Below are 72,089 nucleotides of genomic sequence, written 5' to 3'. Positions count from 1 at the left end.
ATATAAAAATTTAGCATATTAGTGAAAAAAACAAGCCTAAGTGGATGTTGCTCATAGGATAGGGAGACATCAGTGAGGATAGAAAGCTCTGAGCTCTTCTATAGATATTCATATGTTATAGAATGGTTTGGGTTGGAAGGGACCCTTAAGATCATCTAGTTCCAACCCCCTGCTATAGGCAGGGACACCTCCTTCTAGACCAGGTTGCTCAAAGTCCCATCCAGCCTGGCCTTGAATGCTTCACAACCTCTCTGGGCAACCTGTTCCAGTGTCTTACCACTCTCACAGTAAAGAATTTCTTCCTAATATCCAATCTAAATCTACCTTCTTCCAGTTTAAAACCATTTCCCCTCATCCTGTAGCTCTTACAAAAAGCCGCTCCCCAGCTTTCCTGTAGGCCTCCTTCAGGTACAGGAAGGCCACTACAAGGTCTCCTTGGAGCCTTCTCTTCTCCAGACTGACTAGCCCCAGCTCTCTCAGTATGTTCTCATAGGCAAGGTATTTCAGCCCTCTCACCATCTTCATAGCTCTCCTCTGGACCCATTCCAACAGCTCCATGTCCCTCTTGTGCTGGGGGGCCCAGAACTGGATACAGTACTGCAGGCCTTGCCAATGCTAAGCGGAGCTGATAACCCTGGTGTCTAACAGCTGCCCAGATTGTATCGATCCTCTGCAGACTGGGACTTGACAAAATACCCAGCTGGATCCAAAGGCACTCCAGCAATGTTCAGCTGAACATCATCTACTGACAGGATCCCACAAAGAGGACTCAACTGCCCATCAGCCCTGCCGATGCTGTCTGCAGACTGATATTTCATGTGTCTGTCCCAGACTGGAGGAAAGCTCGTGTCCTTACCATTATCTTGACAGTAAGAGCAGAACAACTTTTGCATTTCAGTAAGATCTCATTTCACTTATATGACAAAGGAAAAAAACAGAAAACAAACAAATAAACAAACAAAAAACTACCAAATTCAGGACAGAACCTTTTCAAGTGGATTTGACAAAAAGCTACTTACAGCTCTGCTGCCAAGGACAACCACCCTCTCTGTCTGGCACTGTCAGTGGTCCTCTGCTTGGCAGAACATCAACTCCAGCACCACAGGGCCTGGGGCTGCAGGGAGGGAGAAAGCAGATTTAAACAAGTCCCATCAATACTGTCTTAGCACGCAAAGTGCAAGAGATCATTAGACTCAGGAGCTTCCAACAATACTTTCAGTTTTTCCTTCTGAAGTCCTGCTAAACTGTGAGATTTTAGATTCACTGAGTGTTTTCTCTAGTCTGATCGTATAAAATATGACTGAGGGATAAACACAGACTGGGACTCTTCACCAGAATATCTGCTTTCAAACAGCATATCCAGTGGTGTTCAGAAGGCAACGCCACATGAAGTGCTCCTCCGCATTTTGCTTCAAGCTCTCAATAGCCAGCCAGCGTGTTTCAAAAACAAGACAGTGCATCTGTGAAAAGACAGAGACTAAAAAGTGCTGCCAGTTTAAGGTCTTGAAGTCTGGCTACTGCTGTGCCAGAGGAAGAAGGCTGCAGTAAGGGGTGTAGCACCAGCAGAAGAATGAGTTCAAACAATCACCCGGGTGCTTTTTTCTCCAGCCCGTCACCTCGGCTTGCCCTGTGAGGGAGGGGGGAAGGTGCTGGTGCAGGGGATGAGCAATTGTTCCATCCTTCTGAAAAGACACTGCACTGAACAAAAGTTCGCCTACTTTGGGGGAACTGCCACTGACCTCTCTCACTCAGCTGATAAAGGCTTGGGGGGATGTTTTTTCTTTCAAAATCTGAGGGATTGCTTCCCAGAATAAACTCCAGTCTGACAGAAATCAGCTGCTACGACAAGCCATTTCTCCTTTACTTACTAGTAACGTTAGAAGCAGTTAGATTTTAACAACCACCTGAGAGAGAAGAGCTTTTGTTTTTAATGTCAAAATACTTGAATCTAAGTTTCTCTTCAAACTGATCAGCTTGAGTTCTTAAAAGAGTGAAACACAACATGATGAAGCATTTGTTTTTTAATCACTATTAGCACAATACTTGCCTGGATTGAGTTTTAACTGTCTTCAAAGCATGCCAGGGATAGGGAAGCATCAGACATAGCTGATGATTGCCTGAGACTGGCTGGGAGATGAAACCAGTAGAAACAGGGCTGCCAGCAAGGCACGAGTGTCACTGTCACCCATGTCACGGGTTGGTCCACTGCCACACACTGAGAAGAGAACTCCAGCTTTCTCCCAAGGGCATAGATTAATTTTACACCACTGACAGAAAGAAAGATATAAAAGCTTCTGTGAAAACAGCTAGTGTAGAGAATATGTTTACTGTGAGTATACCCAGATATCAAATATTGAAACTATTATATCCTCTTATATAATTAAAAAAAAAGAAAAAAGAAAAAAAAAGTTCAGAGATAAGAGACATTAGCTTCTAAATACCATAGCTCTTAAAGCAGTCTCTTAGGAGTTGGAGAGGTATTCATGGATATTCTTATCAAGGAAAGAACTATTTGAAACTCTCAGCCACTATTAAGAGGCATCAGAATTTGATGCTGTTTTCTTCTAATCAGGATTCTTAGAGAGAGTTTGGGGGCTTTTAAATTCACTTGCACCATAATCCTGAGCTCTTCTTCATATTTCTTTTCTATTTCAAGATTGGTTTTAGCGATTTATTCTGACAAAAAACAAGCACATTCATGCTTAGAGGTTAAACACACACACACACACACACACACACTCCCAAGGAATTTCAATCTTGTTTATCACAAATGCATTTTTCATTTCTGCTTTTTCTATTCCACAGTGGCAACCAGACAAGCCTTCACTTATTCATTTGCATCCTATCCTGTCTCACTTTAAAAAAAGATGAAAAATATAGTACCACTTAAGCACACTGTATTTAATTATTACCTGGTGGTTCTTACAAGTCCCTTCTGCTTTTGGAGCTATAAAGCTTTGGGTTTTCACCATCAGCAAGCAGGAAGGTTGGGTAGCTGTTTTTTCTGATCCCCACCCACCTATACCACCTGAATCTCTAAGCACTTCTGCAGAAAAAGGTATCATTTCTGATAATCATCTGCACCTTATATACATAGGCTGTATGGCTTGACATTCGGCATCAAACAGCATTGCATTCTGTTCAGATCAGTGGTGCATTAAGCACAGCGTCAAAGGACAGTGGAAGATTTCTCATTTAAAACATCAAGGTGGAGTGCAGTCACTGTAGAAAGTGCATTAAACCAAAATGAAGAGCGGAAAAAAAATCACAAGTGTACCGCAGCTTTTCCATTCAGTTTCATGGTCTGTTTTGTATTACACATGCCTTTCAGTTTGCCAAAACAACATGGAATTTGGAGTTAAGCTCTGGGAAATGTAAAAGGAGTCCCACGTGGTGCTAAGCACGCACTTGTATGTGCATTTACACTGCCTAAAACCAGGCCTGGGAAAAAGCTGTGTGCATAGGAAGGTATTTAAATTAAAAACGCAAAAACCAAGAGAGCTGTATTTCCAATCAGATCATTTGGACTTCCTTTTGTTCAAAACGTATATATCTCACATCATTGTCCTAACCTGTAAGAAAAGATTGTTTAAAGAACCATCTCAAGCTCTTTCTCATGGGATGAGATAGACATCTCCTACAGGACTTCCATACACTTTAAATTGTCCCTGGATGTGTTATCAATCCTTCCATGGTCACTATCCCATTGAAAATGATTAGAACCATATAAGGAATTTACCCACTTCTGCATGCCCATTCAGTAACAGCATGGCTTACTGGGGTCTGTGGACAACAACTTTGTGAAAACGTCCTGCTATGAGCCAACAGCCATAGTTGGCTTTCTCAACAGCACTTTAACATTAAAAAATATTTCTTCAAAAGTTACAGAAGAGCTACAGAATCCCACATAACCTCAGCAAACAGTAACACTGTCTGAGTTTCCTTGAATTGCCCTGAGAAAAATTAATCCTTGATAATTTAAATTCAAACCAGAATTGAAAACAAGATGAAGCAGTTTTTGGAAGACAGGTGCCGGTCTTTATCAGAAACCCTCTACGATCAGCAGTCTACTGGACAAATACAAAAATCAGAGTGCCCAGATGAACTGAAAAAACTAAAAGTGGGCTACCTGCATTTTCTACTCCCTGAAATGTATTTGAACCTGTATTTTCCCTTTGCTACAGAGCATCATTTAAAAGTCAGAATAGCATGCTTTCTTACTTGCTGCATTGTAGGGGGTCATTGGTAGAGGTTCATTTTTGCATTCCTAGCACCATAAATAATAGTTTTCATTTATGACCTTCTTATCTCTTATGTTTAAGTATCTCTCAAAGTGACATTTTGCTGAGATGCAGTTAGAATATCTACATGTACTGAACCAGATTTGTTAGAAAAACGCTCCCTATTGACATACTCTTTAATGTGGTTCTGCTGTATGTTTTCCTTGCAAATTTTATGACTAATTATTTTAGAGATGTTTTCAAAGCAGAGCAACACAGTTTCTCACAAGTTATCCTCTACTTTCTCAGGCATGCATTGGAATTAGCAACTTATACAATGTTTTACTGCTCATAGATTGAATTACATTTATCACTCTGCAAACGGAAGCAGCGCAACTGCCCTTTTACATGTGAAACATGCAATTCATTGATTTCTGGAGCTGTAACCACAGCTTTACATTTATCATATGTCACTTCTAGTTTACTTAGCAGTCCCCTGTGCAGGACAAAGTAGTTTAAAACAGTGCTATTAAAGAGAAAAAGAGAAACATTTCACATACAATTGTAACATTCATCAACTGTTCTTTACAGAGCAATGTAGCGCTATTTATCAACTACCAGTTCCTAATCTCTCTAGCAATAGCATTCTTATAGACTGCTCAAAGATCTAAGTACAGAATGACAAAAAGAATAGTTCAAACATGGTCCATATAAACCTACTACTTCTGGTGCAGTAAAACCTCTTTTCTGCCATAGGAAGAAGCAATTTTTGATCCCTGAATTTTGTGTCTGAAGGTTCAGATCAGCCTCATGATCTGAGAGGAAATTATTTTGCCCTCGAAATTAATAACTTCTCTTCCGGTTTTGGATACCTCCATCTGAGTGAACAACACCTCACTGAAGCCCCCTATTTTGGAATCCTCTGAATCTCTTGAGCACTTGGCTTTGCAGTAGCAGTCCAGGGGACCATCTGATGATCTGCTGGAGATATTACAAACCCAAACAAACCTTGGCAGTTGCCATTTGGTCTAGAGATGCAATAAAATGAAGTGCCAAAAATCTTGCTCATAACTCAAATAGTAAGCTAAATATCAGAAAACATACAACAGCCTTGAACTGTTCTGAAGCTCTTCTATTAAATTACCTCTTTTTTATATGTGGCATGAAGGCTCCGACAACTGGTTGAGCGTACAGGGCCAGCATCTCTGTTTCCTGGTCAAGTAGAGCCTACACTGTTTCCCAGGAAGTCAGGAGAAGATTATCTTTCCTTCCTTCTCTACTGGAGTGTGCTTGACTGTGTCTTTGGGAAAAATGCAAATTAAAAAAAGACAATAAAAAGTAAATAAAAAAATAAAAAAGGTGGAGATGTGCTGTGTATCCCTTCCAAATCCTGCATGGACAGTAGGAGAGAGGCTGAAAGGCTACACAAACACATCTATGATTATCTACAAAACATCCAGTGATCTTGCCACTTCTTTCTAGACATTAAGAAACAAAGGAAGGGCAACAAAGCGATGACTTTACCTGCCTCCATCCGTCAAGGCAGAGTAGCTGCCTGCCTGGTACTGTGACAGATACAGCAATGCAGTCACACACTCACTCCTGCCCCAGGATCTTCTCTTAGTTCTTTACACTAGCAAGGACATCTCTTGCCAGAAGAACAGCTTATCTTGGGGTAGAAAGGATGTGGGGGAGAAAGTGGCAACTGTCAATGCATCTTCTTCCTCCAAGTGAAATACATTTTCAGCTTGTTGAGGGGAAAAGCAGAATTTGTTCTGTCAGATGACTGCAGGGACAAGTCAACACAACTGCAAGAATCAGCAAACTTAAAACTCATGTAGAAAATATACTCTCCAAGGCAAATAAAAGCAGATTGGTTTAAACAAAACGATCTTTTTTTATGACACTTAACCTTGAAGATTTTTTCTTTCTACCAGAGATACTTTCAGGTGGCTTACTACAAAAATAGAAAAATCACTGTCTCCTTAATCACAAAATGAAGTAGGTCTTATTTACCTCTTCCTCTGTGTGTGTGAAAACTTTATTTTTGGTTAGCATAAAAGATGCCTGGAATGAAAGGCTGTAAAATAAAGAGTCTCCAAAAAGTTTTGGTTTCCAGTATAGTACAAAAATGTGTTACTTAAGAATAAACCATTTGATGATCTATTTCATCTGCTCGGGAGAAAATTATTTTTGTATGAAGCAGGGCATAACAATGGATAACCCTCAAGAATTTCTCCACCTTCCACAAAATGGGGTGGTATGAAAACAAAGTGTGGTCCTTCAAATGTTTCCACTCAGCAGCTAGGACAGTCACTTGAAAGAGGGGGAAGATCCATATTTGAGCCTTTCGTATCAGTTAGGCAAAGCTTCAGTTTGTCTTTCTCAAATTCCAGGTCTGGAAAGGACCTCAAGAGGCCATGTGGCCTGACCTTTTTAAAACAGGCCTGCAAGATCATGGCCATGTTCAGTCAAGCTGTGAACAGCTCCAAGAACAGAGACACCGCAATATCTCTGGACAACCTGTTCCAGTGTTTGACCACCATCATGGTGAAGAAAAAAAAATTCCCCTGTTGAAACTACTGTCTATTGTCTCTCATTCCTTCCTTCTGCATCTCAGAGAGCAGCATTCAAGTATTTCATACATTGCATTCCCTTAAATTACTCACCACAGAAGGCTATCAGGTTGATTAGGCCCACGGTAAATCCATGCATAAGCTGAGGTGTTCCACTGTTGCTGTAGCCACTGCTGAAACACACCACTCACCATCTCATGGTACTCACATCCACTGTTAGGTCTCCACAAGTTCAGCAAGCATCAAGGAATGTGAGTGTCTGTCACTTTTTCCACAGGGAGGAATTAAATTTCATGCCTTTGCTTCGTATGCAGCTCCTAGTCAGATGCTGTTGTGTCAGACTGTCCCTCTGCTGCCCTCTGTCATAGAGCAACAACATGTAACAGAATATTGGTGGGAAAGTTCAATTTCTACTGCCATAACACCACCATTCGCTTTTGCCACAATGGACAAACATAATAAAATACGAGGCATTACTTTCCTAGCAGCTCTTTCCCTGTAGATAGCTTTTGTAACATCAATAGTCAAAGACTATCTAAACTTCCATGTCCGGTGTCTGAAAATAAAGCAAAAAAAGTGAGCTGATAATTTGGAAAGAGTGAAATGTGGTCTAAAGAGAGTGTTCCAGGACAGACAGTACCAGAGAAGGGAGATACAATTGGGTACTAAAGGTATTATAAGATATTCTTTCCTCACAGTCACAAGTACTCACCAATACCGAGCACTGAGTTCAACTTGTTTAACATTCTCAATAAATAATTAAAGGCAAGAAAGACTTTGGCCAGGTGTCCAAGAGCCTGACATTGAAAGCACAACTTGCTGAAGGAATATTTAATTTAGCAGAGTAGGAAAAGCCAAGCTCTAATGGCAGTTGAAACCAAATAAATTTATTTGCAAGTTTTTAAAACAGTCAGGCAAGAGATGACTAAAACACAGTTGCAAGTTAAAAAAAATGGACTCTCCATCAATCCTCCTTCTTGGCAGTCTTTCTGGAAAGCATGTCTTATCAGCAGGGATGTAATTGGTTCCTGAACAAATACACATTGCAACCTCTCTTGCAAATGATCTGATAAGAACATACCCATAGACTTGAATGTTCATAGACCGAAATCAGCATAAAGAACACTGATTCTGCCTAAACAGCAAACGTAATCATCAGCAAGCACCATGGCAAGTTAGATCTGCCTTAAGAGCACCAAATTAAATGCAGCTGGTCTTTTCTGCCCCATTCATTTTCCTTTTACTTGTATTAATAAACTCAAAGTTCTAGGGATACCAACATGAACACACCAGTAATGCAGTAGGGCAACAGCCTGTTCATACTCCTGCAGGATGACATTTATTGCAACGATGAACTTTACAAATACTTCAAGCCAGATGGTGTCTGGTCTCAATGGCATACAGGCGAAGGAGAGCCCCTGAGGACCTCATACAAAGGAAATCTTGGCAGTTCACAAGGTAACAAGGTTTCCTGCTTTTTCTGCCTGAATCAGACCCTTTTAAACAGCTTGCTGTCCTGACCCTGCGGCTGCTTGGTTCTCACAAATAGGCTTTAAATTGCTTGCACGTAAGCGCCAGTCTCTGTCCACAAACACAAGCTTCTTTCTGCATGCTGCAGATATCCCCTTCTGGTTTTATGAAATGTACCTATTCACATCAGCAAGATCTATGTGCTTTACCAGGCTCTTTACTGTTAATTCTCTTTTATAGCAATGAAATAGGATGCTCTTTGAGCTGGTTGAGGAAGGTACTCTTTAAGAATTTGTCATTGCTATTAATGCATTCAAAACAACACATTTTGCACATCTCTGCAGTGCAGCATTTAAGAATGTACCTTTTCACATTACCATATTGCAGCCAACAAATACAAGCTTAGTGCAGCGAGGTAATATTTCCACAGACATTCTATCTATATATTAAAAGCTCAGTTCCGTAGACTCATTTTCATAGACCTGGCAAAAAAATATTTTAAAGGAAGAGATTTAGAAATAAACTCTATTACAATTCAAGGAGAAATAAAAGCAAAAAGCTACAAATTCATACAGACCTCATTTCAGTCTAGTTGAACTTACCAGTTGCTTCACACATTTTCCCAAGCAAATTGAAGGCCGCTGGAGGAAAAAGTATTTGCATGTAGGCACATATATCTCGTGCATACACACAGACATATGCATTATATTTATGCATGCTTGTGGTGTGATTTCTCCTTTATACTGAATAAAGCGTACTGGAGCCTAAGAACTGCTGGTTAATTACAGACGGCCAGCTGTAACTTCAGATATATACCACATCTGCTAAATGACAGAGAGATGGATTGATCACCACCGACTTTTTACTTATTTGATGTGGATGTAATTTATATCAGGAGCAGAGCTGGAAAGCCCATGCGGAGCAAAGGCCGTCCATGGTCTCAACGCGCTGACTCCCCGTTCCCTCCTCTAGTTGTGTGCATCTGTAGATCTATCAACCTGTCAGACCCAACTGCTGGGCTGCTTTCATGTGTTCCAAAGATAAACACTCCTATACTTAGGAGAGGAAATGAAAGACTTCTTTTGCTGATAAAATATGATTTACAACAGGCATTAGGACAGAACCATTCCAATTAAAAGTAACACTTTAGCATTTTTTGTCTTCGCTATCAGTAAAATCAGAATGTCAGTGTAATTCTGTTAGTTAATTTTAAGTTGATTTACTAGGAATAATCCCCCTGAGCCAGTAGCTGACCTCCCAAACATTCCAGCTTCCTGTGGGATAACAAGGAGTAATAAGAAACACATTACTCTAAAGTAAGCATGGATGGTGTGGTGTGAAGTTTGTTCCTGTGCTGTCAGATAGACAAGCCTATAGCAAGTACTCAGCAATAGCCAAATAAATGTCCAGAGACCTTTCTCAAATGGACAACTAAGCAACTTCAAACAGATTTCTTGGGCTAATTCACTCTGGTATGGGCTGATAAAGCAGTATTAATCTGCTTTTAATCAAGTTTCTGCCACAAGGCTACCTCAGTCTCCCCTATGTTATCAAGTATCTTAGTGACAGAAGCGTGTTTTGCTAAACTGAATTTTGTTCTCTTTCAGTACAGTAAGATGTATTTTCCTGACTTCTAATAGGGGGTATAAAAACTAAGATGCCGACAATATCTTTGAATAAATAAAAGTTTATAATTAAAGCCATTTTCTTATGAAGCCTCAATGTTATAGCAAAATTACAAACACTGCTCACCTAGAAAGAATCAATCAAGTACAAGATTTTAAGTGAAAGTCAGGCAGTAGATGGTTAGCTTTTTTATTTACCTTTCTATAGCAACTGCATTTTAAAAAAATAGATGTATATAGTGAAAAAAATCTCCAGGCACTTATAAAACACTTATCGATTCTTGGTGTATATACTTACTCTACAAGATGTCCTAACCCACAGCATCCACTTTTTTTAATGGAAACAGATACTCTTTACACAAGCCTGCAAAGTTAGTGCCCCTTTGTTTCATTGGAGACAAATTTACAGTAAGTAAATGTCTCTGCATTAAATTTACTAAGCTAAAGTTAAAATGAATAACCACAGGCGACAAAACAACTTAATTTTATGGCCAGTAATAGAGCTGCAGGGTGGCTGGGGGGTAGAAGGCAGTAGAATCTATTGCAGCACTGACAAATTTTACAGCCTTCACTTTTCAAGAACAATACCGCAGTCTCCGTAATGTTTAGACAGACATGTCCTGCAGACTTCTTTGAATCTTATCTATTGCTGACCATTACCATTTCAGCAAGTGCAATAAACAGCCTCGGTCAGGTGCTCAGATCAGAGATACCGCTGCCTGACTGCAGAGCAGTAAATACAAAGAACTCTTCTTATATATCGATATATTTGGATTCCACTCCTACTACCGCATTAGGCAGAGCGTTCAAAGCCCAATGCCTGGGCACCTCCGCTCCATCCACGTCAGCTTTGCAGCCAAGCCCATAGCTAGCTGGTACAAGGAGAAGTAATCACCTTAGTTTATCAGGCTTTGGGTGAGCAAGATAGATTAAATTTCACTCCATTGCAATCTACATTATGGGGATAAATAAAGCACAGCTACAGGTTTATTCCCTCTCTAGAGGAAGCAGACTTTCCTCACAAAGTGACAGCCCTTCGCACAACCCTTCCAACAAAACCTTTCCATCTTGTGGGGAGCATTACTTTTTTGGCTCAGCTGGGAAACACGATGTAAAGACTGAATACAATCAGGAACACAGCAAGAACAGAGCAAAGAGCACTGTGAGGGGCTGCTGCCTTGGTTTAATTTTCAGCTGACTTCTCTTGAGTGCTCAGAACTGGCTTACATTAAGTATTCCTGCTTTCCCTCCTGTGACAATAGCCTCAGAGAGAGTCCCCTCCAGCCTCTCCATGATCTTCACCTCTGCATTATCTAACATGTCACAGCCTTTAAATTACCTATGCTCACAATTAGAGCTCTGAGATCATGGTCACAGGAAGGCGAGCAGGAATACCTGAGGCAAGCCATGGAGAGTGGGCAGGGAGGTGGAATGCAGCCAGGAGCTGGTAGGCCTTAGGTCAGCACTGCAGCAGCTTTACTGCAGTTCTGCAAACTATTAGTAATCAAAGGAATCTGTTCCTTTCTATGCTTCTGAAGGGGCCTCAACAGTTTTATAGTCCCATTGTTTGCCCATCATTCCCTCACTGCATTAATTTTATCCTCTTCCAAGTAAAGCTGTTTTACTGCACACATTTCAGAGTGCCTGCAACCCCATTTCCAAAGCAAATGGATGGTATGTACTGGCTCATCCAGCAATCTGCACACATCATATCTCCAGTTTGTCCTGAGTATGCCTCTAAGTTGCAAGATAAATGTTTTTCCAAAACACTGGTGTTCTCACTGGAGACGGCCATAACTGAGATCCAGCAATAAAGGAAAAATATGGTCTTAGACAACATAAACAGAACCATATGCTCCTTTTAAACCTTGGTGGTTTATATTTTGGTCAATATTTTAAAAACTTCTTAGATGTAAAGATATGTAGCACAGTACAGATGTTGACTCTCATATTTCAAGGTGCACTTCTAAATGGAGAAGGATAATCTTGTTAAAGACTCCTTTAAGTGTCCTTATTTGTATTAACTGAATACATGAAAGATTCCTACAAATTTCTGCCCAAAACATAACACAGTATTTTGGCAGGAAAAAAAAAAAAACACCAGAAACCAGAAATGGAAAGTAATGACAAAGCAAATGACAGCCAATCCCATGCTTCACTGCTGGGCAGTTTTTTTTGGTGGTGGTGATTTAGGGTCTTGTCTGTTTGTTGTTATTTTTTATAGACTTTGGTCTAACATACAAACACTAAATTCTTTAGAGGAAAGATCATCTTCTCACCTTTTTTGTGCCAAGGAGCCACTGGTGCTAGCACACTAAGATTTGTTCAGAGCCCCTTTGTCCTACTGTAATACTTCTATAATTTAACAAAACTGTCCTGCACATACATAAGCCAACACAGAAATATTATATGCTCCTTCTATCCCATTTCTTATACCAATTTTCAAGCAAGAGACCATTTTCTTAAACATGCAATTTCTCTGAAGTTAAAAACAAAGCATCACAGGAAGTTCAGCAAAGGCTTCTTAGTGGATGCCTCCTTTTCCCCACCAAGTTACAATAGTCTGATGTACAGGATGGGCAACATTTAGTCCTGCCTTTGACAGGTTTAAGGCCTGGTATCCTGCTAAGATGGAAATCAGAGCATTCTACCACTGGCAAAGGAGAGTTAGCAGCAAATAATTCAAGATAATTACACGTAAATGCATCCCCTTTGCTTGATGGTACTGATTCATTCTTTGCACAAAGTGCACAGCAAAACAAAGCCAGATGTTTACCTTCTCATGCAACATCATATGCCAGAAAAACAACTTAAAGCCTTATAATATTTAAGGGAACGGCTGACAGAATCTTCCCACTTGTAAAACCAGGTGCCACCAATATCTCAGCTCTCCTGCATTCAAAAAGAAAACATAAACATCAACAAAAGTGAATGTACTGCAAGTAGCTCTCTATGCTCAGAGAACAGTCCTTCGAGATCATAATCTGAATTTCATGAACTACAATGCAAGATATAGAGGTTATACCACCTACAGAAGTGGCTCCTCCTTCCCATTATGAAATATTTCTAATGTGTGATTTCCAGTTTCTCACGATGCTCATCTGTCTGTTACACCCAGGAAAACAAAACATCATAAAAATCTCAAATAATTAAGTTCCCTTACTTAAGCAGGTTCAGACATACTGAACAAGCATGGCTGTGTGGTGCAAGATCAGAGCAGACAGTTATCCTGAGGCAGAAAAAGCAATGGAAATACTTTAGATAGATTTATTCCTGGCACTCCTTTTTTTAAAGGCTACTAGTAGCTGATGTTTGGCATATATCACCTTCTGGCTATCTATCACTTTCCAAACGAGAGACCTTCAGGTGTTGCAAGTTCTTTGCTGGTTTACTGCTTTCTATCGCTGCCTTCATCTAGACATGCTCAGAAGCCTTTCCGATGTTGTGAAGTTTGATTTCTCTGAAGGGAAGTATGGCATGAAATTTAAAGATGAGATATTCCACAGTCACAGAAAAATAAGATATTTTTTTAAAAAAGCAGCATCTGTGTAGAGCTGCAGGATGGCAGTCTAGATGATGAGACTGGCACATTTTTAGGAAACCAAGAAACTCCTCACCATCTTTTTTTTCTTGGTTTTAAGTGCTGCCTGCTTTGAATACTGACTTGATTTCTTTTCATATATGTAGCCATTCATTTTACAGAGATAAAGAAACAACACACAGCAAAACTGTACAAACAATACTGACTTTTACCTTTACACTGTCCAAAAATTGCTTTTGGCTTTGTATAAAACATTGACAAGACAGGCTGTTTTATTAACTGAAGCAAGGAGCACGTACATACACAATTCACACTAACAGTAGGCTTTAAGGCATAATGTCAATGCAATACTGAGAGAAAATATCTCAGGAGTTTGAGTGAGATCAAACTTGCTAAAATACAGGCATTGTGCTTTATTTTCTTAAGCTCAAAAATTTATATTTGTAGCAAATATCTACTGAACACATACACAGAAAGCTGTCAGAGGATGTTTGTCATGTGGATGGATTTTCTGTTTTAGTTTTAAGTGAAGAGGAGTAGGTGAACTACAATGCACTTATTAACATAAGATTCCATTTTACATTCACTATGTAACAGAAAAAAAATGTGGATTTTCATAAGAATAGGTTGGATTTACAAGAGCTTGTAAGCATTTAAAAAGGCAGGAGAAACACAAGATGGACTGAGTTTACCATTAGGTTGTTAGCTTGGTACAGAAGTTGCCAGGTGATGTTGAATGGACTTATACAGGAAATACCAAAACAACAAAAAAAGTGTGACACCTGCTAGTCTGAAAATGCCAAGGCCTCTGAGAGGTCCTCATAAAATACCTACTGTTCTAACGTAACTTCATCAGAAGACAGAGAGCAACAACTAGCAACATTTATCTGAAAGTCAAGGAGTCAACATTAAACTGTAGGGATTTCCCAGCTTTATCAAAAGAGCCTCTCTGTTCTGGAGATCCATTTCTGGCTGTAAAGGCCCCCAGTAACAAAGCAGTGAAGGCTTCTGAGAGGACGATTCCCTCAAGGCAAGTTAAACCACCTGAGATATATTCTTATGCAGCGTCCCCACCAGTTCACTGGCTCTTGAACACAAGCATTTAGCAGACGTATCACAGGAACTTATTCTACTCCCCCACAGTCTGTCAAGCACGTAGCCAAGGTGAGAACAGAGGATAGCTGCCAGACGGACTTGATGGGATGGCAAGACGTGTCAAGAATGAGGAGACTCCCAAGGACCTGATCCAGGGAATGTCTCAAAGGAATGGTCAACAAAATTAAACCCTGAATAAAAATACAAATACCACATCTGGATAATACCAGATGCTGCTATCAAACTCATCTCTTCTTTGAGGCATCACACAGATATACAAAGGGTGCCTCCTTCCCTCAGAAGTTTATGGTCTACCTGTACTGTACATAAGCCTGTGCTATTACATGGCATGATTTACTAAGGTTACCAAGGAGGTCAGCGGCAGAGGTAGACATCAAACACAAGCCTCAGCAATCTCTGTATAATCAGTCTGTCCATTGAGCTTTGCTGGCTGTTAAGCACAAAGATACACAACGGTGCAAAAGGCCTTAGTGAACTTGCATCAAATCAGTCAAGAATGAGTATCGGAAAAGCCTGGTGCTGGAGACAAAACAGACAGAAACAAAATCTACAGTCCACCAGTGCAAGACATGATCAGATTTTTTTTCTGTGAAAGACATTAAGGAAAATATTTTTATCAGGCTTTTTCCCACACAAAAATACACAGAGGTATGAGCTATAATTAACACTGGTCCCCTGAACAGCTGTAATCAAAGCATTTAAGAGTACTTACTGAAAGCATAGCTTGATGTTAAAGGTTATGAAAGTTACTCATACATTTCCAGTACTTCAGACCATTTCTCTGGAAACACTATCGGAGATACTGGAAATCAGTAAATTCTGGGAAAGAAACTTCAGTGAAGAGCAAAGACCAAGTATGTTTGTCTGGTCCTTCTAATGCAGTTCTTAAATTACTACAAGGAGACAAAGATTCATATTATACTAAAGCAAAAACACTTCCACAAGAACACTGAACCTAAACAAAGAAAGTGACAGCTACTTGAATTTCATCCAACTGCATTTCCAGCCTTTGTATGTGTGAATTTCTTTAAAGTTAGGAGAACCTTTGCAAGGAAGGCAATATCAGCATTCAAAGTATCTTTTTTAAAAAAATACACATACACACAGATTTTTCCAAGACATATGCAGGCAGTATAAATAAGGTTTAACTTAATATGTCAAAAAGCGAAGGACTAAAAGCACAGATACAGTAATTAAACCCCATGTGTACTGCCCACAGATTTTAAATTTAGAGTTTTTCTTAAATTAGAGACACATTTTAGCAAAGTTATGAGTGCTGTTATGTTTAATGGGAAGCATCTTGTCTTTACAGAAGGGAGTCCTTAACTTGCTTTAGCAAATACTGCCAAGAAAATCTACCTTGAGGCATAGGGAGAAAAATCATCAAACTGAAGAGTCTACAGAAGACTGATTTTGGACTAGCACCAGATGTGATGGAGAGAATTCATCATGTCCACCAACCCTCCTACAGACCTGTCAAGCCCCACTAATTTTCCCACACTTGTGGCAGCAAACAGACAGCAACTTTGAAACCAGGTGGGGAAGGAAAAAGTATCACACCTCAAGGAGGCCCAGGCTCTTTTCCCACCTGCTAGCTGAATGACATGCCTGTTATTGGAAGCATCACTGTTATTACACATGAGACACTACGCACCTCTTTCCTGAAGACAATCTTCACTTTCAGAAGTGTTCTTCTACCACTTATTTTCTCTTTTCTCTTGCTTATGTCTTAAATCTAGAGTACTGTTAATGTGTCGCAAACAAGGGGTAAGTGCAGTAATCATTTCTAGCTTAGTTTACCAGCCCTCATCTGTCACAGAATTTACATTTCCTGTAGAGCAATCCTATCCTGATAACACACATCTAAAAGCCATAGCACCGTAATGTACTGCAAGAGTCCAAAGACTTAGCAATAGCTCCATTTCTTTATATTCAAAAGGCTAAATGAGACTTAACAAGTCTAAAATAATGGTTATGCATAGACCCACTTAAATATGTCAGAAAAAGCTAAGCAGCATAGAGAAGCCATCTACTAGACACCCCTGAAGTCTTTGCCCATTTGTTTGCACGTTAGTATCACTCTTCAGCATTCAGTTTTCTTTCTAAGCTACGTAATTCACAGATCAAGGTGCTTTTATGTACTGGACAGCCCTAGGGGTTCCGTTTCCTTTTACCACAGGTTTTAAATTTGACTAGACAGCAACAATTGCTTTTTAATCTAAGCAAACTGATCTGTCAGAGGCAATCGGTACAGTGGAACTATCCCATGAGAATCCTAATAATCTCGATGAATCACTCAGCTCCATATGAAACTCAATAGTTGAACTCTTGGCATAGATTGTCACAAGCACTTAATGCAGCAAGAACATACAGCTGCAAACAGTAGCCCAGCCATGCATGCCTGAGCTGTATTTGCACTCCTGCTGAAATTCTACATCTTGTGGTAATTTTCAGTTTCTAATTATATTGGTGTAGCTTTGTGTTTTGTTTTTTTTTTCTTTTTTTTTTAAAGCACAATTTCTCGGTTGGGTTGGGGGGGGGAAGGGGGGAAAGCCTGGCATGCATTTAGGAATATTATTTTATATTCCCATCAACAGGTAAATCTTGGCAAGGATTTTCACGAGCACAGCATGCAGGGCCTTGTTCATTGCTGGCAAAAATGCACAGATACTGGTGGTAACTACCTTGAAAAAGAGTGCTGCGTAGCTGAGAATTTGTACTACCAAATAGTGTTCTTCTGCTCTTTGTATCTGTTCTAGCTCCCATGAAAATAAAGAGGAAGCATTACTTTCAGAGAGACCTACGTATATATTATACGTAATTAAAACGTTTTATTTTTCTATATTATTGTTTTATACTTAAAGTGCACATTTAAAGCATATACTGAATATTCATTGTTGCATATTATAAAAATTATAGACAAATAGAAACTAGTCTTAAACTCTGAAAAGTTATTTTGTCTTGGGAAAACACCTTTTTTCTCTCTCACTTTTCAAAATCTGCCTCATACTTCAAAAGCCTTTGGTGGAAACAAGAAGGTACTAAACAAAGCATCACTATGCCTTCCTGATATGTTAAGACAGGGTCATCTACTTTCTCCTACCACAGTTCATGTTTACCAGTCTATTAATTAATCAAGTGGTTTTACTCGAGCAGACTTTCTAATGCACTAGGAGACTTCCCATACAGATAGCATCACCTCTGATTTTTGTTTTTCCTGAGTTCTGCAAAAAGAACTCATTACTTCTTATCTGGAAAAGAAAAAACCAGAACAGTCGTCAATAAGTTGCATGTTCAATTTAACAGTGAGTCTATTTGGCTTTCCAAAGTACCCACTCCAGAAAGATTTTCTGTATAAAGAGCATCTCTTTCTAATCTTCTTTATAATCTTGTATTGCGGGAGTTTATAGGGATTGACTGGTGTAAAGAATCCGAGGCAAACAGCTGACACTGACTCAGAGTTCCAGAAGCTAACAGGTCTCTTTCCCCAGCACATCTCTGCTGAATAATCAAGATGCATAACTTCGGCGTCAATCATAACCCAAAACCTTGTTTTAATATACACTAAAAGATAAGTACGTAACATGGAGAAACCTCAAAGAAGTAAGACCTGCTTTCCACTCTGACCTGCCAGCATTAGGAAGACATCCAACATGCCTTATGGAAGATGTCCTCCTGAAACAACTGTCATTACTGTATCTGATCTCACCTTTCTCATCTGTTTCCCTCATCAATAGAACAAGAAGAACTCCTTTATCCTCTCCCCACTGAACGAAAACTATTCCCTACATACAGAAGAGAAAAGACAACTGGGAAGGGGAAAACAAATAGCAGGAAAGAACCCTCATCTTTGTAGATAATAAGTCCTTCCATGTAAAGATTATCTCCATTTTGGATGTCTCAAGACTGCTTTATCACAACAGAAATAAGAAGTTAAAGAACTCTTTAATTTACAAGCTGTCTTCTTTCTTCATAAAGGTACTTTTTTTTTTCCTTTTTCAATTCACTACTCTTTTTGAATGTATTAATACAAGGTTGCATTAGAAAGTTTGACATGCTAAAGTACTTGTTCAGTATCTGTTAATGTTTTAATAATTGCTTGGAATACTTTACTGTAAGCTATTGTTTACAAGGTCTTTAAAATGCCAATTGCATGGCTTTAGAGCAAGACTTCTGATTACAGACTTTTTTTTGTTTTTTGTTCTAGAAAAAAAATACTAAATTTGGAACTATGTTGCAAAGAAAGAAATGAGAAAAATTTGAAAACTGGCAAATTGGTCTGTTTGTTCGTATTTGCTGACGCATAATCAGCCACAGTACACTGCAAGGAATTCAAAATTACCCTAGATAATAACTGAAGATAACCCAACCAAGGCTATTACTGAGCCAAGAAATAAGGACTCAACAAATATATTTAAATAATATCAAGACTATTTCCCATAAAAAAATAAAATAATGTTGTTACAAAAACTGTTATGCATTCAGCAATTGCAGTGGTTAGTCTCAAGCAATTAAGCTTGTCTTGATCATTGAGGTTCTGGATGGAGGGCACTGGGGAACAAAGCAGGACAGTGTCAGCAACAGACTTCCACTGCCTGAACTGCAAGGACCTCTCGTGTTCAGGCAGCAGAACTGCAAAGAATACTTTTGTTAGGAGTGAAAAATCAATCCGTGATGTATACAAAATGAACTATGAAAGCTTGGTTCAATTTCTGTGACTGCCTCCTATCTAATAGCAAGGAAATTTAACTGGAAAACCTTCTATATATTAAGGCCTGGAGGAACACCTAAGGAGTACTGTACTGCTTGCCTGCTGTCGTGAGGGGCAAAAAGGTTATTGATTTACTTATTCAAAAGGTTTAGAAAAGCAATCTTCTATGCCACATACCTCCAGGCTGGATGTCACTAAAGAGGGCTTCTGTTCCTGTTCAGTTTCTGGAAGGTCAACAGCAATGCTTTTATTAGGCATTATTGAGCTGTACTTGCAGAGCTGAATCAGCTCATTAGACTTCAAAAACAGTCCAACCACAATAAAACTACAATTTTGAGTTTAGTCTTTTAAATAGAGAGTTTACAGCCTTTCAAAGCAGATGTGGTCCTAACACACTTTTTTACTGTATGCACGGAAGTCTCCAAGTCTCTTGAAAATTCAGGCTAACCACCACCTCTCTTTCATTCCATTTTCAATCTTACTGACTATAGTAATTCATATGGAACGTACAGTAGTAGTCATTAAACTACATTTCACAGTTTATGGTTTTAATGGTTTTGTAACATTAGATGCATAACACATTTTCAAGCATCAAAAACTAGGCTCTGCTATCTAACATTTTATAAAGATAATAAAAGTTAATGAGCGCTCATGATCTATGATGTGACAAGACATCTGTTCTTTTCTTTCCTAGATAAAACACTCACCCCCGCCTTCTTCTGGCACAGTGGGAAAGAACAAATATAAACCAATTAATCATTCTAAACTATAAGCTATATTAAGTTGTAGTTTCTCAACAGGCTTGTCATATCCTGTTGCTAATAGGGCACAGGTGTCCTAAAAACAGTCTTGCAAGGCAGCAATTAAATCCTGGTAACTTCACGAGGTCAATTGTACCAGACAGTCCCATATAATGCTTTAAAAAAAAAAAAAAAATTAATAACAAAGACACTGGATTTATGGTATAACTGCAGGAAGAGCTCTATTCCGATTTTCTACTTATTTTCATCGTGCTTCCTGTATTGGGTTTATAAGGCAGCAGAGGTGCTGCAGGGTTGGGCTCTGTGAGCTGAGCTCAGCGCTGCCCAAGTGAGAGCAGAACCAGCTCCAGCTGCTCCAAAGGGACCGCCGCTGCCAGAACTGAGCCGTGAGCGACGCCGGGTGCGCTCTGCGAGAGCAGACGGAAGGAAGGGACGAACCGCCGTGCGACAGCAGCCGGGAGAGGGGAGCCGAGATGGGAGAGAACGGCCCCGCGGGCGCCGAGGTCGGAGCTCCGGACACACGGCAGCGGCTCAGTGCGGCCCGGCAGAGGCCCACGGGCGCCGCGAGTACCCGCAACCTGTGGGAAGGCCATGTGGGATCAGTTGGGGGAACACGGCATCGTGGAAGGGACACACGTGGAGAGGGGATGGAGAGCGACCGTGGAAGCGCGGCAGAAGGGAAGCGCTGTGGTTGAACCATAGGCCCCGTTCTTCTGCACTGCCTCAGGGGAGGCAGAAGAGCATTTGGAGAAAGCGAAGTGTTTTTAGTTTTCTTTTGGTTCTCACTGCTCTAGGCTGTAAGTGATAGGCAATAAATTATATTAATATCCCTACGCTGAGTCTGTTTTGCCCATCACAGTAACTGGTGAGTTGTCGCCCATGTGAAAGGAAAAACTAAGTAGTTTTGTGTAGCATAATACACAAACAGCTGTACTTACACCCAGATACAATTCCAGTTTACCTAAAGAAAGCAAATACTTAATCCCTGGGAAACATCGTGTGTTACTCAGAATGCTTTCCTTGTGTCAGTCCACCTAGCAGAGGCAGACAAAGACCTGAGAGCTGCACAGCTGGGGAAATCAGGCACTGCCCAGCTGTGCAGAAAAGTGAAGTACTTCTGCTGACAGATCCGCGATAACTGGAATTTAGCACTAAAACCCCACATATCTTCCAACTTCAAACCTCTCTAAATAATCTCCCTGAGCTTCCTAAAGGATGCCACAGAGGAACAGCGTGTCTCTCTGCTGACTAAACCAACAGTCAGGGCTCTTCTGACTGAACCACCATGAGGGTTCGATGAAATGCCATGCCGGAAGACTGGCTTCTTTCTACCAACTAAAAGCAATATTCTCCTTAAATTGCAGTCTTTAAGGTGTCAGATGGATTTCCACAAGCACTGCAAAAAAAATTTAAAGTAATACTTATGCATAGTGGTGCACAAACAGAACTTGGGGGGAAGTTTACGTTTAAAGCTTCCCCTTAAGAAAAATTACTGTGGCACCACTGAATCAGATGACCCATGAATTTCTGTCTCCCATTCCCAAGAGGCTACGAGTGCTTTAGATTAAAAGAATTAAACACATTAAAAACAACCCTCCATCCCCCTCCCCTCCCCCCAAAAAGGGGGAAAAAAAACCATGCATCATCAAGTAAGCATCCTATACAGATCAGCTGGTGAACTGTACTATAGAGGCTGTACTTGTATTAGCACTCAGTGTAGAAGAATGTGAGCAAATCAGTAATAAACTGTTTGTGCTGAGGACCTGAACTCTAAAATTTCTCTCTCTGGAGTGTTTGCTAAGCCTGCACTCATTTACTAACTCGTCATATCACCTCTTTGGACCAATGCTGTCCTGCATTCATAATTAGATGTTGATCTGATAGCATTTGGTACATTCATGGACAGTTTTTCTCTGTTTAGTTTCAGCTGGAAATAATCCATATCACATTCTTCATGGCAAGTAGGGATGATCAGCTTCACTAAAAAAAATTAAAAAAAAAAAAAAAAAACAAAACCACTCTTAGCCTGAACCAAAATGCTAATACAGACCTACCATAAAATCTTTTTAAAACTGTTATAAAAATACATAATCTATCCTCACTTACTAAAAAAAAAAAAAAAAAAAAAAACCATTCAGGTGTGCACTTTTGCATATGACTTGAGTAACATACCCTAATTCTATATAAATTTTGACATGAGATTCTAATTATTATAGTCTTGACAGTTAACCTCTCAGTAAGCTCAGGTTCCTTCCCTGTGCATTTGATAATGTCTATCCATAAACTTTAGTAATGCCTTCTCAAAAGCTACTTCCACAACAATTTAAAATTATACACAAGATGAACAAAATCCTAAAAAAAAAAAAAAGAAAAAGAAAAAAAAAAAATCAACCCAAACATACAAAACCACACAAACTTGTCACACTCAGATTCTGGTAAAAATATTAAAATTTAATAATAACTTTTAAACATACAATTATGTCAAGGAAAGAGCAAAGGCATTCAAACAAATGAATATAGAACTTAAATAATATTTACAAATTCTAAACTGTAAGTTAACTATAAAGTCACAAATACTTTAAATATTCAGTAGAATATAGTGTAAATTCTAATACAAATTAGCTATTAATTTCATCTGATATTTTTCCAGTGATAAGTCTAATCTTTACATACTATATACATTAAAATACTAAAAAGTTATAAAATTTTATTTCTGTTACTATGCAAAGAAATGGAAAATACATCAGATCTGTCTTTCTGTACAGTATCCAAATTGAACTTTCCCTGGTGTTCTCTGAAAAAAATAAACGGCACTTTCACATGCAACAAGGCATAAAGTACAAGCCTGTCCATTACCAGTATGCTAGCTGAATGCAAAATAAACAAATGCCATTCAACCATCCAGTTGAAAATCAAAAATAAGACAGTAGAAAGAGATTCTAACTTCCCAATTCGGGCTGAAGTGATAATGAAAAGCATGTAAACCAATTTCCATACAGACCTGTCATTTGAAAAAATGAAAATGCATCGTTCTGAGAAAAGTAAGTTATGTGACAATTTCAAAGTTCCTTTGACAACATCTAATGGAGAAAGAAACCTGATGGTCCTGTATGAATTCTGAAACTCAGCCTTACTGCAGCATCTAAGTTGCTATTCCACTATCAGCTTCCAAAAAAACGACTTCTGCCAGTCTGAATTTCACATCAGTAGTCAGATGAGTTTTCTGGACTTCATTATGCCATTGTGTAACCATAGCTTCCACAGTGCAATGCCACAAGCAGCCTGTCCTTCAGGATTTCTTTACTTGGGTATTCAGGTAACTTGAGCATGTTGATACTGGAAAGGGGAAGAGGAAAAAAAAAAAAATAAACAAGAACAGAAAAAAAGGAAAGGAAAACTCATCAGAACAAGAAATGCAAGAGTAAAGTTTTGTTTTCTAATTGAAAATTCCAAAGATGTCACATTCAGTGAACAAGGAGCAAACAAAGCCAGTTCTGCATTACAGTCCCAGTGAGAAACATTCATATATATTGCAGAAAAGGGTTTATTTTCTTCACAGTAGTTAAGTTTAATACAATAATTTAACTTTTAAATTCCCTTATTGATTTCACTTGATTGAAGTAGAGAAAAATGAGCAAAAAAAACCCAACCAAACAAAATACAACTACTGCCTGGATGATGGCAAGAGAATACTCCAAGAACTGTCGAGGATTTGGGGCCTTTTAATGAAAATATTCAAAATACTTTTGACTGACATTTATAAGAAAAAAAAAACAACTTTATTTTGAAGGTGTTATAATGAGTAGTTGACATACCATGTGCTAGATGTTGGTAAAAGATTCGCAGTATATGGCACAGCAGCAATTGTAAAATTTTGCAATCCACTCCCACCCATTATATGGGCAAAGCCACCATGAGGCACTCTGGAACTGAAAATACTCACAGAAATTAGATCATTGTAAGAGGAGTTAAGCCAAAAATACATTACTAACACTGCAAATATCGCTTAAGTTACCAATACTTTTCTCCCTTTCTCATATCAGTATCAAAATTCACATTGTCTAAATACTTATAATTACAATACTCATACACATTTACATTTATTTGCACTATACATCAAATTCTTTGAATGATATTCAGGAGAATTCTGTTTGCAAAGCAAGCTCACTTCTTCAACCAGTTTTAATAAGACCGTTACCTCAGTTTATTACATTATTACATTTATCACACCTTATTTACATTTTTTTATGTTTAAGTTTAAAAAGTACTGCATTATTAAAAAGTTTATTCTCCAGTTACTGCCTGTGAAACAACTGACCCAAGTGTTTTGATACATCTTCTCATTTAGTACTTCAGATTTAATATCTCAGGTCTTAATTACTAAAAACCATCATATTATCCTGTTGATAACCTATGGCAAAACAATATACAAAAAAAAAAAAAAATCACTAAAGTCATCAGGAATGCATTCTCACTAATCATTTTATTCTTTTTTTTTTTCCTTTTCAATATGTTTTCCAGGATTAAAGTGTAAATAGATAACAGACATGAAGTCTTCAGCATCTTTCCCAGATTTTAAACTAACAGAGACAAATACAGTAAAGTTCAGATAATTTTATCAGCTTAAGTTGGTATGCTTTACAATGTAAAACGTGTTTTTATTACAGTCCTCATTACAGATGTCTTTTAAAAGTGCAACAAAAGGATAAGAACTAATGAAGTTGGATGTGAGCCAGCAATGCATTCTCATATCAAAGGACAGCAGACTCTTTGGTTGCATCAAGAACAGTGACAAGAGGTGATCCTGCCTGTGTTCAGCCCAGATGGGAAACACTTGGAAGTGCTCTCTGGTAGAAAAGAGACAAGGATATGCTGCAGCAAGATGAGCCAAGTGACACAAAGGGACCAGAGCACCTGCCACGTGAGGAGGGAGAGCTGGGGTTGTTCAGCAAGGAAACTCAGAGGAATCTGATCAATGTGTTTAAATTTCCAAATGGGTGAATAAATAAAGTAGAGCTTGGGAAATTGCATTTAAACATGAGGGGTGGTTTTTTGTTGCTTTCCTCTCTCAGTCTGAGGGTGGTCAAACATTGGAACAAGTTGCTCAGAGAAGCTGTGGGGTCCTTGGAGACCAGACAAGACCATGAGCATCCAGTTCTAACTGATCCTTCTTTGAGCATGGAGTTGGATGAGGTCCCTTCCAACTTCATCTATTCTATGATTCTGTAACTAGCAAAGAAAGAATCTGATAAAAATAAGATAAATCTTCCATAAAATATAAAACTGCTGTCAGCATTCAGGACTACAGGAAAACACATTAATGATAATGAAAATAAATAAAAACATGCAAAGTGACTAAAAAGCGAGAATAAGAAGAGAAGAGGAAGTAAAGCTTCCACTAAGTAAACTTACATGGTAAAAATGCAGAAAAGGGGAGGTTGCTATTGCCAGATGTTAAGGAGCTATATCAGAGCTTGCAATAACACTTCTTAAAAACACCTTTAAGAACTAACTTTGGTATCCAACACAAGTATAGTATTCAACCACCTAGATTAATGGCAGCACAATTCAACACATCATTCCTAGCATTGGTGTATAAGGCAACCACCATGAAGAGAAGTACTGATTATTTGCAGCATACCATTTCTGATGTACAAATGCAATTGTGTTTGCAGCTACAGTTCAAAAGAGTTGTAAAGATTTTACAGCAGTACACTCTTTTGTATCATGTTTTTGGCTTGCATTTCTAATACAGTGCTGCATCCCCTGCAGTGATCTTTTGTTCTGTGAGCCAGGAGAATTCTACATTGAAATTAGCAATAAAATACAGACCTCATTTTGTCAACAGCCCACTATTAGCTAACTTTTTTTTATAATTTAACTCATTAAAATGCTTTTCATATAGTAGATTAAAATCATGGCTTTCAGTGCACAAAATAGCTGGCTTAAACTTCCAAGTATGTGTTTTCATCTCAGCAAAACACTGCCAATGTTATAAAGAAATCCTTTCAAAGATGTGTAAATAAGATCACAAAATCCTACCTTTCATACTGCATGTGCAAATAGCCTTCAGCTAAAGCTACAATACAATTCCATTGCTTTGGAAACTCCAGAGCTATTGAAATGTTTAAACTTGCATCTGAATCATAATATTACTATCTATTTTTATTAACAGATTTTGCATAATCCCACTTAAAAAAAAAAAAGCATAGAAAGAACTCTATGTTTTGCTTTAAGAATAATCATATCTATCACATTTATCAAATACATTGAGTTTCCCTTAAAATAGCATTTATCTTATTTATTACTTTACAGAAACTGCAGTCTCCTAAGTTAAATCAGAAGAGCAGACATCCACAGTACTATAACCTAAAAACTCTGTAGCCAAAAGAATACTAGTAAACATTTATCACAGTAAGTACTCAACACTTTCTTCCAACTGTTAACTAAAAAGCTGATCAAAATTTGCCAATGGGTAATTAACAAATATTTAGCCAAATACAGTTATAAACTAGGTGATTATTAAGGAAACGTTTGGGTTCCCAACATGAATATCTGGCACAAGAATATTTAGGCTTTTTCTTCAGTGTGCTCCTCCAAAACACAGACACTGAAACACTAGGTGACATGGAAAGTGCACTGTCAAAAAAAAAAAAGTCTCAAAATTAATATTACTGATGAATTCAATGCTGTAAGTACTGAAACTACCAAAGTGAGCCTTTACTACATGGAAGAGAAAAAGCTTTAGGACTAGGGAAGATGAAAGGTTACAGAAATATTTAGAGATGTCAGAGAAACACTGAAGATATTGTCATAAGTGTAATTAATGTTATTCAACTCACAAAATTAATTTTATAGCCTTTAACTGGAAAGTAAGAATAGTACTGCTTCACAAAAAAAATTCAATTAAGTGAATACGCAGAAGAGACTAAAGGGAAATGGAAAAAATAATGGAAATTTAGAATACAGATGGCAAACCAGCGCACACAGAATCTTAAAATAAATTCCTCATTAAAAAAATGTGGAGTATCCAGCTAGAAAAAAAAAAATCGTTTGAAATCAGATATAACTTTAATGTAAAATTTTACTTGAAATACTGGCCTGAACATCAACTCACAGCTTGGCATCTAAATATTCTATGTCCAGAAACTAGAACTTTCTAGGACATTATTGGATGAACAGTGCTCAAGCATGTATTAATCAGGCAACACAATTGTTTACTCAGTAGAAAATATCCCTGAGAATCCAGGTTATTATCCCAAATGTCTATGAAGTGGCATTCAGTATGTTCATTATCATTTAGAATGTTTTAAGCAGTATTTTAAACATGACCTTACATCTTAAAGATCCTTATTTGCCATCTAGATTTAGAAATGGATTAGCTCATTAAAAAAAATGGAAGACCACCAGCTGACATGCAGCAGATGTGCAGTAAGAATCACAGGAATCATTTCTGTAGAGGATAAAGAAAGATTAGTGTGCACAAAACTAGCTTCTTAAATTGCCTGTGATCCCTAAAAGCAATCAAGTTCATAATAAATCAAGTGAAACTAATATAATTTTTGAAGACTGTTCCATTTGATGATATGCCTGTGACTGTGAAATTTCTTCCTATAAAAGACACAGTTTAATGATCTAAATTTGTATTTTACCACCACTTAATCACAAAATTTATAAACAAAGAAAAGGTCAACTGCTCTGCTGATCCTCAAGTATGAAGGGAACACTAAGTTAAGAAGATGGTGTAGTCTATACCTACTACCAGAAAAAGAAACAAAGCAAACAGTAACTACAAAATTCAGCCAACGTATGTCACTTTGCAAACTATCTGTATACACAGACTTGGCAACACACCCAGATCCAAGTGAAATTTATTGCTCACACCATAAAAGGAAGTGTCTTTCCTGAAGAACAACTAGAATATAGAAATATTATATAAAGCAAACAGTCTTTCTTACACTTTCACTTGATCTTGTCATGCTGCGCTAACATCAAATCCAACTGAGCTTTAGGAGAAGGAAGTTCTGTTTACACCAATTAAAATCATACCTAATTGTCTCTAATAGTAAAACTTATATTTATTCAAAACTTACAGTGGTATGTGTTCCTTCCCATGGCAAAGGGGTTGGAACTAGATGATCTTTAAGGTTCCTTCCAATTCAAGCCACTTTATGATTCTATCCAGTACTCACTGGAGAAGCCAACGGACACATAAATATGCAACAGGAAGGCAAATATGAAGTGTCATTAAATTCATTACCTCCTTGTTTCAAAATTGTCTGAGGCAGCAAATTAACTATACAGAAGTTTGGTACTGGGGCCACTCCTCTTCAACATCTTTATCAATGATCTTGATGGGGGGGGATTGAGTGCACCCTCAGTAAGTTTGCAGAAGACAACAAGCTGGGAGGGAGTGTTGATCTGCCTGAGTGGAGAAAGGCACTACAGAGGGACCTGGATAGACTGGATGGATGGTCCAAGGTAAACTGTATGAGTTTCAACAGGGCCAAGTGTCAGGTCCTGCATTTTGGTCACAAAAACCCCAGACTTGAAGAGGAGTGGCTGGAAAGCAGCCTGATAGAAAAGGACCTTGGTGTACTGATGGACAGTCGGCTGAATACGAGCCAGCAGCGTGCCCTGATGGCCAAGAAGACCAATGGCATCCTGGCTTGTATCAGGAATCGTGTGGTGAGCAGGACTAGAAAAGTAATCCTGCCCCTGTACCTGGCACTAGTGAGGCCTCACCTCAAGTACTGTGTTCAGTTCTGGGCACCTCAACACAGAAAGGACACTGAGGTGCTGGAGCAGGTCCAAAGAAGGGTAACAAGGCTTGTGAAAGGCCTTGGAGAATATGTCCTACAAGGAGCAACTAAAGGAACTGGGGCTGTTTAGTTTGGGGAAGAAGAGACTGGGGGGAGACCTTATTGCTCTCTTCCAATATCTGAAAGGTGCTTACAGTGAGAGTAGGGTTGGTCTCTTTTCACTGGTGACAGGACAAGAGGAAATGGCCTGAAGTTGAGCCAGGGGAAGGCTAGATGTCAGGAAAAACTTCTTTACAAAAAGGGATGTTAAGCACTGGAATAGGCTCTCCAGGGAGATGATTGAGTCACCATCCCTGGTTGTGTTTAAAAACCGTTTGGATGTGGTGGACAGGGACATGATTTAGCAGAGGGTTATTAGAGTAGTATAGTTAGGTTGTGGTTAGACATGATCTTTAAAGGTGTTTTCCAGCCTGAGCAATTGTATGATTCTGTGAGGCCTCCTGCAAAGCAGTCAAGTAAAATAAATGAGTAATTATCTATTTAACAAGCAATATAGGTATCAGAAGTACTAACACACACATTTTGTCTATTTTGATAAACACATTGAACACCAAAATATTCACAGCAGTTTCTAGGTATGTAATCTGAAGTCTTTTGACTTATTTCAGAGTATCCAAACAATATAATTCTTGTTATGTAGAGTTTCTCACCTGCCAGTAACAAACTGTAATAGTAGTACTCTCTCTTCCTGAGTTAGTTCTTCCACAACATCCCAGAACCACTAAAGAAGAAATAAGTTAGTTTGTATTTTCCATCAAATACTTACAGCATTTGAAAAGATAATGGTAAAACAATAAATTGTCTGTATCTTAAATTATAGCAATTTTCACATCAAATTTATACATAACTAAGTCACTTAATACAGGGACACTGTATAAAAAAGCTCCACAAATTTTAACCAAAATAAGCTTCCCCAAAAACACACACACACACACACACGGAAACAGAAAAAACGTCTTTCTTGTGAACTAAAATGCAACAATCATTATTATTTAAAAAAATAATTTTACCTGGATTACTTGGTCTCCTCTCTCATAGCCACTGGTATATTCTGTATTTTTTAACCAATCATTCACATCAATTTCCGGCATACCAGACAACAAAAGCTCCTTCAAAAGAGGCACACAGCTTTTCGTTAGTCTTGACTAACCATTAATTTCAAATGTTTGTGCTATCTAAAAGGTAATGCTTTTAAATAATAATTTTAAAAAAGATTGCAGTTCTTTTTCTGCTTAGTTTCACCCTTACAGAATCTTGTGTTATTACTAAGTTTTACTATCAAAAAATTCTTGAAATCAGGCAACTGTACATGATCTAATTGAAGCACACTACACCAAGAGATAGAAATTATGATGAATGGTCTTAAAAATAAAAGCTCTAAGTTTTACCATGACTTGAAACAAAACTTGAGATACCTCAGTTACAGAATAACAAACTACCCTAAAAAACTTATTCCAATTTGATTCTGAAACAAAACAAAACAAAAAAAAAAAGTGAAGACAGTACACAGCATCTCATGATTTTTGAAGAAATTGTCCTCCAAAAAAAAAAAATTAAAAAAAAAAAATATACACACACACACACACACACGGACAGCAGTTCTCAAGGTACAGTTTACAGCATTTATCACTGGCATTTTCCTGTGACACTACGTAGGATGAGCAGGAATACTCATATTGAGATCCTCATTGATAAATGCAAATGAAAGGACTGAAATGAAAGATACAAAGATACAAAATAAATATTCTTTGGGCTCTGCTTCTACACAATTGCATTACCAAGGAAAGGTGCTGTACAAAGTCTCTGACCGAAAGTACTGGCATCTCTGCTTACCAGTTCATATTCATCAAAAAGCTGAATCAAAGATGGTGGAATGAACATATGGAAGCCTTGTAAAAAGGCATTTATCTGAGGTTGAATGGCTCTTGTCATTCTAAGTTCAGTGACAAGCTGGACATACTCAGCCTGCAAAAAAGAAAATGATGTTAAGACATACAGTAGCAAAAATACATACTGATAATGCATACATAAATGCAGTCCTCCAAATACTACAAGTTTTGTCTCCTGTTGAGGCATTAAGAGTCCTCTATGCACTTTCCACACAGTTAAGCAACACAAGATAACTCAGATGATCCCTTAGAGTCCAGAGATCTTTTTTTACTCCTTCCTTCCTTCCACCAAAGACAACACCCAACATAAGAGCTCAAATCATAGCAGAAGACAGTCAAGATGGACCTAGACCAAGACCACATAAGTGAATAAAACTTGTTTTGTCGTGCTTGCATCTAATATCTAATACAGCCACCTCTGATGCATGTTGTTGCACAGTGAAGCCAAGTGACGTAACTCAGAAAAGGTAACATCCTGAAGCAGTATTTGCTAGTCAAAAAAGCTTGCTTGCTTTTCTTGTGCCTCTGAGAGTCTAATCCCTGCAAACTTTGTTGTATTAATAACTTTTAACTAAAGTCTCAAAAGCCGCCTCAATTTTTAGAGGGAAGAAAGACAACAGTATTTATACCATAAATACGCAAACAGACAATGCAATACTTAGCATGCTTTAGAGATTTGAGGGCTCTGTCTGCTTTAAAAGACTTCCGTTAGAAAAGGAATTCTCCAGAACTCTGCTTTTGTTGAAAACACAAAAGCCTAGCAGGCAACTAAAGGAAGGTTTTTAAGAAAGAGACAGATTTAAAAGTGCCTGCATTAAAGCTGTGCAAACACCTCTCATTTAACCTGACAAAACAATGCAAGTCTAATAAAGTATTCAAGAACAGAAAATTTGTCCTCAAATAGAAATCTATTTCTAGATTTAAGTATATGGTTTCAAAGTAATGTTTTTACTTCCTAATTGTGATTTCTAGTAAGGAAATCATAAAATACACCTCCCAATTTAACCATATCAACCATCATCTTGCTTCAAGACAACCACCTTACAAAAATGCAACATAGATTCTTAATTTAAAAAAAAATCATTAATGTAACACTGAGGTTTTGAACCTGTACAAAAACAATTAAGTAATCTGTCTCTGCTTCTCTTAAACAAGAAAAGAAAGCCAAACAAAATGAAGCGTGAAAAGTATTTTTTCAAAGGCAGTTCCTTATGAGCACAGAAGTACATCATTTAGTTACTTGCATCACAGCCAGAAGATATTCTTAAATGCATTGCTATCATCATAATAGGGGAAAAGGACAATTAATTTGTAAAGAGCTCTGAAGACATATCTAAGCATGTCTTCAGCTGCAGAGCTGTTAGCAAAAATCTAGTTTCAATGTAGTAATCTCCCTCGGTTGTTTTTAGTATCAGTGAAACTGAAGACATCTCCTTTTTCTAATGAATTAGATGAGTTGCCAAAGGAGATTAACTGTGGTAGAGAGTCAGCCTCTGCAACTACTTTCATGAGCTCTGGGTAGAAATAAGAAACTTTAGCAATAACAGGATTAAAAGTAATGTTAACATTGTTCTTCCACGAACAAAAATATTTGTTTTCAAGTCTGTTACTTGTTGGGCTATTCAGAAAACAGGGAAGTAGAGAGGAAATTTCACAATCTTATTCTGAAAAATCCATTAGAATAAATATGATGTACATAAGTACTTATTTTCTGCATTACAAACATATTTACATTAAACACATCCATTATGAAAGAAAATAGTTTCTGTGCTTTAGGTATAACAAGAAATCTTTAAACAGCCTGGAACAGCATAGCATATTGACTACAAGAACTGGTGCACACTGAGAGACCACTACATTTACATAATGTATGCCAGCAAAAAATGGTCAATCTGTTTTTGCCTCTGTTCACTTCATTTGCATTTTATTCCCTCTCCAAAGCCTCAGGAGCACATTACAAAATATATATATCTTCATAACTTTGTAAACAGTCCTACATAGTGCATAAAAGGTACAACTAACACATTCTTCATTCAGTGAGTTGCTTATCACAAACATAAGGGAGAAGTCTAGCTGGAGTAAGGGCTTGTACTGTATTTTCTTTTGTGGTAAAGCAAGCAAAGATAGTACTTTTCTGACTTCACAACCCCATGCACTGGGGTGAGACAAGGATCGACATCCATTATGATGTACAGGTTTAGGGGGAAGCCACATTCTAAAGCTGTTTGAAAAAATTCTGTGGTTTTTTATTGCCAGACAGCACGGCCAAATCACAGACAGACAGGTCTCAAAGACAGAAAAAGAAATATGACTGTAGAGATTTGGACTACTTTTTGAAACAGCATATGGTCAAACTTTGTCACTCGTTTTTTCTAAAAGCAGAAATCTACAAGAACTTACATAGTAAAGAATAAGAAAAACTGCATAGCAAGGAAATGGGAAAAAGCAAGACTTCTCCCTTTGAGGTCTCCCCATTATCATCATTAAAGGTAGTTGAACCACCACTATAACAGAGACTTTAGTTGGAACTACTCAGACAGTCCAATTGCAAGACTGGAAGATTTACATGGTATGATCCCACAGCCATTCACCTATTATACAATTGAGGTAAAAAGAGAATTTGCTCAAAGAAAACACCTTTTTACAAACAGCTATGCAGCTATTACTTCTACTCCTCGATAATATACTTTTTTCCTTTTTGCTTTTCTGTAAGAGGGAAATGGATTGTTTGGATTGTTCCCGTGGGCTTGTTTGTTTTTTGTTTTTGTTTGGGCTTTGGAGGGTTTGTTGGTTTGGTTTTTAAGGAATAAGGATTCACTCAATTTCATTTCAAAATACGTTATCTTCAAGCAGGCAATCTGCTAGTGTGCAGACACAGCAAATTCTTTTAGAAGCTGGTTTTCCTTCTGCCAGAGGTATGGCAAATACAAAGATTTTTAAGCAAAAATCATTTATTCCTCAGGTAAAGGCAGAAAAAACAAAGATATCTGTTGCACGAAAAAAAAGGTGCTGCATAAATTAGAGTACACTCTTTTGTTTAACCTGTTAGAGCAGTTAAGCTAAAACATACTGCAAAAATCATGTCATGTTAAAGAAACTGGAAAAAAATATACTCAAACATATATACTAAACCACGCTAAAACACAGTTCTACAATTCTCAATAGCCTGGTTCACTGATGTCAAAATCAGAAATAAACAGGAGACATTGCCATCTTATAGATGTACGTTGACTTTACATTTTGCAGCCTTCAAATTCAAAAATCAATGAATAATAGCAGTTTTAAAGCTACTATAACAGTTAGCTGTTTCTTTCCACCCTTCAAATAAAAGCTGCACAAACCTCCTGACAGCGCTGAGGAAGGCAGATGAGCTGGCAGGGATACAAATGTTCTATACACATTCAAGCACCTTTTTCAGACAGTGCCCCAAGTCACAAGTTAATGGAACAATGTGAGCTATTAACGGCCGAGGAAATCCTCATGTGGGCAAACTTCTAATTTCATGCTAACTGGTAACTGCCAAATACTTTTTAAAAGGTTGTTAAAAAGAATGCTATTCATTTCATCATCAGATCTGGTTTATATGCTGAAATCAAGACCACCTAGAAACAAGAATCGATATCTTTGCGTTCTCTGATAGGTAATAAAGAAATTGATCACCCACTCACTTCACAATCAGACTTGTTTTATTGTCCGTATTCTTTCATGAATGACTGTATTGCAGGAGACGGGCAGAATCTGGCTAACAACACACATCTTCCAGTTATTGCAATGGCACTCTGCCTTAATGAAAATGAGGATTAAGCATACAAGAATTCGGTGCCAACTGCGCCAAGAGGAACTAAAATTTTGTGAGAGCAAATGCTGACACCAAGTGGTCATTACTATTACAACAGCTGTCTGTGCTAGCAGTGAAACCTGCATACACAAGTATGATGAACGAGTACTGCATACACAAAGTAAATTAAACCTACTGATACAGCTACATAGTGAGTGAACTGAAAATGGCTGAAAAGCTTCCTGCAGCTTTTTATGTTACCAATCATACTGTATGTTACTGCATGGCAATCTAGGACTGCCCTACCTACAACTTTACTTTTAATCAATTGCTATTGTTCTACCCTTCTGGTATTCAGTCATGACTTAACAGTATCGATACATGTAACTTCTAAAATTAATACTGCATTTTTCTTCCAGAAGTTCTGACAGAAAGAACTACAACAATGCTGAACACTTAATAGATACATTTAATAGTACTACTTCAGTAACACATCAAGCTAGAAAAAGAGCCAGTAACTTTTTATTTTGTAGACTTTCTTCAAAAAATTGAGCTTTTCAGAAAAAGAGTACAATCATTTCTTCTTATATTGCCAGCCCCTGAATAAATCTGTATACTCACCTTGTTTTCCTGTGTAACAAGTATACTTGCACCCCCAGGCTTTAATGGCACTTCTTCCATTGCTCCAAATACGTCAGTCTCAACAGAAAAAGTCAGCTCTAAACCTAGATCACTGATATCATTATCTAAAATCCACTGCAAGTTCTTTGCATATTCTGGATCAATAGATGCTACATCTTGATAATTTACAGGTATACCTAAAAAGAAAAATAAAATAAATACAAGAAGGAAAAAAGGGTTCTAATTTTATATATAGTAGAAGATTGCCCTCTAGAGAGGAAACAGAATAATGCAGTAACAGAAGAGTGGGAAAAGGGATTCACCATTATTAAACTACAGCAAAACTGTACTTATAACATTTTAAAAGCATTAAAGTTTCCTCTGGATGTTTTTTTTTTCCCCAGAGGAGCAAATGGCACACCTCTTGAGCAACAACAGCTTGCACAGTTTTAGATAGCTTGTGGATTTCAGTAGAAGCATCTAACAATACAGAATGTATAATGTTAAATGAGTGATCCAAAAAAAAAAAAAAAGTTTTCTATGTAACTTTTAGGAACGCAAATCTATTTTTTTTTTTTCCTGTATAGTATCTCTTCTCCCCAGAAAAAGATTTATAGCTGGAAAAAGAAAACATGAATACTTTTCTGTATTTTGAAAATTCCCTCACTCTTCAGTTTTCTTTCTCATCTTTTGTTATGAGTTCTACTACTCAGTTGAAAAAAAATGATTTATAGAAATTTCACATTTTCAAACTGAACTTCAGGTCACTCAGAAGCACTGAGACACACACTGAGGTGCCAGAAGTTTGGATTCCAGCCAAGTATGGAAACTTCTTATTTATTATCCTCTTCACAGACATGGCACTTGAGAACAAGTTTGAGCAAACACATCAAGAACAAGGTGATTGAGTTTGCACCGAAAAACTACCTATTCACTGGACAAAAAAGCAAACCTGCGTGACTTTATGAAGACAGATAATTTAGATAACTGTCAAAATAAATACCTGGAAAAGAGGAAGAGGGTATAAGTGTTAATAGCTTTAGAGAGGAAAACTAATTACTGGAAAGTATGTCTTTTGCTTCACAGTCGTCTTTGTGCATTTTTAGGGAGTCACATGAATGTTCTGTTAGTAGAGTTTTTAACATGCTATGGATTGCAGGAGCAGCACCCCAGACAATAAGACAATTCAAAGGTTAGCAGCTTGTACAAACGTGTAAATGCAAAAAAACTCTTTACAGTATTTCATTGGAAGGTCTGAATAGTGCTTGAGGCTTTGTAGGCTGGAGCTGGAAGTTTCCTTTTCCAAACAGAAAACTGTCTCTTTAGAAAAACTACAAAATAATTGGATAACAGCAAAAGAGAAAGCATCTTCTCTTCCCCTGTTTAAGCATAAGACAGTTTGAGGGGAAAAAAAGTAACAACAAAAAAATAAGAGACCTTAGTAATTTCTGACTATATTCTTGCTTTAGTTCTACTTCTGTAATAGCTGGTTACTTCTGTAATAACTGATAAACAAAAAGAAAAGTGAAGAAAAATGAAGTTTAAGAGTACAAATAAAAGTAACGTCATCCAGAAATTTAACACATTATAAACCATGTTTTAACTGTGTTGTCACCAGAGTAGGAGATCAATCCTTGCCTACCAGATATTGGTGCAGAAAGATCCCATCACAGTGTAAAAAGGTGATGAGCCCACCTGAACCTGAAAGAAACTGGCCTCACTTGTTTTCACAGGTTTCAGCTTCTACTTATGGCACTTCCACTTCATGTCTGCTGACTAAACAAAAGAGTTCCTGTGAAAGAGGTTCACACTATTCCTCAGATACAGGAGTTCTTGGCACACAACAGTGTTCTATCATTGGGAAAGGCAAGTAAAATAAAGGATTCTAGTGCGAGGTGAGAAATCAGAAAATTGCAACTGGTTTCAGGCTTCAATAGGATGTTTAATATCCATTGCTTATGGAGCCCAGGAAGCTGAAGGGAACCTCTACTATCTTTGTAACTTGGAAACTTGAATTTGGCATGAACAACAGTGTGCATAACCCATAGCTAAACTTGAAACAAAAATAAAATAAATTTTAAAAAGCCCTCAGAAGCATCTGCTAGTGTGCACCTCAGGTTCCTGAAGTGAGAGGAGATTCACAAAGCTGAGGGAAGTGGCCTTAGGAATCCGTTTTGAATAAGTCACTCTAATGCAGGAAAAACAATTACTTTGGGAAACAGAGATAATATTTTTCCATTTTACTGTGTTCAGAAAGCAACAAGAGTGACAAAAACCTGTGAACCTTTTGAACTTAAGTGTCAAACCTCTGAGGAGTTACAGGGTGTCAGCTCAACAGGATGGTAAGACCTTATTAAGAGGTACTGGTGAGATCTTACTAACAGAGGCTATGCGCTGCTGTTTAGGTTTCAAATAGAGAGATGCTTTGTTAGAAGAGATGCTGCCAACAGCTGTTTTACATACTGTGCTAATTTCTCATTTCTGGAAAAATATCCTGCAGCAAGAGTAAGAAGCAAAAGAACAGGTCTGGTAACCTGAGACAAACTTATATTTCAGAAGTGGCAGACATCTTTAAATTCAGACTACAAAAACAGGATACTATTGCAAAATAGAGGGGGTAAAGAAAGAAGAAACAAACCACCAGGTCATCCTGGCAATTTAGAAACCAGCAAACCTAGTACGTAATCACAATTCAATTCAAACTAGAAAAGAACCAAATTAATCAGTAGTCATCTCCAACAGAGGTCACAAGATCAACACCTGACTATTCTCAAAGCACGTGAGCAAACAGCATTAAAATGATTCCCATTTCTGAATACAACACATGGAGATTATCCTGTAAGTGTCATTTTCCTCCTATAGAGGAATCTCTTGATGAGAGGCTAGAGTCAGAGTCAAATTGTACCATATAAAGAAATGTCTATTTCAGAACCCTCTTATCATATGAAGGAACAATTACTATTGAAGTCTAATGGGTCATTGCCAATTTGGTGCTGCTTCAGACTGATGCCCTCCATTACTTCTTGCCCAGTACACAGTCACACAGCATAAAGCAGATCTAAGGGAGAGAAGTAAAAGTTAACCCTATTCCCATGCAAGAAGGTCATGAGAAAGATATCTGCATCATCAGAGTGCAACAGTGCTCCCCAAACTCTTTTAGGAAAAAGAAACAGTAAATCTGAAGTTAAGAGACAATCTATTCCAGATTCAGCAATCATCACACGAAGACTGCAGATAAACAAGCCGATTGTAGAAAATCAGAATGAGATCTAAACAATCCCTTGAACATCTTGCTAGGGCTTAAAGTAAGGTGCGGTTCTTGAGGAAAAGTAAAACAATAAGCTATTTTATACCTCCAAAGACAACTAAGGAATAGCACTTCAGAAGAAAAGACGTTCTGCATGATGTGGCAGTTCATACAAAAGATCAGTATGAAACAGTAATCACTGTCGTATTATGCTGTATTTTGATATACACAAAAGATTAGCAAGATTCTTTGCACTTTCAACACACACACAAAAGTAAAAAGGAAAAAATTTACTGCTTAGACAATTGTTACGAGTAATAAATAGGATTTTAATAAAACCATACCAAGAATATGCTTGTAGAATGATCTTGTGAAGTAAATGTTCACCAGCTGCCTGTGATTGAGAGCTAATCCCAGGATCTGGCCTGCAAAACGGAAGTAGTTCAAATGATCTGGGTTTACAGAAGAGTTGCTGTTTGGCTGGAAGGTTGTTCCTATAAAATAAGAACATAATAGGATTTTGTTACTTTACCTATATATCTACTTTAAGTGAAGTTCATATCTGTCAAAACACACTATTTGAAAACAAAGTTTTATTTTGCAGTTCGAGGTGGCTTTTTTTTTTTTCTGTTCATGTCAGAAAGACAGAAGAAAAATGTATTACAGTGTAATGACATCATATTACTACAATGATACTAGTTAACCACTCTCCAAGACAACACCCTGAAATAATTATCATCAACAGAAGGGTAAGCATGATCTGCTGAACTTGGTCTTCCATTTCTACCTGCACCTTTGCTCACTCTCATGGGCCATGCTTCTATAAACTTGTAAACAAGCTCACAGGAAAGACCAGAATACATTCACTTCCTTTCATCTGGATCCAGCCAGACACAGACAGCAGGCCTTCCAGTCTTGGTCTTCTTGGAAGAGACCATCTCACACAGACATCCCTGAACTTGTCCTTTTAACTTTCAGAAACTGATCTATGCTCCTGCTGTTGACTGATATCCTTGCCACTCCCTAAGACTTTTTAAGCCAGAGGGCAAAACATTTATTACTGCTGCTGATATGAAATCTTTTATTGATAAAGATTTGCTGTGTATGAAGTACCTAAAAGACAAAAATACAAGGTAGATCCTTGGAGACCAACAGATTGTTTTACCACAAAAGTGAACTGCTTGACTTCGTGGTTTTCTAAAGAGAAATGAAGGGATATCACAGAATCACAGAATGGCCAGGGTTGGAAGGAACTTCAAGGATCATGAAGCTCCAACACCCTGCCACATGCAGGGCCAACAACCATTTAATACCAGACCAGGCTGCCCAGGGCCCCATCCAATCTGGCCTTGAACACCTCCAGGGACAGGGCATCCACAACCTCTCTGGGCAGCCTGTTCCAGCACCTCACCACTCTCATAGTAAAGAATTCCCCCCCGACATCCAACCTAAATCTTCCCTCCCTCAACTTAAAACCATTTCCCCTTGTCCTGCAGTTATCTACCCTTTCAAAGAGTTGATTCCCCTCCTGTTTGTAGGCTCCCTTCAGGTACTGAAAGGCTGCAATGAGGTCACCCCGCAGCCTTCTTTTCTCCAGGCTGAACAAACACAGCTCCCTCAGCCTGTCTTCGTAGGGGAGGTGCTCCAGTCCCCTGATCATCTTTGTGGCTCTCCTCTGGACCCTCTCCAACAGCTCCCTGTCTTTCTTGTACTGGGGGCTCCAGACCTGGACACAATATCTTATCTCTACAACTTCCGTAAAGCCGCAGAAGAAAGGCAAACACTTTCTATACTGCTGTCAAAGCATTATGTTCCACTAATACCAGACAGAAATCGAATGGAAACATTAAATAGCATGAATTCATTTAAAGCAACAATCATTCTCCTTTACAAAAGAGAAAAAAAATGTAAGGAAGCTTCACATTAAAAAGAATTCACTTGTGGTTTTAAAAATACATGTTGAACAAATCACTTCTCTACACACAAATATAATTGTCAGTTTCATTTTTAATAAGTAACAATCTTACAGTCTGCAATCAATTAAGTGAATTTCAGATGATAAAAATGTTTTCATTACCCTAAAATTAGGCAACAACAACAACAAAAAAGCAGAGACATACCATCAGCTGACTGGGTAAATAAGGCATAATCTGGGTTAACTATTTCACTGGATAAGATATCAAACCACTCACGCACCACACCCTGTCCCTGCATGTCAAAAGAATAAAACATATTAGTACCTAGAGCTTTTACTACCAGTTAAGGTAGGTAACTACATATTTCTTAATAAAAGTACAAAAGTTATTTTAAATTTGGATTTCATTTTAAGCATTATTCATGAAAGACAGGATTAGTTTTTCTATATAAAGCATAAAGGAAAACCAAGCAATTTTACCCACCATGCCTTCTTCTCCATGAAATCGCACAGCAATCCCTTGCTTTAGTTTTGCACAATTTGCTTTAGAGACAACTTCACAGCTACTCCTAAAAATAGAATCTAAATATAAAGCATCAATTAATTTTAAGCATCAATTCATTTTATTTCAACGTATTTCAGAGACATCCAATTCTGTTTAAAATAATACCTCTGTGAACCAGAAGGATGTCATTTTCATTGACAGGTCTGTGCACCATGTCTGAATCTGGTTGCCCTGAATGCAGGTGTTCATAGAACCATTCACAACGATCTTTAAACGGCTACAAAACAAAAGGTAAACGACGTTAGATAGACGCATTCAACTAGATAATTCCTTCTTCACAAGCATGGTGAGGAAACATCCTTCCATCTAAACATCAGGCAGCACTTCTTTACTGTGCAGGTGATGGAGCACTGGCATAGGTTGCCCAGGGAGGTTGTGGACTTTCCTTCAAAAGCCACCTGGACATGAGTCTGGGCACCCTGCTTTGGGTGACCTTGGTTGAGCTGTGCTTTGGACAGATGGACCCAGAGGTTCTATCAAATTTCAACTGTTCTGCGATTCTGTGAAAATTGTTATGCACACTACAGATTCATTTTGAGATGTGCTGAGTTACTTAGTACTATCTTAATAAGGTAGGAAGCATTTTGGGATGAGGAAAGGGCAACAATGTCAAAATGGGCAAGCATTGCATATAAATCAGACTTTCATAATGAAGTTTGCCTGCTATTTTTTCCACTTAGTTACAGTAGCCTTCTGTAGAGTAGATTTTTGGTCTAGAATTCACATCCCACATAAAAACATTAAATGTGTTTAGGTTACACAAGACATCAGGCTTTTACTTTGCAGGAAAAAAAAAAAAAAAAAAACACACCCACCCACAAGTAATCAAACAGGGGGAAACAATGTTTCACTGAAGGAGCTCCCACTAAGTAACTACGGCAAAATCAACTAATAATGGTGTATTCATCCTCTGTTTTTTTTCTGTTTAACTTATCTTAGAGTATCTCACATTCAGAAGCACTGGAGGACATAATTCTTCTATCCTCCCCTAGTGGATTTTAAAAACAAACAAGCAAAAAAAAACAACTCTCTTATACTAATAGAAATTGTAGCAAAGCATCTCTTGGCGTTTACCTGAGCCTTTATGATGTGCATAAATCTGGACATTAGTTCAGGACACTCAAGAAGAAAATGAAAGTGATCAAAAATGATTTTGGGATTCCTGAAAGAAAAATACTTTGAGTTAGAAGTCCACTGGTCAGAGATCTAATAATAACACTTCATGACATATTAAGGCTACTTAAAGAGCCAGAGCAATTTCTCCTATAGAACAGTTCCAACAGACCCTTCTTTTTTGTAACATTTTCGTTACTGCTTGTTTCCAAATGACTTAAGCTACCTCATCCCTTATACAAATAGAAGACACACTTATGAGCTGGACAGTGCCTGAAAAACAATGAGAACAACCAAATGCACTAACATAGTGACCAGAAGTCACTACATATAACACATTTGAATAAGCTTGAAAGTTGGCATTCACCTCAGAAGAGTAGGATTGGAAAAGCAGAGGAGGTAATAACCTGCTAAAAAAAAAAACTTACTCTGTTGCTCTGCGAAAAAGATTTTCTTCACAAAATCTCACCAAATCTTACAGAAGGTTTGTTTACAAATGCAGAAGAATTCATCTAGGCCTGAGCTCTGAATAATTAACATTCATTCTCCCAAATTTGAAAGGACTAAAGCGTGTTTGAAAAGACCGAGAGCGTGCACGCTGCATATGTCAAAACAATAACTTCAAAACACAATTCCTTAAGAAGAAAAAGTATGTGAGGTTGGACCATACTGGACAAAAAATAAACAAACAAATTAGGAACTGCACATTCCTCGAAGCTTACCGGTTAACAAAACACTTAAGGACATCATCGTGTTTACAAACAAATTCTATAAAACGAGGTGACGTCATCCTGTTCAAAGAAAACCATAAGATATTAATGAAATTATTTAAGGAAACAGAAAAGAATTTGAATTACGCATGTTATTGCATTCTATTTTCTAATACGTTACACAAATAAACTACTCAATCATTGAACAAAACACTCAGCAGCATTAAAGAATATGAAGACGCACATTTCTCTGTTGAATTCTCCCAACTTTCAGTGCAACTGAAACACATGTACAGACAGACTATTATTACATACACCATAAATGCACATTGTTCCATATGCCTGTTCATTAGCTACAAGCCCCAGAACACACCTTGTAAATTGTACTAAGTGAGGAAAAGAGTTATGAAGAAATAATACTACAAACAGTGAACTCATTAATTACAGGGGGGAAAAGTGAAACTTAATAGCTTCTTAAAGAGATCAAATTACTTGCCATGCAAGTAATCTTCTACATTAGCATGGAATTTTATTTTTTCTCCTGCATATGTTCAGAGAACGTGGGAGGAATTTACATGGGATTTATGTGGGTGCAAACTTGTTTACGTTTGTGTGGTGCGTTTCTCAAGAAGAGAGAAATACTTATTGAGTCCTTTAGTTTCTACAAAAGCAATATTTGCAATTGAGGATAAAATTATCTTAACACAGGCAGTATCTGAGAAAGGTGCTGAAAAATAGTGCTTTCAAAAAGTCCAGGACAATAATCCTAAAAGATCTCTGGAAAATTACCACAACTCCGAGTTATTAAGAAAATTAACTACCACAAACAAGTCGAAAATTACAGATTTCCAGCAATAAAAGTCTGAATGTAACAATGCCCCCAACATCTATTTTACATAAAAATGAGCAGCTCTTTTATCTAAACTGAGCTATTTTCCTTCCCTCTCTTGTTCACTAAAATTTCACCATATTCTTTCCCTTGTCCTTACAGAATTTAAACTAGTGAACAAAGTCTTCAATGCTGAGTATGAACATTTTAAAAACACTATTTGGGGCCTGAGATATGGTCTGAGACTATTGAACAACTATAAGACAGCCTTCTCTTCACAGATTCTATGGCAATTCACACATTTAGATGTAACTTACAAAAACTCCCTAAACTCTTCAGTATTGATGCTGAAAACTTGTTACATTGCATTTCAGTACTTTGACAAAGAACAGCTAGATTCAATAAGAGCATTCACAGAAGAAAAGTAATCATGACGAGCAAATGAAAATAACCTTAATGCTTCATATGTTTTCAGAGCTCAAGTGCTAACCCTCTGTTTCCACTCAGTAATTCATTACTAGACAATTTTCCATTAAAGCATGAAATGCCATCTTTTATTGTATGAACATTTAAAACAATGGAAAACTATGAGCTCTGTTTACTCTCCTTCATTAAACATAAAAGACACTCAAATCTAAAATTAGACCCATTTAAAATTATTTTCTGTCTGAAAGAGTCATTTGTTGGAATCAGCAAGCAAAATAGACATACCATTTATTCCCATTGCCATGAAAATTTTAGTGAAGTAGAATAAATATCACATTTTTACATTTATCTACATAGGTTTGAGAAATTCTAAAAAAAAAAATAAAAAAATAAAAAAAAAATTCAGGCATGAACTGCCTTATTTTTCTGTATCCCAAGTTCTTCAAGTTACCAATAAATCACTGAAACAGTTCTGATTCTCCTAGCTTCTACGGCAGCTCTCAATTCTAACAGTATCCACAAGGTTTTTCCCGAATCCCAGCATAAAACGTGTGGAAGAACAGAACCACTGGGCAAGGTCCGCAGGCAACTCAGCAGGATACAGACAGCCTCAAATTCAGTATTGCTATAGACATAAATCAAAGGGGGAAAAGGTGCACTTATTCATTTCTAAAATTATTTCTACTCTGCAGTCATAAATAGATTTTTTTTACCACTGCATCTTAGCAAGTTTTAATGGAGATTTCAAAGGGAATGGCTTATAAGCAGTTTCTTATTCAGAGCGAAGTAAAAGTAAAAGCTAAAGTACAAAGCATTTGTTGAAAGTGTTGATCCTCAGAGCATCTTCCAGAATGCCCAGAGAGGAGACACCAGACAAAACATACTGGCTGACTTGGAAGTTTTTGATCCACTATGTTTGCAGAGAAAGGAAAATCCTTCCAGTAGCAGGAAATAATCAGGAATTATTACAGAATCACAGGGGCTGGAAAGGACCTCCAGAGATCATTGAGTCCAGCTCCCCTGCAAAGCAGCCCCCCTACAGCAAGCTGCACAGGTAGGCATCCAGGCAGGTCTCAAATATCTCCAGAGTAGGAGAATCCACAACCTCCCTAGGCAGCCTGTTCCAGTGCTCTGACACCCTTTCTGTGAAGAAGTTCCCTCACATATTGGTGCAGAACTTCCTATGCTCCAGTTTACGGTCATTAAATCATGCAGAGGGAACCTCACTTCAAGATTTCTCAGGGACCTGGATCAAATCTCCATACTTTCCTAACTCTCCACTCAGAAGGGTCAAAGGATTTTTTCTTTGCAAGTTCACTTGACAGATATAAGCAAGCCTGGACAGACTAAGACCTCGGCTACAGAGAACACACTTTGTTTTAAACCAGACACTGATGGTATCTAATTTACATAAGTTAGGTCATGTCTGTTCCACACAAAATAATACTTGCTAACCTGGGGCAGAATTCCAAGTGTTATTTTGAGATAAAAAGCTTCTTTTAAAAACTTCTGCAATACAGCCAAATGAGTCTTGCCCCAGCTGTCATTTTCATACACAATCTGCATTTCTTCTGAGATCAATTATAGTTGTTGTGGGATAATCACCTTAAACTTAGAGATATTTTCACACTAAGAACCAACAGCAGAAACAGCTAAATTTCAAGAGATCAAAACTACATTTCCTGCATGTATCCCACATGATTAAAAAAAGACAGTCAATATGAAACCTGCTCTGATACAGTTACCAACAGCATTAAGTAAAATTTGCTATGCCATTTTACTTTCATTAAAGCAGGAGAAAAAAAAAGAAATCAAATAATTGAACTAATGAAAGCATCAGGAAGTATGCCCTTGACTGCCATTAATATCATCTGGTCAGCACCAACACTCTTCCAAGAAAACATATACGATTTTAAAAATGTAATAGCTTAGTTAACGAACAGTATCCTCCTTACCCCTGAGGCATCTGACAGGAGCAGCACATATAAAATGCTTGAATGACAGCACTTAGCCTGTTTGCTGTCATGGAGATAACATCCTGGCCATCAGCACAAGCTTCCTGCTTCCCTGCAACTTCATATGTTTTTGAGTTCCCTGTGTCAGTGGATAGTTCTTTTCTGCTCTCTGTTCCTGCAGCAGCAAAGGAAGGCGTAGGAGTAGCATCCTGGTGATCTGGTCCTTTTTGCTTCAGCAAAATAGAAGTAATGTTGGCAGAGTCCCTTTTGTTTTTCATCAGCTCTGTGGCTATAAGAACTAGCCATTCGTCTAATGAGTGCCAGAGTAGTTCCAGTGGCTGCAATAAAATACGTAAAAAAACGACAAAAAAAAAAAAAAAAAGAACATGTTCACATTAGATAATATGATCATCACATCATTAATATTAAGACAAAGAAACATCATTCACATTTAAAAGTTCTAAATAATACTTCAGAAGTCATGTTAGACATAAGGCTAAAATATTCCTAAAAATTCTCTGCTTGTAACCACAAGCACAGAGAGAAAATTTCATATTGAATGGGAACAATCAAGGAGGAGACAGAAACAAAGGTAAAATAATTTAAAGAAGGGTCAAACACTGAACTGTTTAACATAGTTTGGCTTCACTGTTCTTACACAGCATAGCTCTGCCCAACAGCTGCACTTTGTCAAAGACATTAAAGCACATCTCTAGTTTTAAGACTAAAAGCTTATTAGTGCTTTCTTAAGGTCCTGGTCAAAAAAGCTCCCCACAGGTGGATAGAGCAAGCCCTAAACAGAGCCAAAGATTCAGATTGATACATGCATCTAGTAAATTGTGCTTTATCACAGCATGAGATCATACAGCTCATTTTGATAGTATTCAAGATGTCTCAGATTGGGGGACACTAATACCTTTCTGAAATAAAAATAATGTTAGTAGGATGTCACAGCAATTTGTAAAGCTATGCATTTCATTTGAACAAAGTCACTCTTTGCTCACTACGAATATAATGAAAACCTGGCACAATTGCATTGTTACACATTTGCACTCAGGTGCAGGCCTACAGCAGAGAATGGGAAGAGCTGAGACACTTGTGGCTTCCTCACAGGCATTTCAAAAACATCAGGCCCAACTGTGCCACTCCTTAATGCTGCTTAAGTGGACACTTCACAAGTATACGTTCTATGAGTATAGGGAGGTATTTCTGACTGAAGCTATCCATATTGTTCAAAAATCAAAGGTGAACACATTCCCTTTTCCATATATTACTGCTGAATCAACGTTTTTAACCAATTTAGGAATTTAAGGACTTAGCAGGTACTGAAAAGTACATTCTCAACATCTAACCCTACCTTTAAATATTAAGGGCTATTTGCAGCAGAGAGTATCAGGAGCCTAGATTACTTGGAGCACTGTCACTATACCTAATAACCATATACTCTCAGAACAAATTAATTCCCACATGAAAGCTGTGTATTAAAAACTCTTGTTGAAGTTTACTGTTAAAAAAAACTCCAACGATTCCATTTTCTCCAATAAGATATTTAAGGAAAGAAAGCCAGTCTGCTCTCCATGTCTGGTACTGGTATTGTTCTACATACCATATGAAACTAACTTCTTGCCCCCCTAGCAACCACAATTCTCTCTAGATGGCCTGTGGTGAATTACATAAAAGGAACCTCAGTAAAGCAGAGATGGCCCAGTGGTTTTCTTATTCTTGCCAAGAAATAACATTCCTCAGCAGCCTCAGATCAAGATATATTCACCTTTTCAATTTCACTTAGATTATAATGATTATAAGATTATAAAAAATAGATTATACAAAAATTCCAAAATTCATAATACAGGTGGCAAAATTACTAATAATTTCTGACATGCTTCAAAGTACGTTCAAACAGTACACTAATATAAGAAAACTGTAACATAGTGTTGAAAAAAAGAAAAAAGTTTTTCTTAATTTCTTATACTAGATAAAGCATGTTTTTGCATCAGCTTTTTAAAAGCCATCATGCACAGACCTACTTGAACATAAAGGGAATGTGTTCAGAAGAAAGGAAAAAAAGAAATCAGCAACACCCGAAATTGTTCCTCCATCTATTTTACAAGGGTACCATAAGACAGAACTCCTGCCACTGCTACCACAACAACATCCTCCAAATGAAAGTTTCCCAATCCATTCTCAGATTGAGACAGTGCTGGACAAATAACTAGCATCCTATACAGTAAAATAAGAAAATATCTATAGGTCTTTACTTGTTCAAATGAACAGCATTTGAACAAAGTGCTGGTGATGCTAGTACCAATCAAGATAGACAACTCCCAGGTCTCTTCAAGTACCACTACAACAACTAACAGTGTAATAATATAGAGATATAACAAAGAGCTTTCCCCTCTCCTGAAAAGGAGTAAAAAGTGCCCAACATCACATTTTTAAAGAAAGAAAAAAAAAAAAAAAAAAAGAAAAAAGGGAATGCAATAATAGAAGACAAAGGGAAGTCAATCAACTGACTTAGAATTATCTTATCTTGTAGTAACTATCCAGTTATTGCACAATCCAGTTATTGCACAACCAGAAAAGTCTAATCCAACTGCAACTCAGATTAAAATTGCACTGCCAGACCAGCATACTCCGTTCCTAAACCAGAACAAACTCTCATCAATTATTTTACGTTTTTTACTCTAAAATTTAATATCATAGAGAAAGAAAGCACTGGCCCTAAGGAAGGGCTGCCCAAGTTTTAAAACTTCTAAAATAAATAAAAAAGTTACAATGATAAATTTTAAATCCTCACGAATGCTTTTCTTTGTTTGTTCATGCAACAATAGTATATATTATTCTCTTTCATTAAAATAACATTAAAATTGTTTTTACAGAACTCAGAATTACTGGTATTTTCTGGGACAGCTGTGCCAGTTGTGTAGTATTTGTCTACTGCACAAAATTAATCTACAAATCAAATGGAGAAACAATTCCTCCAGCACATAAATTGGTATGGCCACACAGGTAAGTAACTTTGCTGAAATACAGCTTCCTTCACAAATCGTGGTATTTTAATTTTATTTTTACTTTTTTTAATAATGAGTTTTGAAATGATCTCCAGTTGAAGAGAAAGTTCTTTCTATTGTAGTCTATAAACCAGAACAAAATGTAAAGTTAAGCTACTCCCAAGAAAAAAAAAGAAGAAAGGTAACATTATCTGTCCAACCTCCTCACCACAAGTATTTCTGTATTAACTGTGTTCAGCACCATCTGCTTGTTGTTTGATCTGGTACATTTAAACAAGTTTTCACTGAAAGTGTTAAAAAATGGTGCCTTTAATAAAATTATTCTTGTGATTTGGGTAATCCTTTGATTTTTGAAAAGGAATGAACATGTGGTCAAATTCACAAAGTGCCAATTTAGTTCAACATGTTTTAATGAATAACCCTAAAGGACAAATATTACACTGCATACAGGATGATGCATCACATTTTGCACAAATATTTTTCACACTCAAGCTCTAGTCTAATATTAACAATACAAATAAATTTGTTATTAAAACTATTTTCCTATTAAAAAAGTAACGTTTGTTTTCCAAATATTCTAATGTTTTTCTTCTGAGGAAAGAAACTTAATAAAAAATTAAGCTAAATAACTAAACATAGCTGTAGTGTCATCTTTCATGAACTTATTAACATAACTGTTTAAAATTCACTAGAAATAATCTGATAAACATATCAGATCACAAAAAAAAGCAGTCATTTCAAAATACCCTATTTTTAGAACACCTGATAGAAAGGTGAAGGTTAAGGAATATTCTCATCATTTAATCATTGGCTTCCAAATTTGGTGACATGAATTCTGCCATCAAGAGGATGGAAGGAGAAATTAAAACAGAAAAGAAAAAAAAGACTATCTTTAGGTGCTTATCAGTTATACTCCCAATGCACTCGCATGCAGGAAACTGAGACTCCTTTACAGAAAGTAAAGATACAATTTTTGACAGGATTCCTCACAAACAAGTGTTTAAAAAAGTTCAGAAATTAAACACCTAAATGGCCAGAGCCTAAAGCACATTTTTGAAAGCAGCTATAAATCAAGAACCTTTCAAGGGAAGTAGTAAGCTATACATTTTAAAGCATATAGTAACAACATTCGAGAATAACTTGGGGGGGGGGGGAAATCATGATCAGAATGAAAACAATAAACTGATTAGAAATTAAGAACTCCTAATTTTGAAGCAACATTAATACAATCTCTTCTACATTGCTTAATATTACCACATTTTGAGATCACTACATTCTTAAATAAAATGTTTATAATAAAACCAAAGTTTAGCAAGACCAGTTAAGAACTAAATTTTTAACATCTAATAAATAAAACATCAAAATCAAACAAGAAATAAACATAAATAATAAGGTGAAATGTGCATCAATGTTTAAATGAATTCAGTGAAAAAAAAAACAACAAAAGGAAAGAGTCAGGATTAACTTAAGAAGGGATAGGGACATCAACCAAACTTACTTCCTGTTCATGAGATGTCTGATTAATGAATGCATGCTTTGTGAAATTCATCTCTTTAACGTCTATCTTCCTAACAACATCATATACTTTTCTGACCTTGAACACCTGACTTCTTGGAGTTTTATTTCCATTGTAGCCCATGTCATTTCCATTACTGGGAGAGGATGGGCCAATGCGAAAGACATGGCAAAATATCCTCACAATCCTTAAGAGACTCTTCATTTGAGCTTCATAATTACTTGACAAGCTGAGGGAAAAAATGGAATATGTAAGTTTCTTTTCCTAGATCAAAAGAAACAAAGTAGTATATTAAGGAGTAAGCAATCTAGTGGTAAGGTCTGACACACGCTGAAGAAAAAAGTCCTTGTCTTTAAACCCTAATATATTTGAACTTTTATTTCCTGCACAGGTCATGGGTAAGAAATCCAGCTAATTACAGTAAAGATCTCAATGTATGAAACAAATTGGGTTAACTAGTTGAAAACATTTTTCATTCCAGAAGAGAATCACATATAATGATAAAGCTGTAATAATCAGATTTACCACCACAGGTCATCCATAACCTAAATCCTGTCCTAAATGTGAATTAATTATCTTAATCAGCTGAGGGGTCAGGATGATAAGTGTCACTGTTTTTTACAGGGAAAACAAGTGACCTAGAAGATACAACATAACAGCATTGGGTTTTTACTTATTTATTTAATATATATAAGTTTTATGCCTTATTAACTGCCCAACACTGAAATCAAGAAGAACTCCTTCAGTACAAACACAGTGTGAATTAGAGACACTCATGAGTTTGTGCACAAGTGGAATGCTCTTATTCAAACTTAACTTTTGTTTTAAATTCCAAGAGATAAGAATTTGTCAATCCTGAACACACACACACAAAACTGCAAGAAATTAAAATTTCTTTTACTGAAACCTACACAGTTCTGAGAGCAGCCCTTTGGAAAAGGATTTGGTGGTGCTAGTGGATGAAAAGCTTGACATGAGCCAGCAATGTGTGCTTGCAGCCTAGAAAGCCAGTTGTACCCTGGGCTTCATCAAAAGAGAGGTAGTCAGCAGAACAAGGGAGGCGATTGTCCACCCTGCTCTGACCTTGTGAGACCCACCTGAAGTACTGAATCCAGGCCTGGGGCCCCAAAATCAGCTGGGCATGGACTTTTAGCCCTACTCTGGACTCACTCTAACAAAGATGCTCAGAGGGAAAAGCCCCTCTCATAAGAAGAAGGGTGATGTTCAGCCTGGAGAAGAGAAGGCTCCTCATTACAGCCTTCCAGTACTTAAAAGGGACCTACTGGAAAGATAGGGAGGGACTCCTTATTGGGGAGTGTACCAACTGAGCAAGGGGTAATACTTTAAACTAAAAGAAGGGAGACTTAAGTTAGATATTTGGAAGAAACTCTCCTCAGAGGGTGGTGAGGCATTGCAACAGGGTGCCCAGAGAAGTTGTGGATGTTCCACCCCTGTAAGTTTTCAGAGCCAGGTTGGATGGGCCATACGCAACTTGATCCAGTGAGAAATGTCCCTGCCCACAACAGGGGGTTGGAATTAGATACTCTTAAAGGTCCCTTCCAACCCAAACCATTCTATGATACATATGCATATTTATAAGAAGGTATATATTCAGTTTTATCCTTGAAGTACTTGCTTTCTAACTATAAGATCAATATGAGCCAGAACACTGACACCCTTAGAGGATGCATATCTCCGATGCAATTACTAATCTGCTATTTCACAGTCAGTTCCAATCTGCCTAAACTTAAGCAACTAATTATACTTCTGAATAAAACTCTTTCCTCAGTGCTCTGCAGGGAAATTTTTTTAAAGCAACGCAAACTTTAGAAGTGAAAAAATCCCACTGAAACAAGCACAATAGAATTAGACATACAACGTAGCACTCAAGTTTAAACAGCATTAAAAATTTCTAACGTTAGTTACACATAATATTGTTGGAACAGTGCTTAGGGCAACTGTAGCATCACAGTACTTTCACCATGACTTTGCTTCTTCCCACAGTATGAGTAAAAAAAAAAAAAAGACATTGTTTACAGCATAACATTTTAATGACTACCAGTTAGGTGTTAATAAGAAAAAAAATACACCCCCACGCCTACTTAAGGGAAGTACTACACAAATACTACAGAAAGCACAACTTTCCTGACATGATTTTGATTTAAGCTTTCAATAAATCAATTATCTTTCAATAAAGATAAGAAAGAAATACAATGGTAAACATAGCAAGAACGAGAAAGTTTAATTTTCAACTTGGTAACATAAATTTCCTGACTAGTTGGCCTTATTTGGACTGTTAACAGAAGTTCTGGTCACAGCTAAAAATCAGTATTTAGAAAATCTTTACTTACAGACCAAAAGAACTGATGAATACAATAAGCTAATTCAAGAAGTAGGGCAAAAATAAACATGTGAATTCAGGTTTACCATCAGCAGTGGTGCTTTCTTGGTGAAAATTTCAGTTTAAATCTCTCAGTCTCTAGAAGGAGGTCTCATTTAAACAGAAAAATCTTTAAGTGCTTTCAAAAGTTTACTAATGCTTTTACTAGCATATTTGTAAACATTTTGCTAAGCTCAATCTACACCAGCAAGACCAAATCATTCCAGTTATTTATTGGAAAGAGGAAATGGGCAATGGAGGGAAAGCTATTTTAACAAGATTACTGTGGGTTTTTAAGGCAGAAGTCCATATCCACGGTCACTCCAGGCTACCTGCTAGAAGCATTACAAAAATTTACTTTAGATTATTCCAGACTAAACAAAGAATAAACCCAACAGCAATGGTCTGTAGGTTACTGCCCAGGAAACTAATACTCCAATGTTACTGGCTCAGACACACAAGTTTAAATACATGGATTGCATTTTCCATACAATTTGCTAGAGGGAAGAGAGAGAAGAGAGGCCCTAGCTCAGAGGGCTATATGCACCAAGTAGTACCTTCAGCTTCATTATGTTAATGTTGAGCAACTGAGAAACACTTAATTGAAGCACAAATTGAATGCAGTTTTTGAAATTTATATCTTGTAATAGAAAAATAATTCCATATTGCTTGTGACGATATACCAAAAAGAAGTGGGTCAGTAAGAGCCTGCAGGACACTGTCAGTGCAGGCAAATCCAGAAATGCCAGCCCATGCAACAGAATGCTTCTAATTTGTTTTCAGCCTGAGCTAGACAATTCACGTTCAGCAACTACAGAAGCACACAGCACCTCATATTCTGTGACATGTACAAGCTGTTCCTACAGTCTGTTTCTACAGCCACACTGAGAAAATGTTGCTCAATATAATGGAGCAATAACAGTAATAAATCAAATAGAAATGCAAAATCGTCAGTTTAATTTACATTAAACACATTTGAAGTTCCAACACATTACAGATGAGGTGTTTTGCACAAACTGCCTTTAACAGATGCCACAAAAATTAGTAAAGCATACTAGGAAAACACACTTGCCTATTTTACATGCTTCTTCAACTAACTGCTACTTGCATTGCTGAGATAGCACACTGTTGATGCTAGTTTTGCTTTGGTGCAGTACAAGTGCTTTCATACATATATTAGTAACCATGGAAGACAACCAGAGCCAGCAGGCATGATTCAAGTGCCTGAAAAAAACAAAATTCTTCTCAGGCATACCAGGAAAGCATGCAGAAAGTAAAGAAAAGTTGTGAGGAAAAAAGAACAGGGGCTGGGAAGTAATAATGACGGCTGACTAAAAAGTTTCCCTTTCTAATGCTGACATAGCCATGTTAAACTTATTTTTTAAAAAAAATTTCACTTCTCTGCAACTCAATCTTCCTGGTCCTAACAGTATACAAGGAAGATAACACCTTTCTCTAATGACATCCTTGTGAAGACGGTGATCTAAGCAAGCCCTGTTATACAGAATTAGATATGAGCTCCATTTACTCCAGCATGTGCCCAACATCACATGGTTTAGATTATCAAATCTATTAAGTGGCAAGAACTACCTGGTAGCTTATCAACCAATTCATAATCCTCTCAAACTTACCTAAGAAGTTTGTGACCATTAGTCGTAGCAACTTCAGCAAGACTTGTCAGGATTTTAAGATACTGGCTTTCACTCTGCTGAGACAAATGTTCCAGAACTTGCCGCAACTGGGTTCATTAAAACAAAAGAGATTATATAGAGTGTCAGACCAAAGTTTAATTTAGAATATTATTACACAGTCTAGCTCTAATTCCTAGAAACATTAATGTACATGCCTCTGTTGTTGAACAATTAATCTAACCTTAGTTAACATTTATTAACTCCTCTGTTGTACACGTCTCTCTATCATAGGCATTTTCTCACAGAGAAACTAACCCTCCAGTGACACTATTCATCATGCACTCCTACAATCTTCTCATTTACTTCACTTCTGTCACCCCCACTTTCAGAAAGTTCAGTAATCCTTCTCACAGAACTGCAGAAAGGCAAAAAGAAAAGGAATTTCACAAAAGCAATCTAGCCCAACACTCTGATCCCATAAGAGCTACTTACTGAACCTATGATCCAAAATAGTTTGTCTAATTTGCCTGGTTCATTTTTAAACACTTACATGTCTGAAGGCAGCTTCATCAAGTTTTTTTCTAATCTCCACTAACCTTAACTATGTGAAAGCTTTTCTCAGTGCTAAGTTAAATCACTAGCTACAAATGTCTAAGGCAAAATATTTCTTACTGTAAAAAATCACTGAGCAGCCTTCTACAAATTTAAGACAGTTAGCAAGCCTCTTCCTACCCCAAACTTTTTTACGCTACATAACTGTAACTCTTTCAATCTTTTTATAGCAGTCATTTCTTGTGTTTATTATTTTCTTTAAATTCTTAGGAGTCTTCATCTTTCTCTGAACAGTTTCCAAAGCTGGATGCAATATTTCAGCAAAAGAGAACTTGTGCAGCAGGACTGCTATGCGTGTCTTAAAGGAAACAGAAGTTCCTTCCTTCTTCCTTACTCTCACAAACTGAAAAACATGATGCCAATGTGTCAGCACAACTTGTAGCCTACAACAAACGTCAGATCCTTTTCTACAGAGCTGCTCCACAGGCAGCAGCTTCCCATAATCTATTTTAACACTGATTGTTCCTGTGTAAGCACAGGAGCACTGTACTTGTTCCTAGTGAAATCCATTCTGTCACCCTGCAGCTTATCAATATTTTTTCCAGTTTGTGAAGAATGTTTAAAAATGAGTCTTGACTTTTAACTCTTAACGTCATCACACATAATACAAACTGGTCATTATCCAAGTCTCTGTGCAGAACAGTTTGAACTTGGTTGTAGAAAACTATACCTAAGGTTTCATTTGCTTTATTTTTGTTTACAAGAAATATAACTATACAGTGAATCATCTAATATATTTTGCATGGACTTCCATTCAGATCCGACTTCGCACACATTGCCATGATTGCTCAGATGAAACACCCATTTTCCTTGCTTATTGTCTTTGCTTCTGCAATACATGATAGTGTGCTTTGTCATTTACCTTTCGGTGAAAAGTCATTTTTGTTCCATGCTTTTAATCCTTTAACATTCTCTTTGATTTGAAGTCATCTACTCCATCTCCCCATGTTTCTAAAATACACTCTGAGAATTCTCATCTCTGTATCATTTTACTTTATAAAATTCTATTGTTTCAGAAATTTAGCACTGTTTCTATAGAGACTTTTATATCCTCAACCTTGTAGTGGAAGTAATGGGATTACAGAAAACAACAAAAACTTCCAAAATCTAGTAAACCAAGTTCAGTGAAGTGGCAGCCAATACTTCACTAAAACTATTTTTCTTTTTATTTTTAGTCTCAAAATCTGCAAGATTGTTTGCTGTTACTTTCAAGCAAACAAAACAAAATTACCTAAGTTGGGAGAGAAGAAAAATAACCCATACTAACACTCCCCTGCTAGATCTACAAAACATAATACCATATTACCATGTTTTCCCGTAGATCTTCATTCTGAGTCATTTGAATTATTGTCTGGAAAAGTCGAGGATGGTACTGTATTAAGACTTCACAAGTCTCTCCATATCCACCCTAAAAAGCAATAGTTCAAAACAATTTTTAATTTAAAGTAGTTCTCAAATTGGGCTTTACCCTAATATAGGCTTTAAGACCAACTGAGAATTACAAATATTTAAAGAAACACTGACTACAGAAATCCAGTCCTAAAATAAACTCAAAGTCAATAAAGCATCAACATTAGACATCACCAAATGTTTGAGAGAAAACACAATCAAGTTATTTCAGTATATTAGATCAAACATTTCTTGTTGTTTTTTTTTTTTGTTTTGTTTTTGTTTTTGTTTTTTTAAGAGTGTGGATAAGTTCTCCTACCTGGAAAATCAAAGTTAGTTTACACTTAAACAACTCTTTCTCAGAAACTCACCGAAGAGATTAAATACAGTGCAATATTTAGCTTCTCTGCTGATCGATGATACCAATTCACCTAAGAACACCCAGAATTTAATTCTTTGAAACAAATCTTTCCCCAAAGTTTCATAAGATACAAATCTGATTTGCTAAACTAAAAAAATAGGATAAATGTACAGAAAGGTTATTTAACTTCAAAACGAGTACACATGTATGATCCCACACGTGCCCCAGATCAATAGTATTAACCAACTTAACATTCTTCTCAGCTTTGTTATTGGGAAAGAAGAGAACTTGAATTTGTGGTTTGTTTCTATCAAATCTTACTCAACACAGGTGCAACTTTAAAAGGACCCCTAGCAGGTGAATAGATGTCACAAACTGGAAAGATGTACTTTATTGAAAGTTGTAGCTCCAGAGGATCCTTCTCTGTACAAGACAGTTTAGAATGCACTTCAGTGATAGGAGATTCATTGAACAGATTGACTAAATTGCTCCTACTGTCAAGAACTTAAGTATTAAAATCAAAACCATTCTTAACCCTCAAGAATTAAGGAATGTCATCTCTTTAAAAGCAAGGTTATACCACACTAGCAAGAAATACAAAGATTCATAATCTCAGTCCTAAAGCACGAACCTACTTTGAAAATCTAATCCATAATCAAAGAATAAAACTATTGATGTAAAAGAAAGAATATATTTTGTTTTCTCTGTTTTTTTTACTCAGCAGCTTGTCTTGTCTAGAGGATCTCAAATGCAGTATTATCATCCCTACAAAATAGCAAACACCAGGTGTCACTACTCACAACTTAAGAAAAAAACCAGAATTTTGAAGCGGTGTTCATCCCTCTACTTCCCTAGGGATTGTAAATCTGAAAACTAAAGCAGAAATTTCAAACTCTAATCACAAAAAACAAATAAGAATAGTATTATTAAGTATATACTGCTATACTTTCTTACACATTTGTGGATGCAAGAAGCCTCAAAATCAAGTAGACAGTGTGGTTTTACAGTAAGTCATTTTGCCATAATGATGAAAATATCTAGTTCTGAGCTTCACAGAAAAGACAGCAGTGAGACAGTATAGTAAACTAGTACTTCTGAGCAGTTTTCAGGCACATTCAATATACTTCATTTATTTTTGATGCCTTACAATGCTTTTAAAGCTTCGGGTTACAGAAGGCATGAGCAAGGGATCTCCTCCAAAACAACCCTCACTATTTTCTAGAGATCTAATTAGAAAAAGATCATTTTAAAATGAGATGCAATTGGATCTAATTCCTGCTCAGTGATATCTTTGTCTAAAACACACTTTTGAAGATTTTTCCCTATAGTTCTTCGCTGACTTCCCACTTCTTTCCTGCATAAGCCTTCCCAATGGCAATATGAATCAGATATACCTACAGTTGACTCACATCACACTCAAATAAGAGATTTTACAGAACAGTTCAATGCCAGGATTCCTTAAGCCTTGAAAACAGACACAAATGTATAAAGTACCACCATCAACATACAATTAATTTCCTTACACGACAGCATATCCAAGACTCTAAATAAATCCAAAGTCTTTAATAAAGGTACATTATTTTTCTAGAGGAAGGCTAAAAAAGAAGGTTTTTTAAGAAAAATCTCACAAAACAGTAGAGCAGAACTGAGGACTCATTAGAATTTCTCCTGCCCAAAAAGAAATGCTATAAGTAGCCTAACTTGATTAAGTCTTTTCACAGATCGCCTATGAAATAAGTTCTGCAGAATTAGTTATTCCAGAAATATCCCACAGGTGCTGAAGACAGTAGTCATTACCATGTAGACATGGCTACTTCAACTGCAGGTCTTAAGCACACGAGGAATCTTCAGAATTACCTGAGATTATTTTCATCTTCTATAGTACACCATAAAATTCTGATCTTAAAACTTGATCCCACCAAAATAATTACATTCACAATGTGAATTCATATGTGAATTACATTCACAACGGTAACAATGGTGTCCACTAATTTTATTTTTCAGTTGATAGTTTTCTAGTCTTCTGATTACAAGCAAAGGGTTCAAAATCTTTCTTTCCTTCATTTATTTACACAGTATCCTCAAATTGATCCTACAGAAAATTATGTAAGTACTCACAGATCAAGAAAAGACATACCAGCAAGTAGAATAAATAATATTTTACCAAACACAAATTGTACAGCAGTTGAAAATACATAAGACTTTACAGTTTTGTTCTTTGTTCATCATCCAGATATTGCATTTGGAAAGCCTTTGAGAGTCAGCACAACTTCTGAGTGCCTTTACCTCTTATTTGTTAAGAGCTGAGCATGCAAAAACCTAAGCAGAGTCTATTACCATTAGACAAAGTTTCCAAACTTTCTAATCAAATGGATTTCTGCAAACTCTTATGGTTCTTGTGAGCTCCTACCTTGCAAAGATGTTAATGAGATCCCCACTACAAACATTTGCATAGGGTACAAACTGGAAATTTGCAAGAAAACCCTGCAGCTTCATTGAATATACATACATATATATACACACACACAATAGATACACACATATATGCATATATATATATATACACATACATATATATGCATACGCATACGCATACACACATTGCAATTCTGTTTTGCTGAAGAACTACCATCCTTCTTTGGCCTAAAAATTAAAAAGATAACACTGAGCAATTAATATTGTTAGCAAGTGACAGTTCTTAGGGGGAAAAAAAAAAAAAGTATTGGTGACAATACCTGTACACAGAGATCCAGTGGAGTAATGCCATTTTTGTCTGGTAAATATTTGGCTCCTCTCATCAAAAGAATCTGTGCAGTGTCTCTCTGACCATGGCTATCCAAAAGAAGAAAGAGTTACACAGCAGTTATGCTTTATTATGAGTTTTATTACACCTAACAAACACAGTCAACAAAAAAAAATAGGAGGGAACTAATACTACGTAATAAGAAACTAAGAAGAAACATGAGGCAGAAGATAACATAACACTCACATGCCCCACCACTATCCTTCCAAATCACTATAGAAGCCCAGTGGAAAATTAGATATGGCCCATTTACGCAATCAGATTCATCCTCATCATTCAGAAATGAACCATCCTTGTCTAGCCCGCTAAGTATCTATGAGCTGCATTTCCTGCACCCTGGACAACTTCACATAGAAAGTCTTCTTTGCTAAATTAGTTCTTCGCTCACTCCTAATAGACTTAGGGAAAAAAAGATATATATGTATTGAACTAATACAGTTGCACCAAAACTCTTTTCCCTGAAAAAAAATGAAAAATTGAGTACCAGTGATTACATGTTGACTTAATTAAAAACACTGGAAGCCCAATTGACAGCTGCCTTCAAGAATATTTAGTGCAAATACAGACAAAAATGTAATACAGAAGTATCTAATGACCATAACCAAAGATAAAAGATGTAGTAACTAAGGCTACAGATACAAGTTGTCCAATGAAGTTTCAGGTCACAAACTAGCCATTTCAATAGTCTCCAGCTGAGTTCACCTCCTCCATGTCTTTGCAGACCAGGAAATCAACAGGTTAAACTACTGTACCAGACTTGGACCTAACATAAACACACAGTCAGCTACCAGATTTCATATAGGAGCAAAGATTAACTGCCTTATGAAAGACCTCTTCACTGCAAGTCTCCACACCTTTAAAAACAGGGATATCTGAGTCAGACTTTGAGCACTCATACATTTCTCCAGCCATTACCAGACACTGCTACTGCATTCTGTTCACCCTGTCCTCAGTTAACTTTCTCCCTGGTTGGCAGTACCATCAGTTTGCACTTTTGACAATGAGATATGTTTACTTCCACAATGCACTCTGTCCAGCCTACCCTTCCAGCTGCTCCAATTGTTTGTTTCTAAAAGACTATCATAATGGACTCATAATGCATTCCCTTCCCATGGAAAAACGCAAGCTCAGGCAAAGTTGGTTACATCTTTAAAAGTGAGTGCCAAAAGCTAGCAGCTATTTATTCTCTACTTCCTTAGTCTCTTGGCAATTGATAAGTAAGTAGAGAATAACTCCAAAGCTCCAGAAACTAAGACTCCCACAATGTAACTCTTAGCAGGCTACCACTTCTCCTTTTCCTTTTCTTAACATTTAATCATAAGTGAACTATTTATCCTACAGTCATAGGCTAAGGATTACAGAATTTCAAAATAACAACAAAAATGGTCCAATTAAAACAAGAAGTCATTTATCATACAATTTTGAAATAAAGCTGAACAGCATGCACTATAACACCGTAGCACACATTAACAATAGTCAAAACTGCTGTATAAAACTTGCACTTCTACAAAGTTATTATTCTATATATCTACAAAGCTATCATTAGCATAATTACTCTTTCACCTCAACATGTGGGGTTTTCCCATGACAGGAGAAATAATTTATTTAGATGGTATCTTGAAAATGGCACAAAAGTGATCTGCCTGGCAGACTTGTATTTACAAATATCCTGGGGAAGTTATCAGTGTTTAGCTATCCACAAGAGCCTAAAACATGACCCAGTACAAAGAGCTACTTGAATTATTACTATAAAATACACAGGTTTTAAATAGTCACAGGAAAGAGAAAAATATTCATCAAAATAACCTATGTTGATGGATGTCTTCATAAGTCATTGATTCTCACTGTAACATGCACAGCTATATGTTTAATATGTCTGTTACAAAGAGGTATAAAAGCCTGAAGAACTAAGGCAAACATTTAGATAAGACACCAAACTGCATTCAAACACGAGGAAAGATTAAATGTATGTCAGCTTTTATGCTTCCTAATTTTTGTGCCTTCCCATCACTGTTATTGATTAGGAAAAAAAAATACTTCTAGCATGATATTTAAACCATAGGAATGTATACCTGCAAGCAAAATAGAGTGGAGTTGCTCCTGACACATTGGGCCTATTTATATCCGCACCACTGTCCAGCAAACACTGTACTGTCTGTAACAGAAAAAAATACCAACATTAGAGAGACAGCAGCAGAGAAGTCTAATGACTTAAAACTAGTTAGCATCATACACATCTAATTACACTGAAGGATTTAATTTCCAGTAATGAATCTCAAAAGCAAAATTTCTGAATACCAGATAGAGAACCATGCTTGTCGGAAGTCATAGATCTGCCTGTTTTAATAACACCACTTCTTACTGAACTTCAGACACCTGAAATTACAAACAAATGTTTTTGGGTTTGTTTTAATACCGAAGCAAACCTCAATTTGAGGACCGCTTATCACAAGATTAAGCTTTAAGCACACATAAAAGTAAATGTATATACGTAAGCATAATTTAAAATATTAAAATACTGAGCTGATATTCAAACAACTTTTACTGTATTCTGTTCACGTGAAGTAAATAAGTCTATAGATACATAGTCTCTGCAAAATTTCATCTCCCAAGTCAAGATCTGACAATGACAACAGAAAGGAGCTGCGTAGAAAGATAATTTTTGAAACCATAAGTAGTCTTGAAAACAATCTGTATAACTCAAGATCACTACTCTACTACTACATGGCTGTGATGCAGTTCAAGCACAAACAGCATCTAGACTTGTACTCCAAGAGCACATATTCAGCCCTAATGCAAGACCATGCTTAAAATTACATTCATGTAGATCAGTATATGAAGAGTCCGTGAAATTGTTTACTCCTTATTTTAAATATATATCTGATTCAACTTCATGCACGTTTTATTCAGGGTAAATTAAGACCACTTCAGATGTCAAAAGTTTTTAACAGCCATTAGCTGGTACAATTATGAATTGTTACAAGTAACAAGAAAGAACATCCTCATTGTTTTAAAATCACACCCTAAAAACCTGCTGTTAACAAGGCAACAATACTACAGAACATAAGTGAGTATATAGAGTAAGTCACTTGAAGTCCCAAAAACAGCAACACCAGTTATCTCTATAAGAAGAGTATGGAGTCAATATTAAGACAAAAAATGGAGTTCTTCACATATCACCATCATCTCATGCATGACTGGCCTGAAGCTTAAAAAAAAAACACAAACAACATGCAATAACACTTAAGCATTATGCAATTCTTCATGCCTGTAATAACTTACTGAAGATGAAAAACTTACTGTCTTGTGCCCATTTTGACAAGCTACATGAAGGGCTGTCTGTCCCATTGCATCTTCAACATCTACATTACTGACATGCTGCACAAGATCATGAAGCAATTCTGTCCGCCCATTGACAGCCAACCAATGAATCTAAGTGCAAAACAATGATGTATTTCCTTAAGCAACGATGCAAATATTTCATAAGTAAAATTTTAAATCTGACTGCTTAATTGACAACATTTTCACAGGAGAAGCTCTGAATATCAAATACTTCAGTATTTCAGTTACATCTTTGATTCTTAAGAGCACTGGACACAGCAGTTTAGTCTAGTTACAAGTATGATGGCAGAAGCATAAGAAATCAGGATCTTCAAAGTCTGCATTCATTTTAAGTTCACCATGAGAATTAACAGCACTTACTGCAGTCAAACCTTCGTTATTACAAATGTTGACATCTGCACTGTATTCCAGCAGCTTGCTCATGCATTTTTTCTGGCTACAAACAAAACAATACATTAAAATTAAGCAGAGAAAAGTCATCTTCTTAGGCTCCACTCACTCTAATTAACAATTTAAAAAACAATAGCAGAAAGTTTTACTTCACAAAGACTATAGTACTGAGCACCTGAAAGAGAGAAATCATCATTAACAGCACTAGAGATTCACATAGTAAGTGTGACAGGACAACAAAGGGACAAAAAACAACTGTGTAGCTGAATGTTTTTGTTGGAAACCTACAAGTAACTATCATTTTAACAGCTTCCCTTCAGCACGAATTACATTCTCAAGACAAGATGCTGGAGCTAATGGAAATCCATAAAGCCAGTCATCATCTGTACACTTCAGTGAACATATTTATAGTAAACCATTTTAAATCATTATTTAATAAGACGCTCGTTGTAACACCATATGCATTTTTTTGCAAGTACAAAAAAAAAAGCCTTAATCAAAGCAGGAGTGTTTTTCCTCCTTCATGTTTTGTTGGTCTTTTATGCCACTCTAAGTGCTTCAGTCACAATAGTTTAAACTCACTTCTTTTTATTTAGTACTTCTTGCACCTTTTCTCATGTTTCTCTTTCACATAACGGTCTCGTGTGCACTTCTGTATTTTATGATGATGCCACTTAGCTTTTTCTTTCTTCCTTCCCATACACACACTCCTCCCCTAATATTAAACACACTCATACTCACTTGAACAAACAGTTATGATGTAATTTAGTTACTACTAACGCACAGATGCTCTAGAAATAAAAAAAAAAACTATTACCATAATCAGCTGTGTGTTTTCGCGTAATATAGTTTGAGAAATAAGATAATAAAAGATTAAGAAATATTTTAAAAGCTTGGTAATTTTGAGAAGTTTTACTGAAAAAGAATGACATGTTCTACCTAAAGCAGACTTTCAGAAATGTCAGTAACAATTGGAGAGAGAAAGCCATCAGTAGCATCAGAGTTGGAACAGCTTTATCTTTAGCACTGCAAAGCTTTACCTTCAAAATAACAACTACATAACTGGGAGACACAGATTATTCAGGCTGAAGTTATTTTTCCACAAAGAAGGAGAAAACAATCTAAGGCCAAAATAAGATCTGACATTTTCTCAAAAAGCAACTAGAAGGCATGTTAAGGCATGTTCCAACATCATGGCATCTAAAGTGCTTTACGTGCATCACATCTTTAAGTTTTTAAAACATTTTCTTACCCATTCCTTGCTGCTAAATGGAGAGGTGTGCATCCTGAAATGTCCTGATAGTTTGGATTTGCTCCTTTTTTTAATAATAGAACAAGGCATTCAACTGATCCACAGCTAAGAAGAAAGGGGAAAAACTGTAACTAAGATATTTACAAACCAAATTCAGACAAATAAAGACAACAGCAGTACTAGGTGCAGATTGCAATTAACATAAACTTTTAAAACTAAATAGCTTTTACATCTTTATATTTCAAGTCACATACAGCTAAAAGGAAGAACACTTAAATATGATGAGAAATGACTGATCATAGCTTGTACTAATAAATAGATGCCAGGCTTGCATATGATTTTAGTGACTTAAAAACCCAGCAGTCAATCTTTAAGACAGACAATTGTTTAAAGCATAAACCATCCATAATGTGCTTTCCCTTTCAATGCTTTGTTTATTATTTCCTCTCACCTCATCTTTCAGCTATTCGCAGGACTGAATTTTCCCTAATTCCAGTATGATTCTTTCTTTATACTTCAGTGTCTGGAAGTTACATTTAGAAGTTTTAACATCAGAAAAAATCTAAAATATTAGGAAAATGCTAGAACTCGTGCAAATACTTCTTTGCTATTTGATTTCAGTCTGTAAGTTCTCTCTACTTTTCATGTAGGGCAGCTCCTTAGAGTAAGCGATGTCACAAGGAAACTTTGTAATAAATGTTTATTTTGCTTCTGAACTCTCCAGAAAGCATTGATTTGAAGAAAAAAAAAAAAAAAAAACACAGCATTTTTGTATTCATCCTGACCAGTTTACCTATCATTACCAGTGTCCTCAATGACAAAACTACTATACAACAACCCAAAGAAACTGAAGCTTAGCTGTTCAATAAGTAAGTTGTAAAATGGCATCTTGATGACCTTTTAACGATCCAACAAATGGCCAGGATAAAACAGAATCCACAAACTCTGTAACATAATTTCTTGTGTACTGCAATAAAAAAATCTAGCATTTCAAGGAAGCTTCTAAGACAAATGCAAAAATTTGCTTGCATTTTTTAAGTACTTCCTTAGGCAAACTTCATATAAGAAGCATATAATCCAGACATGCAATGCTCATGTAATACATTACTTAAGCCATCTACTCAGAAAGCTGAAACTTCTACCTTTGTTGTGCCCGAGTATCTGCTGCTTATATGTACTTACCTATATGCATCTGGTATTCATGTGCAATATTACTACTTTTTTTTTTTCCATCTGGTTTAAATGTAAGAACTTCCAAGATATTTAAGAAGGGACCCAAACAGAGTGCATTCTTTTATTAATTTAAAGCTTAATTTCCTAAAAGGCTGTTGCAAAAACTATCTGGTTCATTTTGGTAAGGACATTAATCTGATTGTTCTTGGGCAATGCAGATTTATCCCACAGAAGTGTAACATAAATAAAAAATCTAGGTCACGAATCTGAAATTTGCATGCAAGTGTTTTATCCAGGATAAACATTTATTATTTAAAAACATATCAGAAGTGAATGACCCCTTCCATTATGATCACGAAGAAACTCAAATAGCTGCTTCCCAATGAGCACCCAAATGATTCTCACTGTTTCAAAAAAAAGCAAGCAGCACCTACACACAACAGGCAGATGCTTCTCTGAATCTAGAGGCAAGGGTAGCCCAGCTATTTAGGAAATACATAATGGTTACATTTCTTCCCAGAAAGGAGAAAAAGTATCCACCAAGATACTAGAATTCACCAGAACTTGGAAAGCTATTTGACACCACATATAATACCTGTCACTCAATAGGGAGGCAGGCACATTGATTTAATAAAAAAAAAAAAAAAATACAAAGGAAGTGCAAAAACAAATGTAACTGATACTACAGAGTTTTCCAGCTTACATTGATGCCTTAGATTTGTGGTATTATTTTCATTGTTAACTTCTGGACCGGACTCAAATAAGTCTTACTTTGCTGCAATATGAAGCAAACTTCTCTTCACACGTCCAAACGCATAATTCACATCAAATTTTGAATTTGATAGCAGCTCTGAGACAGACCTTCAAACAGAAATACCAGATGTTAATAAAAAATAGCTGACAATATCCAAGTATATACCGAAACTAGTATAAAAGTACTCTATTTCTTACTTGATCACAACTTTTTTCCCCACAACCAACTTCTGAACAAGAGTTCCAACAATATTCAAGCATCTGTGTATTAACACCTACTTCCACTCTTTCACTTCCAACTCACATGTATGCAGTGGAAATGCTAAGTCATGGCCTGAACCAGCGATTGAGCACCTGGTAGGAAGACAGGTCCAAACCAGGGGAGTTCAGGTGCATGCAGGTGCATCTGAGTGACCAGAAGAGGTGGAGCCAGGATCCACCCCTTCCCAGACCTCATGTAAGGGTTGGCAATGAGAGGAGGGTATCTTGCTTGAGGTCCCTGCCTACCTGAGGTCTTCTGAAGGTGAGCAGCTTTTTTCCTTTGTTTCTGCATACGCAGCTGCTGCATTTGGGCTTATCATCACTTGCTGCAGCCTGGGACTCTGCTACCTCACTGTCATTGCTGTGTTTTCCATCACATTGTAGCATTACAACATAAAAAGGAACCGTGACAACAGGCAACTGATGTGCAGTACTTGGCATTAGACCAGATGGCCAAATGACATCTTTACAGACAGAAAACAAGTATATCACTAGCTTATGTTTGAGAAAACTATACACTCTCATTTTCCTCAACTAGAATAGGATGTCTATGTTGAGATATCTACCAGCTTTCCTAAATATAAACAAAATTCAGAAAGAAGACTAGTACAGGAGACCACTACCACTGTAAGAAGACATACTATGATAATAAGACAAACTTAAAAACAACCCTTCAAGTTCTAATGAACTGCTTAAGATACGATAGCTCAAAGTAGGTCAGACTGCAAGTGAACTGGTCATTTCAACCTCCAGTAATGAGCTGATCACATAATGTAAAACCTTTGCATACAGTATCAACAAGATATTATGTGTAACATGTTTATACTGATTAGATAAGCTATTTCTATTTTCAGCAGGAGGTACTACCTGCATGCCTACAGAACTTAATGGAAGGCAGCACTGCTTTGTTGGTACTGTACAGCTCACAAGTCCCAAACATAAACACACTGAGAGCAACTGAGTAAGAGGAAACAGCTGCTTATCTGAGGAATCACAGAAGTGTCAATCTCATTGTCCAGCACTCATTCTATGTTTTTCTGGAGACATCTATATAAGAATAACAGCTTTTATGTCATAAAAAATACACACTTAGAGCTACAACCCAGTTAAAAAACTGTGTTTTCTTTACTCTAGAGCAAATTCCTCTCTGTGCATCAAGAGAATGATGCAGTTCCAGTTTAAACTATAAAATGAATCAGATTTCTCAGCCAGTCACAGTCAACTACTAACTTCAGCTACAAAAGAAACCTCATTTCAGCATTAGAACAACTGAGAACACACCAGCAGCTGCAGTCATTGTAGTCATAGCAAACATGCTGCTTTTTATGACCTTAAAATAAAAACAGGAAATGTAAATAAGCTCTCACCTGTGCTGGTCAGCCATCACCATTGGCATTAGTGTATAAACAGCAGTTTCATTATCTGTAAAGAAATTAAATGACTCCATTATCAAAAAGTAATATTTTTACCTAAAATAAGTTCATCTAGCAGCAGTTATTCACCTTTTAAAAGTGCCCACTGTTCAACAGACCACTCTTATTACATAGGTTATGGGCACCTAGAGTTACATCATAAAGAAAGATCTACCATACTCACAAAGAGGTAAAACTTCAACATAGCATTTTTCTCTCTTTCTATCGATTTATTTTAACTCTGCTACATCAAAGCAGTTAAGGAAATGTGCATTGAGCAAAAAATTAAAAAATATATCTTAAAAAGACATATATTTCCTATATTGCAAGGTGACTTCTATAATCCTCACAGCTATGAGTTTGTGAAAATGAAAGCTACACTACAATCATTTATTTTAAACCCGACTTGAAAACTTGAATACAGTATACTTTATTTGTAATGTTTCATATTTCATATCTGACTGCACTGAAAGAAGGCTGCAACACAAAGATGCAGATCAGTGATGAAAATAGACTGAAAATAGCCTGAGATGCAATGATAGTCTCAGTCAGTATTACCACTTCACATATTAGAATAACGTGTGTTTAGATGTGCCTGCCTGATCACTTACTGACTTTCTGGAGTGAAGTATTATTTTAAGAAGAAATTAATTTGACAAAACTTAAAAATGACTTTAATGTACTAAAACAGCCCCGAGGAAAGAGCTGTTGAAAAATGTATGTGATTATCTCACAAATAAATCGACAAAAAGAAAATAATACTAAAAACCTCTTGCTTGAGCTCTGTTCAAAACGTCTCTTAGCAGGAAAATAAAAGTCTGCTTAAAAATAACAGCAACAACAGAACATGAGAGCATCAAATAAATCTAAGCAGTAGTTAAATATGCGTAGCCAGGCCACAAAGGGTGTTTATGACATAGTTACTCACCTGAGTCCTTTCCTGTTCCATTAAGGGGATGTATACTGTGCGACACACAGATTTTACCTGAATTTTTCTGTACAGAGCTAATTAACTAAGGAGCTTTTCTTCTTATTTTTTTGTAAATACTATCCCTATTCATAAACAAGCTCCTATTGACTCAAAGTAAAAATACATAATACAAAGGCGAAAAGCATTATATGCCTTGTTATCTAACTTGCTTCCATTTCAAGTCATGAATATTAAGGGCCTAAAAGTTGCAGCTCCAGGCTATAAGGCCTGGCTTTCAGGCACTGAGACTTTAGAGAAGAATCCAGGTATTTGTGTTGAGCTCTTACATGCCCAGAAAATGCCTACTGAATAGTGATTAAAAATAAACAAACAAACACAAATATTTTTGTTGGCAAGGTCAGCTCACTGTACTCACTGGCACTGGACTTACGAGGCAATGCTTACTTAAGAAACAAACAAACACACTTAAAATTCATCATCCAGAATCTTGATCTGACAAGATGTACATATTTCCTAACGGGCTTGAATTTAACAGAGATCATCATCCTAAAGAAGTGTGAGCAGCACCTATATAGTACCCCAATGGCTACAGCCCATGTAGAGAATCATAGAATTGCTCAGGTTGAAAAAGACACTCAAGATCATCAAGTCCAACCACAACCTAACCATACTACCCTAACTCCAACAACCCTCCACTAAATCGTGTTCCTGAGCACCACAACCAAATGGTTTTTAAACACATTCAGGGATGGTGACTCAATCACCTCCCTAGAGAGCCTATTCCAGTGCTTAACAACCCTTTCTGTAAAAAAGTTTCCTGATATCCAACCTAAACTTACCCTGGCACAATTTGAGGCCATTTACCCTCATCCTGGCACCTGTCACCTGAGAAGAGACCAGCCCTGCTCTCACTGTAAGCATCTTCCAGATACTGGAAAAAAACAATAAGGTCTCTCCTGAGTCTCTTCTTCCCCAGACTAAACAGCCCCAGTTCCTTCAGTTGCTTTATCTCCAGAAGAAGACAAACACGTAGGTTCAGCACAAGGAAGTTCAAACACACCATTTCATAGATTCATTGAATCATTAAGGTTGGAAAAGACACCTAAGATCATCCAGTCCAACCATCAACTCATCAACCCTTGCCCACTAAACCATGTCCCTAAGTGCCACATCTACATGTCTCCCGAACACCTCTAGACCCACTGCTGCAGTATTCTTGTGACAGTACGCTCTCCCTACCCCTTCATTCTTTCCTATGAATACTGTAACTCCTAGTTAAGGATGGAGAGCAGAGGTGAACTCCACACCTTTACAATTAAAGCTATTCGTGGCACATGAGAAGCCATCGAACCACATGTCATACCAGACTGGGAGTGGTATATTCTAAGCTGATCCTGTCAGTACACGTTGGAGTGAAACACTAAATCCCAAACTGCTTACACAAGAGCTGCTCCTCAATAAATGTTTGAGCAGGCCAATGAATGGCCAGGTCCAGGGATAAGACATTAGATTTACCAGTGCAAGACGGTCATTGAACAGAGGTTATCTTGGAACATAATTCACACTGTAACCACTGACAGGACTAGAGGTAACAGCCTCAAGTTGCACCAGGGGAGATTCAAGTTGGATGTTAGGAAAAACTTCTCTGAATGAATGGCAAGGCACTGGAACAGGCTGCCCAGGGAGGTGGTGGAGTCACCATCCCTGGAGGTGTTCAAGAAATGTTTAAATGTTGCACTGAGAGACATGGTTTAGTAGGAAATATTAGTGATTGGTGGATGGTTGGATTGGATGATCTTGGAGGTCTTTTCCAACCTTGGTGATCCCATGATATTGTCATCATCAATTGGTTGAAGTGTTACTTCATTATTCCCATAAGTTTGATTTTGTGTTGGCAGTATCAAATCAATTCTCACTGCCACTATTCAAGAACTTGCTGAGAAGCAGGAAAGTCCCTCTGAAGTATCTGTCCACTGTGACATTATCAATAACCGCACCGCAGCACTGAAGCCATCCATGGGGACAAGGAGCCGGGAGCAGCAAAAAGCCCCATACACCAGCCAAGAAGTTCCAACAGAGAAAGCATGCAGAAAACAGAGCTGTTCCTTCCCCGCAACACAGGAAACGAGAGCTGGCAGCCACGCAGTCAGGCTCAGCTGTAAAAACAACTCCCTGAAGGAAGCGCAGTGACAGCGCATGACTGACGGCAGCAGAGCCCTCGGGTTTCCCGCAGCTGCTCCGCGGGCAGCCCTCCGGGCAGCGGGACGCCGGCACACGCAGAGGGAGGTCACAGGCGTGGGAGCCGCCACTGCCCGGCAGGCAGACGGGCACTGCTGGGCACCGGGGAAAGGAAGAGGGTGAAGAAAAAACAACAAGTGCCCGGAGCGGGGAGGGGGGCCGGCTCCCGTTCCCCAAGTCACCTCCCCGGGAGGAACCCGCTTAGCCCGGCGGTGCCGGGTCGGGCGGTCGGAGCCGACGCAACCCCCCTAACTCCGCTCTCCGGTCCCCGAGATATCGGCCGCCCCTCGGCTCCTACCGTCCGGCAGCTCCACGGTGCGGGCGCGGCGCAGGGACCTGGTGAGGCGGTTGAGCTGCTCCATGGCTCTCTCCATCCTCGGGGCAGCCCGCCCGACAGCCGCTGGCAGCCCTCGCACCGCACCCCTCAACCCATGGCGGTGGCACCGGCGCCGAAGCTGCCCCGGCCGCCGCCGGTACCCGGCGCTGTGCGCATGCTCGGCGGCGGGTTGGCAGTGCGCATGCGCGGAGCGACGGCCGGAAGTGAAGTGGGCGTGGAGAGGGACTGGGGGTGCTGTGGTGTGATGTTGTTGAGGGTAATCTCGGTCCTGCCGAACAGTTCGCCTGCGGGTGCTTGAACGTCCACGTGGAAACAGCTGCCAGCATGAGTCTGTCACTAACACAGAATCACACAGAATGGCCAGAGTTGGAAGGGACCCCAAGGATCATGAATCTCCAACCCCCCTA

At 37.5% G+C, this 72,089-nt stretch overlaps 1 protein-coding gene across 5 annotated transcripts; it reads right to left on the bottom strand.

Annotated features, from left to right (window-relative positions):
* Positions 1-22,450: 22,450 nt before the first annotated feature.
* Positions 22,451-71,861, bottom strand: HACE1 (HECT domain and ankyrin repeat containing E3 ubiquitin protein ligase 1). Of its 5 annotated transcripts, none has more exons than XM_010707563.4 (24): positions 71,644-71,861; positions 68,132-68,186; positions 66,522-66,611; positions 64,578-64,682; positions 63,296-63,371; positions 62,894-63,025; positions 61,666-61,748; positions 59,526-59,622; positions 56,347-56,448; positions 54,429-54,535; positions 50,400-50,646; positions 45,891-46,228; positions 42,693-42,761; positions 41,932-42,019; positions 40,963-41,074; positions 40,777-40,874; positions 40,498-40,585; positions 38,722-38,871; positions 35,131-35,327; positions 30,676-30,807; positions 29,853-29,951; positions 29,493-29,563; positions 23,836-23,949; positions 22,451-23,356 (listed from the first exon to the last, which is right to left on the bottom strand). In XM_010707563.4, exons 1-24 carry the CDS (start codon positions 71,717-71,719, stop codon positions 23,254-23,256), a joined length of 2,829 nt encoding a protein of 942 aa, XP_010705865.2. In that variant the 5' UTR covers positions 71,720-71,861; the 3' UTR covers positions 22,451-23,253. The 5 variants fall into 5 exon arrangements, with proteins under 5 accessions (XP_010705865.2, XP_019468624.2, XP_010705866.1 ...); XM_019613079.3 differs by having other exon boundaries at positions 50,496-50,646; positions 71,644-71,857; XM_085217581.1 differs by lacking the exons at positions 22,451-23,356; positions 23,836-23,949 and adding an exon at positions 23,957-25,249 and having other exon boundaries at positions 71,644-71,857.
* Between the last annotated feature and the right edge of the window lie 228 nt (positions 71,862-72,089).

The sequence above is a fragment of the Meleagris gallopavo genome, chromosome 2 (assembly GCF_905368555.1).
Source record: "Meleagris gallopavo chromosome 2, MGAL_WU_HG_1.1, whole genome shotgun sequence".
Taxonomy (NCBI): Eukaryota; Metazoa; Chordata; class Aves; order Galliformes; family Phasianidae; genus Meleagris; species Meleagris gallopavo.
Note: the sequence above shows the minus strand (reverse complement) of the source record. Positions and strands in the feature narration are given on the sequence as shown.

Excerpts from the sequence above, each read along its gene's own strand:
- HACE1 (XM_010707563.4), bottom strand. The coding sequence starts at position 71,719 with ATGGAGAGAGCCATGGAGCAGCTCAACCGCCTCACCAGGTCCCTGCGC. Across the intron at positions 42,020-42,692 it reads CTTAAGTGTTTTGTTAACCG|GAATCCCAAAATCATTTTTG; the intron begins GTAAGCTTCGAG and ends TTTTTCTTTCAG. Across the intron at positions 35,328-38,721 it reads ATTCTACAAGCATATTCTTG|GTATACCTGTAAATTATCAA; the intron begins GTATGGTTTTAT and ends TTTTCTTTTTAG.